This window comes from Arachis duranensis, chromosome 4 (assembly GCF_000817695.3).
Source record: "Arachis duranensis cultivar V14167 chromosome 4, aradu.V14167.gnm2.J7QH, whole genome shotgun sequence".
NCBI classification, from domain to species: Eukaryota; Viridiplantae; Streptophyta; class Magnoliopsida; order Fabales; family Fabaceae; genus Arachis; species Arachis duranensis.
The window spans coordinates 6,716,670-6,780,839 of NC_029775.3; the positions used below are offsets into that span (position 1 = coordinate 6,716,670).

The window sequence follows — 64,170 nt, forward strand, 5'->3', positions numbered from 1 at the left end:
TAGAAAACATGAAAAAACAAACAAATGTTAGTACATAATGGATGAATGATGAGGTATACTTAAGTTAAGGTTTTGTGGTTTTGTGGTCATTAGATAAATAATCATACTTTTATTATCTCAAATGAAAATTTAATGACCCCAACCAAACCTACCCGTATTCTTTAGGTAGTGTTTATTTTAAGATATTGGGATAGAGATTGTGAGACTAAAATTTAATATTATGTTTGTTAGTTTAGAGATTGATATTAAAATTTCAGTCTTTATTCTTAAAATTTCAATATTTCAGTATTTTCAAAAGTGGAAATACATAGGATTGAAATTTTTAAAAACAGAGACTAAAATTTTAATAACATTTTATATCTAAATTATCTTTATTTTAATTAATTAATTCTAATTTTACCTTTTGTATAAAATTAGAATTTTATTCTTATTTCAGTCTCTATTTTCTATTTTACACCAAATACAATACTAAAATTTATTTCAGTCTCTATCTCTCTATCTCAGTTTTACGGTCTCTCTTTCTCTTTCAAATACTACCTTATTTATTAGTTGGTTCAGCTGGTAGCCAGTAACCACCCCTGGCCACTACAGCTGCGGGTAGAAGATACACAACCTATATATAAATATATACTTATTCTTTTCCTTTATTAAAAATATGCATGTAACTTCTTTTTATTATTTTTCCCACTAACGTGTTTAGTTCGTTATTATTTCTCTTAACTCCTTCATAGATGTATGTATTATAACTAAGCTATTTATTATCAAACTTTTCACATACATTAGTCAAATTAACTCTTACCAAACTATATTTAGTGTGATTGAAAGAGACTCCATTACAAATTTGTAATCTAGCCTCTTTCAATATTTTAGGCCAAGTTTGTTGAATTAAAATCTCTTCTTTCAAAAAAAAATAATTCATATACACCGGATTTTTCCCTCAAGTAGTATCTAATTGTTAAATATGTTAATTATAAAGTTATCAAAAAATTTCAATAGTATATATTATAAACCTGAAGATTTTTGCTTAAACAAATTGCGTTTTTTTTTTTGAGAAAAAGACAAATAGGTCATTGACATTTTGTCCCGCGGACATTTTCGTCCTTGATTATTGAAAAATACTTTTAAATTCCTGACCTTCACAAAACTTGGACGGATCAGTTCCTGACGGAGGTATTTGGACGGATCAATCCTTGACGGAGGCATTTAGAAGGAGGAACTGATCCGTCCAAGTTTTGTGAAGGTCAGGGACTTAAAAATATTTTTTAATAATCAGGAACAAAAATATTCGCGAGACAAAAGATTAGGGACTTATTTGTCATTTTTCTTTTTTTTTTTTTGGTCAACTTTTAAGCAAATTGCTAGGTAAGAAGACCGTACAATGTATGAATCAAAACATGGGCTTCTAGCCCATTGTATTGTTTGAGGATATCTCCACTTTCGGCTGAGCCATGAATCATATGGTCCAACATAAAACCTGATAGATTTGTAGAGAGAGAGAAAATTAAATTAAAAAAAAATTATTAGTAGCTACTTAATGACGATTACATTATCACATGACTATTATTACGTGGACGATGGTTATATAATTTTTATGTGTTACTAAAATTAAAATCATAATTTTTTATATTCTTAAAATTAAAAATATTTTCAAATATTAAAAGAGCTGCGTTAATTTTAGAAATTCTTTTAACTAAGGAAAGCTTAGTATTTAGATGTAAAAGATGCCCTACAAGTACTGGTTAAAAAAGTTTTAATTTAGAATAAAATATTATTTTTGTCTTTAATGTTTAGGGTAAGCCACAAAATTGTCCCTAACATTTAAATCGTTCTATTTAAATTCTTAACGTTTTAAAATTGTCTCAATGTTGTCTTGTTATTAGGGATCTGTTAATAGTATTAACGGCGAGACGAAATTGAGACGATTTTAAAACATTAGGAACTTAAATAGGACGAAAATGTTGAGGACAAAAACGATACATAAAAATAAATTTTAATTTTATCCTTCAATAATATCAATTTTTTACGGTACATAATTATTCAATTATTTCTTAACCACATCTAAGTAAATTAAACTTAATCACATTACATTTATTCTAAATAAATTTATTTTTTATAATTTTACATTTATACTCTTAGATTTTTACCCAATTTGAAATGTTTGTAAAATGACTAGTACATAAACTTGCGAAAAAGAAAAAAATTATACATATACAATAAAGTATAAATTATACCTTTTGTCTCTAATGTATCGAAATTCTTTAATGTTTAAGAGTAAAAATTTTTAAAGTAAAATTATAGAAAATAAATTTATTTAGAATGAAAGTAATGTGATTAAGTGTAATTTACTTAGATGTGATTAAAAAGTAATTGAATAACTATGTATAGTAACTACTCTATCCCATAAGGCCTGAGATTTCTTATTCCTCATTACGTTTGCCGACACACCTAGGTTTAAACATATATGTGGCATAGGTAGTAAGTTAAAACTATAATCCGTGGCGCTAAAGTTTTTTAACTTTTCCAAACAATAAATTTTGGTTAATTAATTAATCACTGCTATAGTTAATTTTTTATTTTAAGACTAGTCACATCTTGTAAATTTATTAAATTCATTAAGTGATAAATTAGTAAAGAAACAACTCTAAATACATCGTCAATCGATTAATACATGATCACAATTTTTATTGTCAAACCAAAATCTCCTTGCTATATGTTAAGCCAAATTAAGGTTTTAACTATCCTTGTATAAAATCGTAAATTAACCCTAAATTAAATCATTAGTTCACTTCAACCCATCAATGTTAACTATGGCTAAGAATAAAAATAAAAGAAATCTACCCTCTCCTTCTTTCAATTCTCATGGACATCACCCTCAAACCATAGTTACACCACTTAGTTAAATAGTTAATGTATGCTTAGTCATTAGTGCTGGATACAGGTATTACTCTATCCTTCTACAAGAGCTACAAAACATATATATCAGCTTACACCTATCCCATCCTTCCCTTATTCAATTTCTCACAACACAAGTAACCTGATTCAAAGAAGGGAGAAGGAGAGAAGATCGAAGGCAACCCCAACAGAGAGCACAGTTTGCATGCAACCATCTCCAACCCTTTCGACTTTCCTAGGAGCTTGAAACAAGGTAGCTCTCACCTTTCTCTATCAATCCTTGCTGTTTTGAAACTCTTCACTAGGTGAGCTAGCTTCGATTCCTTCCCCTCTATTCAATTCGATTTTCACCATTACCCAACAACCCAACCTTATCTTTTCTTTCAATTTGTGTAGCTCAATGGCATTTTATCAAACCTCTCTGAACCAGCAAACTGCCTAGTTTAAGGAGGTTTTGTAGCTAAGAAAGTGAGCTTAGGAGCAAGACATATCAATTTTCGACATCACCAAGTAAGGCTTAGGACAATTAGACTACTATTTTTATAGCTGTACCTGTGATGAGAATAGATAAAATATTATATGCTTGATTGATGATAAATGAGGCTCTAGTATGTGTTTGAATGATGGTTAGGTTATATGAATTGTATGTTTGACAAAAATGCAAAAAAGTGAATTTGGGTTATGAATGTGTGTTTGTAAAAAGGGGTAAATTAATGAGTGTAACTTCTTAGAGCTATGCTGACCATGCTAGCAACTTTAGTTAGTCAAAAGAAAGGTAAAAGTATGGTTTTAGATGAATTCTAGGCTTGAACATGAGATTTGGTATATGAGGTTGTTGGAAATACATTTTTCAGAATTTCTGCAAAATCTTTATAATTGGCAGTAGAATGAACGATTTTCTGGGAGTAGTCTAGACATAAATTTTAGATGAATATATTTTTCTGTAAGACTATAGTGTGTTTTAAATATTCCATAAAAATTTTAGAAAATTTGGCCAAGCGATTTGGAAGATATGAATTTTTGAAGTTTAGTAGTTGCTGGAGAATTTTCTAGTTTTCTGGTTTTACAGTACCGACTTCCAGACGCTATAACTTTTTATTTAAACAAAATTTTGAGTTGCTCCAAAAATGATTTTAAATATTTATCAGTCTATTTTAAGTGAGAACAAGTTTCAAGTCCATATCTATTTTGTAGACTTAGATAAGTCATTTGGAAGATGGATTGTTTGCTGGAAATTCTGAACTAATTCATAAACACAGGGCACCTCTTCCAATTGATAATTAATTATTCAAATGAAGTGATATGAACCTGAAATTTGTGGGTTTTTTAACTTGGGAATGTTAACTGTAATTCCACCAAAATTTAGAAGCAACGGATTAGAATTGGAATTATTGTGGAACTTATAAAAAATACTGCTGCTGTTTGTTTTTTTGAAGTTTTGTAAATGTAGTAGCAGAATTCTAAATCTTGTAAAAAATTCAATTCTAATCCAAATTCAGTAAAACCTAATTTAAATTGAAGATCAATATCTCTAAAGTTACCTTACCAAGAAAAATAGGTCATGCATAAGTATTTACAATACAAGAAGATTTTAGATTGAACATGCTTAAGGAAATGAAAAGGGAGGTAAGTTGCCCTAGGAATGGTTAAAGTTAAAAACAATAAATTGAGAGATAAAGAGAAGAAAGAAGAATGAGGAACAAGGAATGAAATAAAAGTTGAGAATTATATTGAATGGGCCTTGTGCCGAACTGCTAATGCGAAAGTGCCCGCCTAATGGATAGCTTGAGATTGCTAATGCGGGAATGTTCGCCTAATTGATAGCATTGTTCTTTAATGTGAGACACATTGAACTGTTATTATAATGAGGCCTAATTGACACGGGTAACCATGATGCCAAGGTGTTTAATTGACACAGTAAAGGGACCATATTCGGGGTTCACTCTGAGTAACGTCGGGTTGCGGGTGGACAACCGACGCATGAGCTCATGGCTGACACTAGGAACTGACATGCATCATCTTGTTTGCGCATATGTATTTCTTGTGAATTAATCACTGCTATTTCCTGCTTATTTATGCTATCTACTTGTTATATGTATATTTGTGCCTTGAGTCTCTGTGCTTGCTTTTTTTCTGTTTCACGACAACTTAGAGTCAAAGACCCTAGGTTTCTCTTTTTCCTTGCTGAGAACTCTAGGTTCTCACCCTTCTTTCCTTTCTTTTTTCCCTTCCTCAGATGGGTTCGGCAGACGGGTCAGTTGAGTTTCGGGTTTCGGTACATCGCCCATGTTTCGACCCCGGCATGTCGTACGTATTCACTCTAGCTGAGGACCATTCTGGAGATCGACCTAGCTGACTTTTTTACTCTTTTTGGTGATCTTAGTATTACTTTCCCCTCACTTTTGTAGTACTTTTAGAGGGGTATGACATCTTAGTAGTTTTGTTCCAATTTAGGAAACCCGTGTGAGGGTTGGGACTGACTTCTTCTTTTGTATCTGTACATATAACTTGGTGAAACTCGGCTTTTGATAGACGGCACGTATCGTTAAACTTAGCTCATGTGTATATTTGTATATTTGTATATATGTTTATATATGTTATTATCTACTATTTTGTGTTTTCCTACATCATAACTTTAAAGAAACTAACCTTGCGAGCAACTAACGCTAATCCACGAATAATAGTTTATTCACGATTAAACCGATAAAGGCTTTTATTAAAATTTGTTTCAAATTTGAGTCTAGATCTAAGTAGGCCCTCACAACGAGTAACACCTGAACATTTGGCATTGGTCATGACGTGTGAAAAGTTAGGGTGTTACAAGTTGGTATCAGAGCAGTTTGTCCTTTGAGTCTTGGGACGGACTGTCTATGCTTTCTTTCATACTCTGAATCTTTTATACCATGCAGTTAGGATATTTTTGTAATATATTCTGCATGAAGGTCTGTGAACATCCATTGTAGTAATATTAATACTTAATTTTGATATATTAAGATTGATCACCTTAATATTAATTATTGGGCATTGATAGGACTCAAATGGCTGCGAATAGGCGAGGATGCCCTCGACTGGGAGGAATAAGTGAGGGAACTTTCCCTGATGCAGCGCCTATTCTTGAATTCGTAAACGCTATGGCCGCTGCTGTACGTGAATCAGTAGCTACTACTAACCGAGCAGCTGAACGTCTTGATCGTTAGAATGGAGCTGAAAATAGCCATGAGCCTAGACATGGAAATGAAAATGGCGACGAAGGCGAAGGTGGACGTAACGATAACCAGCCCATGACTTTAGCCACTTTCTTGAAGATAAATCCACCTCAATTCCATGGGGACACTAGTGCTACACGAGTTGATGACTGGTTTAAAGAAATAGGACGAGCAATGTGAGCCCAACAAGCCCTGAAGGACAGCGAGTAGAATTTGTTGCTTACATGTTGAGGAATGACGCGCAGCATTGGTGGCAGGGAATACTCCAACTACTAGAAAGAGAAGATACTGACATCTCCTGGGAGGAATTTTCAGCTGAATTTTATAAGTATTTTCCTCAGTATTTTCACATCGCTAAAAAATTTGAGTTGCATCAGTTGAAACAGGGAAACATGACAGTCACTAAGTACACTCGCAAGTTTGAAGAGTTATGCCGGTTCTCAAACGTTTGTCAAGGAGCGCCAGCTGCATATGAAAAATGGAAGTGCATCAAGTTCGAAGGAGGACTTAGGGAAGAACTGTTAGCTCATGTGGGTCCAATAGAAATCCAGAATTTTACAGAATTAGTTAACAAGAGCCAACTGACGGAAGAATGCATAAGGAAGCTGGTGGCAGCTCGAGCTAACCAAAAGAACCTTTCATCAAGGGACTTCCATCGTAACCTCGCCCCTCAAGGAAGAAACTTCAAGGTAACTCGACAGCCAGACCTAGGTAAACCACCCCAATCGACCTAACCAAAATTAATATGCGCCGTGTGTGGAAAGAATCATGAAGGCAAGCCCTGTTTGTTGAAGTTTGGGGTTTGCTATAATTGCAGAAAGTCCAGACATATAGCCAAAGAATACATATGACGAAAGCCTGAATTTGGTTCTCCTGGACAACAACAGGAAGGAAGGGTGTTTGTTTTGGATGCGGGAAATACTACCGAAACCGATCCCCACACTCGAGGTAACGACATTTTGAGGGCAAAATTTTTTTAGGGGGGGTAGAATGTAACCATCCTACCCTATGAGGCCTGATATTTCTCATTCCTCATGACGTTTGCCGACACGCATAGGTTTAAACATATATGCGGCATAAACAGTAAGTTAAAACTATAATCCGTGGCGCTAAAACTTTTTAGCTTTTCCAAATAATAAGTTTTGGGTAATTAATTAATTACCACTATAGTTAATTTTTTCTTTCAAGATTAGCCACATCTTGTTAATTTATTAAATTCATTAAGTGATAAAATAGTAAAAAAACAACCCTAGATACATCGTCAATCAATTAATACATGATCACAATTATTGTTGTCAAACCAAAATCTCCTTGCTATATATTATGCCAAATTAAGGCTTTAACTATCCTTGTATAAAACCTTAAATTAAATCATTAGTTCACTTCAACCCATCAATGTTAACCATGACTAAGAATAAAAAGAAAAGAAACCTACCCTCTCATTCCTTTAATTCCCACGGACATCACCCTCAAACCATAGTTACACCACTTAGTTAATTAGTTAGTGTATGCTCAGTCATTAGTGCTGGGTACAGGTATTACTCTATCCTCCTACAAGAGCTACAAAATATATATAGGGGTGGCAAAGCGGGCCGGCCCGCCCCAATCTGCCTCGCCCCATAAACGGGGCGGACCGGCCCACTCTGCCAACTAAAATGGGTTCAAAATGCTAGCCCACCCCACTTTATGGCGGATTGACATATCGGCGGGCTAGCCCGCTTGACTCTTTATTTAAAAAAAATTCAATAAAATTAACCAAAAAATAATAATTAAAAAATCAAATACAAATGAAAAATAGTGAAATTATAATATAATTTTTTCATTTTTTTTAATTTTTAACTTCAATAAAGTTGTTCAAAATAATATTTGTCAATAGAATCATCTTTATTTTAAAAAATAAGTCGCAAAAAATTTCGGCCTGGCAGATCGGCCCGATCCGACCCGCCAAAACCCGCCAATTTGGTTGTTTTTTTAATTTGGCGGACTCTAAATCCTAGCCCGACCCACCTTTTTAGTGGGTTTAGCGGATCGGTCCGACGAGCTCGACCCGTTTTGCCACCTTTAATATCAGCTTACACCTATCCCATCCTTCCCTTATTCAATTGCTCACAACACAAGTAATCTGATTCAAAGTAGGGAGAAGGAGAGAAGATCGAAGGTAACCCCAACAGAGAGCACGGTTTGCATGCAACCTTCTCCAACCCTTTCGACTTCCCTAGGAGCTTGAAACAAGGTAGCTCTCACATTTCTCTATCAATCCTTGCGGTTTTGAAACTCTTCAATAGGTAAGCTAGCTTCGATTCTTTTCCCTCTGTTCAATTCGGTTTTCACCATTACCCAACAGCCCAACCTTATCTTTTCTTTCAATTTGTGTAGCTCAATGACATTTTTCCTAACCTCTCTGAACTACCAAATCGCCCAGTTTAAGGAGGTGTTGTAGCTGAGAAAGTGAGCTTAGGAGAAAGACATATCAATTTTCAACATCACCAAGTAAGGATTAGGACAACTAGACTACTATTTTTGTGGCTGTACCTGTGATGAGAGTAGATAAATTATTATATGCTTGATTGATGATAAATGAGGCTCTAGTATGTGTTTGAATGATGGTTGGGTTATACAAATTGTATGTTTGATAAAAATACAAAAAATAAATTTAGGTAACGAATGTGTATTTGTAAAAAGGGGTAAATTAATGAGTGTAACCTCTTAGAGCTATGCTGACTATATTAGCAACTTTAGTTAGTCAAAAGAAAGGTAAAAGTATGATTTTAGATGAATTCTAGGCTTGAATATGAGATTTGGTATATGAGGTTGTTGGAAATACATTGTGCATAATTTTTGTAAAACTTTAGTGTGTTTTGAATATGCCTAAAAATTTCAGAAAATTTGGCCAAGCGGTTTGGAAGATATGAATTTTTGAAGTTTAGTGGTTGCTATAGAATTTTCTGGTTATCTGGTTCTACAGTACCGACTTTCAAACGCTATAACTTTTGATTTAAATGGAATTTTGAGTTGCTCCCTAAATAGTTTAAAGATTTATTAGTCTATTTTAAGTGAGAACAAGTTTCAGGTCCATAAATATTTTGTAGACTTAGATAAGTCATTTGGAAGATGGGTTGTTTGCTAGAAATTCTGAACTGATTCATAAACATAGGACACCTCTTCCAATTGATAATTAATTACTCAAATGAAGTGGGCTTTTAAAATTGGGAATGTTGACTATAATCCCACCAAAATATAGAAGCAACGGATTAGAATTGGAATTATTGTGAAATTTATAAAAAATACTACTGTTGTTTGTTTTTCTGAAATTTTGTAAATGCAGTAGCAGAATTCTAAATCTTGTAAAAAATTAAATTCTAATCCAAGTTCAGCAAAGCCTAACTTAAATTGAAGATTAGGATCTCTAGAGTTACCTTATCAAGAAAAATAGGTCGTGCATAAGTATTTACAACACAAGAAGGTTATAGATTGAACATGCTTAGGAAATGAAAAGAGATGTGAGTTGCCCTAGGAAGGGTTAAAGTTAAAAGCAATGATATTGAGATATAAAGAAAAAAAAAGAATAAGAAACAAGAAACGAAATAAAAGTTGAGAATTATATTGAATGGGCCTTGTGCCGAACTGCTAATGCTAAAGTGCCAACCTAATGGATAGCTTGAGATTGTTAATGCGGGAATGTTCGCCTAATTGATAGCACTGTTCTTTACTGTGATACACATTGAACTGTTATTATAATGAGGCCTAATTGACACGGGTAACCGTAATGGCAAGGTGTTTAATTGACACAGTAAAGGGACCATATTCGGGGTTCACTCCGGGTAACGTCGGGTTGCGGGTGGACAACTGACGCATGAGTTCATGGCTAGCACTAAGAACAGGCATGCATCATCTTGTTTGCGCATATATATTTCTTGTGAATTAATCATTGCTATTTCCTGCTTATCTATGCTATCTACTTGTTATATGTATATTTGTGCCTTGAGTCTCTGTGCTTGTTCTTTTTCTGTTTCACGACAACTTAGAGTCAAAGACTCTAGGTTCCCCTTTTTCTTTGCTGAGAACTCTAGGTTCTCACCCTTCTTTCCTTTCTTTTTCCCCTTCCCCAGATGGGTTCAGCGGACGGGTCAGTTGAGTTTCGGGATTCGGTACATCGCCCATGTTTCGATCCCGGCATGTCATACGTATTCACTTTAGTTGAAGACCATTCCGGAGATCGATCTAGCTGAATTTTTTACTATTTTGGGTGATCTTAGTATTACTTTTCCCTTGCTTTTGTAGTACTTTTAGAGGGGTAGGACATCTTAGTAGTTCGGTTGTTCCAGTTTAGGAAACTCGTGTGAGGGTTGGGACTGACTTCTTCTTTTGTATCTGTACATATAACATGGTGTGATACTCGGCTTTTGATAGATGGCACGTATCGTTAAACTTAACTCATGTGTATATTTTTATATTTGTATATATATTTATATACGTTATTATCTATTATTTTGTGTTTTTCTACATCATAACTTTAAAGAAACTAACCTTGCGAGCAACTAACGCTAATCCACGAATAATAGTTTATTCACGATTAAACCGATAAAGGCTTTTATTAAAATTTGTTTCAAATTTGAGTCTAGAGCTAAGTAGGCTCTCACGACGAGTAACACCTAAACATTTGACATTGGTAATGACGTGTCAAAAGTTGGGGTGTTACATGTACCGTAAAATATTGAGATTATTGAAGGATAAAATTAAAATTTATTTCTATGTATCTTTTTTGTCGCTAATGTTTTTGTCCTATTTACGACCCTAACGTTTTAAAATCGTCTCAATTTTGTTCCTCTGTCAATTCTGTTAACAGATTTCTAACGGCAGGACAACATTGAGCCAATTTTAAAACGTTAGGGATTTAAATAGGATGATTTAAACGTTAGGGACAACTTTGGAGACAAAAATAATACTTTACTCTTTAATTATTATAAGAATTTAATTTTGATATATTATCAATGTAAAATATATATAATTTTATAATATTATTTTAATAAAAATAATAACTTTTATATTAATTATATAAATAGTATTCAAAAAGCAAAAGTAATTAGATGATTGTATAAAATATTTTATAAATTAATATATCAAAATTAAATATTAAAAAAATTATATTTACTATTTAAATATTTTTGTTTATTTATAATAATATACTTAAAAAGGATCTTTAAGACATTTCATAACGAGACCAAAATTCTTATATACGTGTCAGTGTGTCACTGTTGTCATGGACCGATCAATATCAATGTCGTAAGTTCAAAAATCATAACCAAGCACAATAAGTAGAATATATATATTATTTTCTAATTAAAAACCCACAAAGCGCGTATACGCATACACAAATTAAATTACCATAAGTCTCTTTTACGAATTTTTTTTTTCTTTTTGAAAGATAAAGTGTCATTATATTATATGTGCTCCATATGCTTTTTATCACCTTTCCTATATGCATGCATGACTATTGCTACCATTACTTTAATTTAGAATAATGTTTCCTTAACATGATAGTAAAGGTGAGAAAATTGCCATTCGAACTTATTTTGTGTATATGCTGATTTTTTTTAATTTTATTAAACAAATTGTCTACTCTAAAATTTTATTTTCACTTTCTTATCGCTTGTTTTTTTTCTTTTTTTTAATTATTTATATTTTTCTATGGCATCCAACCTTAAAAATAATTTCAAATAACAAGAAGGATGAAATTACATAGTTTGTCATCAGTAATCACTCATTAGTTGGGCGGAAAATAGTTTGCAATTTCTTCTTCTTTTTTTTTAGTATTATTTAAAATTTTGTTATTCATTAATAAATTACTGCATATATAAAATAAAATTTAAATTTTTAATATTTATTTAAATAGACTAATAAATTAACTACAATTTAAAATAAGTTGATTATTTTTTCATTAATTATTGTACTGTACTTGTATATAAGTTGATTGTCAATAAAGATGGTCAAAAGTTTGCAAGAATTAGTACAAATCACAAAAGCTAGTTGGTGAAAAAAGCCCCATTTACAAAAAGCTTACCTTCATAGATTGATGATCATGCATTCAGGCGTCTTTATCTTAAAAAAAATTAAGACTAAATTTGATGTATATTTTTTAATTTTAAGTAGTATTCTTTGTATTTTGTAGAAAGTGTTAAATAGCAATTTAGTACCTAAAAAATTTAGACATTGATAATTTTTTTTAAAAGATGTTATTGACAAAACAATTTTTAAATAATTTAAAAATATGAAAAAAAACTAATAATTTTTTTTATGAGTGACAAAAAAATTTTCATATTTAGTAAGCGACTTATTCATTTAATTCAATTTTTTGTGCTATTATTTGAATAAATATTTTTTAAAAGGTGTAATAAAATTTAGAGCAAAATTTAATCTCTAAATTTTTCTTTTTTATATTTCTAAAAAATTTTAAAAAATCAGTTGACGTAAAATTACAAAATTTTAAAGATAAAAAAATTTATTTTTCTAGTGATATTTGCAAGAAATTTCATCATAATCTCTAAAGGTTTTTGTTTCAATATATATTTAATATCTTGTTCTATTTGTCACATTTTTAGATTATTCGATGACTAATTTGTCGTTAACATATTTTGAGGTTATTTTTATTAGCGATGTAAATTTTGGGATTTTATTCTGATAGCTTACTCTTTTACATTTACTGATTAAGTCATTTAGTTATTCTGTTAATATCTATAATTTTATCAAATTTTTAATTAAATCTTTATATTTTAAAAATTTATAATTAGATTTTTATATTAAATAAAAATTTATAACTAAATCCTTATTAATGATTATGTTTCATAAATAAAAATATAATAATCCTAAAATATTAACTCTAAAAAATATTTGATAATTTATTATATATCAAACAAAAAAACAAAAATTAAAAAAAATTAATGAATGTGTTTTTAACAAAAAAATAGTTAAAATAAAATTAATTAAAAATTTTAATCTCATATAAAAACTTAATTATAAATTTTTAAATTACAAAGATTTAATTTTTTTTTATGAAAGATAGCATTTCATTCAAAGAAAAATTATACGATATTCATAGATAATAAAAAAAATTAAATCTCAATCTAAAATAAAGAAAAAAAACTATTTTTATATGTTAAACTAAAATTTAAAAATAAACTCAATATTTAATTACACTAAATTTAAAAGATAAAAATAAAGATAAATTTGTGTGGCTAATTTATTTTTTATATAAAAAAATATTGATGATTTTGTCAAAAATAAAATTATTTAATATAATTATATGTAGATAAATTTTGTATGTGAAGAATCAATATATAAAATACGTGTTGGACACCTATTAATATTCTGACAATATACAAGATACATATTAGACATGTATTATTATTATGATAACATGTAAAATACATGTTAAACATGTATTAATATTTTGACAAATAGACAAAATATATCTTTTACATATTTACAATATTATTATATATTTTAAATATTAATATTCAACTAAAATTTCATTTATATTTCTATATTAAAAATAATTTATGAATTTGTGTCTCTCTTTTCGATTAAATTAAATTAATACACGTTTCAAATATGACGTTGGTGTGGTAATGTAACCAACGGTATATCTTATTACGGCAGTCAATTTTGAGCAGCGGATTAGGTCCCACCACGTCATCATAAAATTCCTAATGACCTGCCGCATATCAACACTTTGTATTATATAATTTTACGGTGTTTGTTACATTACGATGATAAATTTATATGTACCAATACGTTTAAAATATAGACAAATAATAATAAGATATGTGAAATTTATTTTTCATATTAGCATTTAATTTTTTTTAAATATATAATATATCACCACTTTTACTAAAACACCTTTTTAATTAAATAAAAATAAAAAATATTTATTTATTTAATTTTATAAAAAAACTTAAATATTCTTTTTTTATTTGATTAGACAAAATTATCCTTTTAAATTAATCAACTTTTAAAATTTAATTTTTTTGGTGACTTATTTTTTTGTGACTATTTTAAAATTTAATTAATCCTAAGTTTATAATTTCAAATAATTGAAGCAATAAAACAAAAACATATTAAAAAAATAAAAAATCAAAATTGTTCTTCATCTGTGTTAATCATGTTAAAAAAACAAATAATTAAAATTGTTCTTCATCTTGGTTCAGAAACCTTCTCGTTCACGCTTCTGAAAGTTTCCGTCTTCTTCATCTTCTTCTCTCCTCTTCCTATCTGCTGGGATGCCCTAGCCAATTACCCAACCCAGCAACCTTAGCTCCACACAACGGCTAAACGCGAACCCATCCCTCCCATCACCCTCGAGCTCCTCCTTCTTCTCTCCGTCATCGATCTCACTCCCTCACCTCCGTCCATCTCCCGCCGCCGTCGCCGAAACGAGCTTCGAAGCCACCGTGCAGTTCTGTTCCACCATCGTGCAGCTACTGTTTCAGCTTTGAAAGCACTGTCGTGCAGCTCGGTTCCATCGTCGCCGGGCTCGCCTTCTTTTTCCATCACGCAGTTCTGTTCCATCGTCGCTGGCGCTATCTATGTTCCTTTTTTCTTCACGTGGAACACACTCATAAGAGCCTATGCTAGAATCGCATACCAAAAACACAAGTTCATGGAACTTTACAAAGCAATATTAATGATAGAACGAGAACAACAAAGTGCAGCGGTTATTCCTGATAATTACACATACCCTTTTGTATTAAAGGCATGTGCTTACTTGTTCTCTATTTCTGAAGGAAAATAGGTGAATGCTCATGTATTGAAACTTGGGTTTGAATTGGATACTCATATTTGTAACAGTTTGATTCATTTTTATGCAACTTGTGGGTTTCTAGACTCGGCACACAAGGTGTTCGAGAAATGTCCGAAAGAAGTGAGATTTCATAGAACATCATGATTGACTCTTATGCAAGTGCTGGTGAGTATGACACTGCATTGAGAATGTTCTGTGAGATGCAGAGGATTCATGATCCTGACGGTTACACCATGCAAAGTGTGATTAGTTCCTGTGCTGGATTGGGTGCTTTGTCTTTGGATTTGTGGGCTCATGCTTATGTCTTGAAAAGGAGTGACAAGAATATGATTGGTGAAGTTTTGGTTAACACTAGCTTGTGTGATTCCTTTAAGTAAACAAATTACATGACTCCTAAACGATTCTTAGGTTAACGTACTTGTGGATGCTTCAGTATGCTAGATTTGTTACTAGGTCTATGCAATTCTCAAAACATTTTTTTCTTAAGCTTTTGGCCTATTCTTGGTTTGATTGATGTCTTAAACTTCTAACGACATTGTTGCATAATGATCCTAAAGTCCTTAATGGGTTTTGTTTTAGTAACCAAGCTCTGAATGCTATCTAAAATACACCAACCAAAATATCTATAAATTGTTTTAAATTGATATAACTGATGTGAGTATGTGACGAATAAGCATTGCAAGTAAGACAAGTGCAACTAATATGTTCTAAATTCATGAATTCTTGGCTTCACTTGAGCCATTGTCATATTTAATTGAACACATAAAGCTTCTCTCTCTGGCGCTCTAATTTTGTCTCTTCTGTTTCTGTGGCAGGATATTATATGACAAGCGATATAATCTCTTCCATTATCCAGTCTCAGACGAAGATGCTCCTAACTATCACTCAATTATCCAGAACTCGATGGACATGGTAACCATGTTACAGCGTGTTGATAATGGCTGGTATATTACACGTTCTACATTCCTACAGGACATTGATCTTATTGTTTCCAATGCAAAGGTATGCATCCTGTGGCCTTTAACTTGGCTGGGTCCTATCCAATGTCCATTCTTGTGATGTAACATAGTTGAAAATGATTGAGAGTGCTTTATTATCTGAAATTGATCCTTTTTATTTTTCCCACAGGTTTACAATGGAGAGGATTACAACGGTGCTCGGATTGTGAGTAGAGCTTGTCAGCTCCGTGATGTGATATAAATGAACTTCCTTTTATGATTAGTTTTGAGCTGGAGCTTTTGTGCTGATGACCAGTGTCTATAAATGTTCAGTTGTGGACTCACCTTGCTTCTTTTTTTCTCCTCTTTACATTTGTCAGGTGCATGGGATGATCTCACAGATGGATCCAGCATTAGTTGCATACTGTGACAAGATTGTTGCCCAAGGTGGCCCGGTTCATTTGTCTAATGAATTAAGGGGGTCTACATTCCCTGCTACTCCCGTTGTACAATTGGGAACTGCCACTAGATTGAGTGCTTGACTTCGAAATGAAAGTCATGTCAAATTAAAATTCCAAATGATGAGACAAATAAATCTCTTAGGGTGAAGAGACAAATGATCCCTAAAATTATTCCACCATAACTCTGGAAAGTTAAGACAACTTTCAGCATATACATAAGTACTATACAGTATCTTTGGTTCATCCTGAAAGTGTAGCAAGCCACCCGATTCATAACCATTCTCCCTTAACAGGGTATCAATGAGGAGCGAAATAAAGAATAATATCAATCTTGAATAGTCGGAGTTATCCAATCATTCAAAATACTGCATTTTATTGCTCCTCCTTCTCCTTAGCCATCGAATAACGTACATTGCTTTGTCATACTGATGTGAATTCAAACAGTATCCATGGGACTGCATCCTGTCAACAAGATCAATAACATAGTCCTTTTTATCTATCGAAAGAAGGAGACATTTGAGGAGCTTGTTATAAATTCTTGGCCTCAACATGAAACTTTTTTCTAGGGTGTAGAGGAATATGTTTACTGCATCATCCAGCTTCCCTTCCTCACAGAGAATATCAATCAAATGTACACAACTTGTAGGATTGATATTAATATTGAACTCACCAAGAACAGAAAATATAGCTAATACTTCATCTACTTTTTTTTACCATACAGAACCCAGTAATTAGAATTGTGTATGGAGCTAAATTAAAATCTCTACATTTGAAGTCTATTTCCAGTAAGCCTCGAATTACTTCTTTCACATTTTCTCTGATAAAATGGTTCTCCAACACGTTGATTGAATCATTATCCCACCTCGGAAGGCTTTTCAGATATTCAAAGTAAAGATTGAAGGCCATCGAGACCTTCCCCTTTTTGTTTAACCAGCTCATATGGGCATTAGAATTTGATAATCCAGGTTGACAACCATGCTTTAACATATATTCACGGATCTTAAATGCGTCATCTTCTCTGTTAGCCTATAAAGTCCATCAACAAGTGTCCCATAAGTAATAGAATCAGGTGAGATCCCCTTTAGTTGCAGCTCCTTGAAAAGCTTGATAGCAGCGTTGATATTACCAGTTTTGCAAAAATCATTGATTAAAATATTGTATGTGATAATGTTAGGCACAACCCCACTCCCAGCAAGTTGTTTGAGAAGCTTGTAAGCATTCAAAACTTCACAAGCCTCGCACATTTGCTCTACCTTTTTCTAGAGACTAACACTATCAAAAACCCTGTCAGAACCCTGAGAAAGCTGGAAAAACAAAGATGGGCTTCTCCCAATCTCCATCTTGTGCAGTAAAAGGTGTGCTTCCTCAATTCTGCGAGCCTTGCAAAGGCCATGCATCAGAGCACTGAAGGTCACAACTGAAGGGAGACATCCAAGTTTTTCCATCTGATTAAATATCTCTCGTGCCTCTCCAACCATTCCATTCCTACACATGCCACATATGAGAATGGTGTAGGTGTAAGCATTATGAAATTGTTCATCCTTGGAAACCTCAAGCTGAAGAGATCTAGCTTGGTCCAAACGACCTATGTCACAAAAACCTTTGATTAATGCATTGTAATAATAGGCGTCTGGTACTAAACCCATCCCAATCATCTCATCTAACATTTTTGCAGCTTCACCAACCCTGCCCTCTTCGGACAAACCACGTATCATGATAGCATATAAAGTAACATCCGGCATAATTTTCCTCTTAAACATCTTGGTGAACCATACATATGCCTCACTATATCTCTTGGCGTGAATGAAGCTATTTATCAGAGAACAGTAACTCTACAGATTAAGAGCAAAACCATCTATTCTCAACAAAGACAGCAAAGAAAGCGCTTCATCTGTCCTCCCGTTCTTGCAAAACCCATCAATCAAGACAATATAACAGCGCAAAGTAGGCAAGCACTCATTTTCTTTCATAGTGTTAAACAACCTAAACACCTCATCAACCTTCTTCCACTGATAGAGGCCATAAATAATAGCCGTATACGTCTTAACATCAGGCAACACCCCTCTTGCTCATATCATCGAGCATCTCGAGGGCAGCATTGAAGTTTCCAATCTTACAGAATCCACCAATCAAGAGAGTGTACGTGTGGTCATCTGAGAAAGAATTAGACCTAAGCATAATATTATAGAGCGAAAAAGACAACACAAACAAGTCTTTCTTGAGCATAACTTTCAAGATAGTGTTATAGGCGTGAGCATCAGGCTCACAATCGAACTCAGACATTCTATCAAAATACTGAATGGCTTCTTCAGCAAGACCCATATAGGCTCTAACAGATTCTGAACTTATGAAAATCCCAGATTTCTTCAGAAGCTGGAACGCCTCCCAGTAAAAGGAGCACCACTCCTTAGTGGCGAAAGTGCAACTTACCTCGTTACAGGAATGCTGATCCACGAGGCTCTCAAACTTGAGCGCGACCCACACGCAGAAATGGAGGGGGAGTCAGCGGTTACGATTAGGGAGATCTCGCGTGACGACGACAGCGTCTGCGTCAGCGAAAGAGTGGTGCTGTGATCGGCGAGGGAGGAACCTTGTGAGCAGTCCGGAAGCATTGTGGAAATGGAGTCGTTTCCACAATAGCATAGAGGGATCGGGGTGATGATGGTGGCAGCGGGGCGCTATCTTGTGGCCTTTGGGGAAGAGGGCAACATGTGAGACCTAAAAACAGAGTAAAGAGTAATAAACTTATAAGTTATAACGAATATCAGAGAGGCTTTTTTAAGTCTCTTTTTGGGGTGCCGATAGATGAAAATGTCCAGAAGACTAATTTAATATTACTAACCACTCAAACATAAAAAAATTATTCTTACCAAGTCATTATAAAAAAAAGATTTTTTTTGTGCCAATGAAGATAACTAGTTACCTACAAGTGTACAACTACCATAAACTTCATAAAAGATAATAAATTTTAGATAGTAGGTAAGAGATTTTAAATTCAAATTATATTGCTAGTTTATTGTAAGAAAAATAATTTTACAATAAACTGCTATTTTTATATAATTTAAATTAAATATTAATTTTTAATAAATTAGACACAAAAATTTAAATACCATAACCATCACGAGAAAAAAGTTCACAATATTACTATGTTCGGTGGATATGTGTTGGGTTTTTTTTCTCTCCTTTATGAGGTCCAAGCCCAATATTTTGGGGGTGTATTCTTACACCCTAGTGTCACAACCCTAATTCAGTTTTGTGAGGTTTTTTGAGAGAGAGAGAATAGCCACCAAGTGAGAGAGAAGAGGGAAAAACAGAATTCTCATTTTTGCCCAAAGCAGTAAATTTCAAATGGCAGTTTCTCAGTTGTTCACCGTTGGATCGGCTTGAAATTTAAACTAAATGTTTTTATCATCTTGTTCTTCATTCTGGTCAGTGGAGATGTTGATTGGAGGTTTTCAGTAGGAGAAATTGGTTTTGCAAGAGAGAAATTAGGTTTCCCATTTTTACACAGAGCAACAATCTTGGAACGGCAGTTTCTCATTCTTTCACCGTTGAATTGATGTGAAATTTGAACTGTAGATTCTTCACATCTTGTTCTTCATCATGAATGGTGGAGATTTTATTTGGAGGTCTGCAGAGTGAGAAATTGGCTTCGACATCAGCACTATTTTTTGGGTATATTTCATCTTCTTGCCTATTACTTGTAAGCTTTGGTGCATTGATGTTTTGGCTGGTTATTTGCATATTTTTGTGCTTTGTTTGAGACTCTCTTGTACCTCATTTGATTATAGTAGAGCTATTTCATTGGTCTGAACGACCCGTGATTTTTACCTCTCACGTTGAGGGGGTTTTCCATGTTAAAATCTCGGTGTGTTCTTATTATTGCTTTACTTGCTATATTTGCTTGTTATAGTTGCTGCCATATTGTATTGTGAGTGCTTCCATATTGTTCTTGTGTTGGACATTTGTGTCATTTCCGCTGCTAGGCTCTTTCATACTGGCATCAGAGCTTGTTGGTATTTTTCTGGGCTTGTGATTCTGTGAACAATGGAAGCTAATACTAATACTAGTAGGATGATCACTCTTAATGGTCCTAATTATGATTTGTGGAAGTCAAAGATAGAAGATTTGCTTTATGTCAAAAAGTTTTCATCAACCAGTTTTTGGTACAGAGAAGCCTAATGATAAGTCTGATGATGATTGGACTTTGTTGCATAGACAAGTCTGTGGATATATTTGACAGTGGGTTGACGATAATGTGTTGAACCATATTATTGGAGAGACACATGCTCGGACCCTTTGGATTAAATTTGAACAGTTGTATGCTCGGAAAACTGGGAATAACAAGATGTTTTTGATCAAGCAGTTGTTGGCTTTGAAGTATACAGATGGGACATCAATGACAGATTACTTGAACAATTTTCAAGGAATTATGAATCAGTTATCTTCCATGGGTATCAAGTTTGATGAAGAGGTTCAAGGATTGTTACTTCTTGGCTCCTTACCAGACTTGTGGGAAATTCTCAGAATGTCATTGTCCAATTCTGCTCCTGATGGTGTAATCTCTATGGATCTTGCCAAGAGCAGTATTTTGAATGAAGAGATTAGAAGAAAGTCACAAGGTACATCAACTACACATTCAGATGTTCTTGTTTCTGAGTCTAGGGGAGAAGCAAAAGTCGAGGTCCTAAAGGTAGAGATCAAAGCAGAAGCAAGTCTCAAGGATAGTATAAGAATATTGAGTGTCATCATTGTGGTCAAAAGGAACATGTGAAGAGATTTTGTTGGCAGCTAAAGAAGGAGAAAGCCAAGGCAAGTAAACACAAGAGCACAAATAAAGATGATGGTAACAAGGAAGACAAGGTTAATGTAACTCATGATGATTTTCTTGTTGTTGAGGAGTTTGAATCTGTTAACCTTGTTGATAATAGCACTCGTTGGGTGATTGATAGCGGTGCTTCTATTCATGTTACATCTCGGAGGGATTTGTTTACGTCCTATACTCCTAGTGATTTTGGTGATGTGAAAATGGCTCATCAAGGTGTTGCAAAATGTGCTGGTGTTGGACAGGTTTGTTTAGAAACCTCCAATGGTACCAAGTTAACTTTGAAGCGTGTGAAGCATGTTCCAGATATTCGGTTGAACTTACTTTCTGTTGGTTCAGACATTCGGTTGAACTTACTTTCTATTGGTAAGTTGTGTGATGAAGACTTAGATAGCTCATTCTCTCGTGATAGTTGGAAGCTCACCAAGGATTCCGCGAGTTATTGCTGAAAGTACATGACATTCTACTCTTTATTTAACTCAAGCAAAGATTGTGAAAGATGTTGTTAATGCTGCTGAGTTTGTTGATGAAACTGATTTATGGCATAAGAGATTATGTCATATGAGTGAGAAGGGTATGAATATGTTATCCAAGAGGAATCTTTTATCTGGTTGTAAGGTTGCTTTACAAAAGTGCAATCATTGTTTTGCTGGAAAACAAAACAGGGTCTCTTTTAAGAGTCATCCACCTTCAAGGAAGCCGGAGATACTTGACTTGGTGCATTCTGATGTATGTGGGCCGATGAAGACAAGAACACTTGGAGGGTCTATCTATTTTGTAACCTTTATTGATGACCATTCTAGAAAATTATGTGTTTACACTTTGAAGACCAAAGATCAAGTTTTGAATGTGTTCAAGCAATTTCAAGCTTCTGTTGAAAGAGAAACTGGGAAGAAGTTGAAATGCATTCGTACTGACAATGGTGGTGAGTACTCAGGTCCATTTGATGCTTATTGTAAAGAGCATGGTATAAGACATCAGAAGACTCCTCCAAAGACTCCTCAGTTGAATGGCTTGGCTGAAAGGATGAACAGAACACTGGTTGAAAGAGTTAGGTGCTTGTTGTCACAATCTGGATTGGCAAAATCCTTTTGGGGTGAAGCTTTGAGCACTGTTGTTCATGTCTTGAACCGGACACCATGTGTTCCCTTGCAATTTGAAGTGCCAGAGAAGGTATGGTCAGGTAATGATGTTTCTTATGATCATTTAAGAGTCTTTGGATTTTTACTATATACAAGAACATCAATGCATAAGGTCTATACATTTAATCAATACATGAGTATGTACCCAATTCCTAAACATGAAAGTGTACTACCCTTTTTATCCCATCCAATGTTCCCAAGCCTCACCAACTTTGAATAATAAACACAGATGTTGTCTTTGTTGAAGACCAAACATTGAAGGATGTTGATAATGCGGAGAAGCCAATGGTTCAGTCTAGTGATGATTTTTCTAACTTGGATATTACTCCCTCTATACCTATGGTGGAAGATGGTAGAGTTGAGGCTCAAAATAATGAGCATGATACAAGTGTAGGTGAAGATGGAACAGTTGATCCGATACTTGATGAAGTTGGTGATGATGATCAAGATGAAGAACCAGCTTTGGAAATTCCTGCAAATGCACTCAGAAGGTCTACAAGAGAGAGGAAGCCTTCATCAAGGTATTCTCCATATGAGTTTGTTTTGTTGACTGATGGGGGAGAACCTGAATGCTTTGGAGAGGCTGTTGAAGATGAAAGCAAAGCTCAATGGCTTGAATCTATGCAAGAAGAAATGAAGTCCTTACTTGAGAATGATACCTATGAGTTAGTGAAGCTACCGAAGGGTATGCGAGTTTTGAAGAACAAATGGGTATTCAGAATCAAGAATGAAGAACACAATCTAAGCCTCGGTATAAGACTAGATTGGTTGTTAGAGGTTTTAGCCAGAGAAAAGGTGTTGATTATGAGTAGATCTTTTCTCCTGTTGTAAGGATGTCATCTCTTGATTTGGAGATTGAGCAAATGGATGTGAAGACAGCTTTTCTTTATGGTGATTTAGATAAGGAGATCTACATGGAGCAACCGGAGGGCTTTGTTGTTAAAGGAAAGGAAGATTTTGTGTGCAAGCTTAAGAAGAGTCTTTATGGGTTGAAGCAAGCTCCAAGACAGTGGTACAAGAAGTTTGAATCTGTTATGTGGAAGCATGGTTACCGTAAGACAACTTCAGATCATTGTGTATTTGTGCAAAAATTTTCTGATGATGATTTTATCATTCTTTTGCTTTATGTGGATGATATTTTGATTGTGGGCAAGAATGCTTTGAGGATTAATGAGTTGAAGAAACAGTTGAGCAATTTCTTTGCTATGAAGGACTTGGGTCCTGCCAAACAGATTTTGGGCATGACTATTACTCGTTATAGAGATTCCAAGAAGCTTTATTTGTCACAGGAAAAGTACATAAAGAATGTGCTTTAAAGGTTTGGCATGAATGATGCCAAATGTGTTGCTAGTTCTTTTGCTCCTCAGTTTAAGTTGAGCACCAAGTCGTGTCCAATCACTGATGAGGAGAAACAAGCAATGGATGAAATTCCTTATGCCTCAACTGTTTGAAGTTTGATGTATGCTATGGTGTGTACTAGACCAGACATTGCTCATGCGGTTGGTACTGTGAGTCATTTTCTCTCTAATCCAGGTAAAGAACATTGGAATGCTGTTAAATAGATTATGAGATATCTCAAAGGTACAACTAACTTGAGTTTGAGTTTTGGTGGTGAGAAACATTTGCTAGTTGGCTTTACTGATGCAGACATGACAGGAGATATTGATTCTCAAAAGTCTACTTCAGGTTATTTGGTCAAGTTTGCAGGGGGAGCTATTTCATGGCAGTCAAGGCTACAAAAGTATGTTGCACTTTCTACCACAGAGGTAGAGTTTATTGCAGCAACTGAAACATGTAAAGAGTTGTTGTGGATGAAGAAATTTCTTGCATCACTTGGTTTCAAGCAAGATCGTTATGTGTTGTTGTGTGATAGCCAAAGTGCTATTCATCTTGCCAAGAATTCTACTTTTCATCCAAGATCTAAACACATTGATGTTAGGTATCACTGGATACGGGATGTGTTAGATTCCAAGTTGTTGGAACTTGAGAAAGTTCACACTGATGACAATGGTGCTGATATGATGACAAAAACATTGTCAAGAGAAAAGTTTGAAATATATTGTTTGATCGCCGGAATAGCGAGGGCCTCCACCTAGTCGAGAAGGGGGAGATTTGTTGGGTTTTTTTCTCTCCTTTGTGAGGCCCAAGTCCAATATTTTGGGGGTGTATTCTTGCAGCCTAGTGTCACAACCTTAATTCAGTTTTTTGAGGTTTTTTGAGAGAGAGAGAGAATAGCCACCAAGTGAGAGAGAAGAGGGAAAAACAGAATTCTCGTTTTTGCCCAAAGCAGTAAATTTCAAATGGCAGTTTTTCCGTTGTTCACCGTTGGATCGGCTTGAAATTTAAACTGCATGTTTCTATCATCTTGTTCTTCATTCTGGTTGGTGGAGATGTTGATTGGAGGTTTGCAGTAGGAGAAATTGTTTCGCAAGAGAGAAATTAGGTTTCCCATTTTTACACAGAGCAGCAATCTTGGAACGGAAGTTTCTCATTCTTTCACCGTTGGATCGACGTGAAATTTGAACTGTAGATTCTTCACATATTGTTCTTCATTATGAACGGTGGAGATTTTATTTAGAGGTCTGCAGAGTGAGAAATTGGCTTCGACATTAGCACTATTTTTTGGGTATATTTCATCTTCTTGCCTATTACTTGTAAGCTTTGGTGCATTGATGTTTTGGTTGGTTATTTGCACATTTTTGTGCTTTGTTTGAGACTCTCTTGTACCTCATTTGATTATAGTGGAGCTATTTCATTGGTCTGAACGACCCGTGATTTTTACCTCTCACATTGAGGGAGATTTTCCACGTTAAAATCTCGGTGTGTTCTTATTATTGCTTTACTTGCTATATTTGCTTGTTATAGTTGCTGCCATATTGTATTGTGAGTGCTTCCATATTGTTCTTGTGTTGGACATTTATGTCATTTTCGCTGCTAAACTCTTTCATACTGGCATCAGAGCTTATTGGTATTTTTCTGGGTTTGTGATTCTGTGAACAATGAAAACTAATACTAATACTAGTAATATGGCCTCGGATTCTTTACTTTTGTGCCCCTCATTTCGTATATTATTATATTATATGCATACATAAACTAATGAATGAGCTAATTAATTCACCTCATACCTTCATGTATTTTATGTCCATTTTATATATGTGTTTTACGTGCTCGATAAAGTTATACGGGCACACTCTTTGTTGAGAAAAAGGCACTCATAAATAGTTAAATTATCATTAATAATTATTTAGTGTTCTGTTAATTTGTAATTATTATACAAATGGAAATTTAAAAATGGTCACTAATTTTAATTACTACGTGAATCTAAACCACACCCAAGATTAAAAAAAAAAAAGTTTCATGATAGGTTGATGTATAAATGCAATGATAGAATTATGAATTGAATAAAAAATTGAAGAAAATGATTCTTGGCTTTATATAGTCTTATTTTCTTAAATAAGGTTGAAGAAAAATATATAAAATGAAGGTATTAGCGGCACATTCTAATTTCAAAGGGATATCCTTGATGGAATATTTTAGATTATTACAACAATCTTAATCATATGTAATGGTGAATATAATCATAAGTTAAGCAACTTAGGGAAAAAGAAAGAAGAAGTAACAAGATGAAAACTTTACTACAATTTATTGAAACTTCTTTCAATATCAAATTATCAATGTAATGGGGCATAGGAGTTACATTAATTAATCCTATGCATTTTTATCAACATAAACATAGAAGATTCTCGAAACAATCTATGTAGATATTACTATTTTATATGATATATCTATGCATAAGATGTAAATAACTTTTAAATATTCATTTTAGCCAAAATAGGATCTAACTATAGGTTTTTTAATTTGGAACAAGTATCTGAAGTGCCTTTTAAATAGTTAATATTAGTTAAATTTTTTATTTATAAAAATTCTCATTTTTTTAGAATATTAAAAATTTAAGATTTAATGTTTATAATTTAAGATAAAAAATTTATATTGGCTAAAAGAATTGATTCCTTAATTAAACACTTAAAAAAAACTAATAATCAACTAATAAAATATTAATTTTTTGAACTAATAAGAAAGAGAGGGAATTTTTTTCTCCTCTTTTTTTTGGGGACAAAAGAGCTGAATTCATTGATATTACAATTGATTTTTTTTTTTGCAAGTAAAAGTGAAACCGATTGATTTTAATTAGTTTGTTATGAATTGTTATTTGAATTTGGTAACCCAAAATGCATTAACCCAACTCCTCAAATTACTTCTAATATATATATGTTCTTCTAGTTTTTTAATCAATCTAAAAAATAAAATAAAAAATAACAATAATAAAATTATGAGAATCAGAATGCAAACAGAGTAAACATATGCGGTGCAATGGAGGAAGTAAAGAGAATCACAATTGCGATCCACTTCTCTGCAGAAAGGCATGAAAAGTAACTGAACATAACAACAATGAATAATACACAGAAAATGAGAGAGAACAAGCATGAAGTGCAGACATCTTCTTTAATTAACATCACAAGTTATATTCACCCCATTACGTTGTATTCTTGCACTATATTTGCTCATTATATTTTGTTTTGTTTTTTTTTTTTTGTTTTTTCACATCAAACAAATTTACTGTCGCTTATTTTTCTTAGTTTTCAGTATTTTTTAATCTAAAAATCCAAGGATTAATTTATTGTAATTCTGAGTTTCATTTGATAATTAATAGTTATTATTGACCAATGAGTTGCTGCATATAAAAGACGGAATTCAAAACTTCTAACATTTAATAAATTTGGGTTGGTCAAGTGGCTAGCTTACTTATTTGCATAAGCAAGTGTCGGGACTTCAAATCCTTAAATGAAGCTCAAATTTGTGACAGATTAGTCCTTCGTCTACTAGATCGGCAGATATCGTAAGAAACCAAAAGATAAAAAACCTTCAATACTTACTTAAATGAACAAATAAACTCACTATTCAACCAACTCAAGTTGGGTATTCATTCTCATTTATTATTAGATAAAATGGAAAATCTAATAATATATGGAGTAAATTGACTGAATACTAAAAAAATGAGTATACAAAATATTTTTGGACAAGTGGAAGCAACTCAAGTATATGAGACCAAGAACCCTTGTTCTGCATCAAAATGTTCACCTTTGCCTATGGCAGCACAAGTGGAAGCAACTCAAGTATATGAAAACAAAGCATTGGCAACACAGAAAGGTAGGAAACAAATTGGAGTTGGTGCTGTGGCCGGCATTGTCTTCGCTGTTGCTTGTGCTGTGCTTCTGGCCATGGGAATATACTATGTAAAGGTCACTCGCCAAGCAAACATGAGTAGAACAACCAACAACAGTGTTCAGTGTCATGCATAATATGCCTTCTATGGTCCTATGTCAGATTAAAAAAAAACTATAGCTTATAGCAAGGTTGAAACTTGACCTCACCACCCAAGTTCCTTAAAAATCCTTCCCTAACAATATCTGCGTGTGTATGTAATGTATCTAAATTTTCTTGTTTCTTACCAGTAGTAACCTTAATCTTCGTTCTTTATGGTTAGCTAATGCATCTAAGGTTATGATAGTGATCAATTTCAAATTTGGATGTCATCGCAAAGTGTTACAAGCTTCTAATTGGGATGTTCCAACTTCTCACCATTACAAACTAGTGAAACTACCAATTTTTGTGGAGTTTTATATTTGACTTCCAAAAAGGAAAGCATTTCTATTTGAAAGTTCCTCAACCAAATCAAGAGCAATAGTGAAGCAATGAAGCAACTTATTCCCCCGGGGTCTACTCTAGTCTAATACCTCATCTTCCTCGCTAGTCTATGAATTAATGCCTTAACAAATTAGATACATTCTCGCAGAATTTGAAACCAAGAACTACCATAAAGAGGCTCACATCAAGACGATTATAAGTCATAAATTATAGATGACAGCCATTAATGTAAAACATTCAGTGCATTTTATAGACAACAGCCAACAGGCACCTCCAACATGCTAGAGAACGCCAGAGGAGAGATTGTAAAACAGTATGTAAATTACAATTCATAAACTAGTCAGTGCAGGGGAATAAAATCAGGAATCTTGATCTGTATATTGAAGCATCATTTGAGTATTGTAGTACATTGGTCTACAAATAACTGCCCGTGTACACAACGGTTTAGCAAATAATTTAGAATGTGAAGGTAAAAAGGAGGGCAAGTATTGCATGTTTTGATTTCACAATTACAAAAGTTGAAACATCAATATTGAAAATAAAATTACTCATAACATTTCTACCATCCACGTGAGCTGAGAGACTTTATCAAAGGTCCAAATGTTTGATCTACAGCTTTGTTCCATATATGTGCAAATTCAGAATGGGATTTCTTAGCAAATGAGGGTTGTCTGACCTAGAAGAGCATTAAAAAAAAAAATGGTTAGCATTTAAATGTAGCAAGTCCAAATTGAAATTTACAACATAAGGGTAACAGAGCATGGAATATAGCATGCCTGTTAATTTCACAAAAAAAAATAACAGAATAGCTCAAGAACGTGGACTTAAAATCACATGGCACACATTCTATGTATAAGAAGCATAACCCAACATATGGAAACAGAGAAGAGTGGAAGATAGTTGAAGTCCAATTCGAAGAATGGTCAGCAAGAAAGACATCATGGTACCTTATAATGCTATACCTGGATTCATTCAACAGCTAATCATGTTTAGTAAAAACTTGATATCATGCACAAGGACAAAAAAGAACATCAACTTTTCATATTGATTTTGTCAATCACTGTGGACAAGTGAACATGTGTTTAGTGAAGCTTTGCTGCATATCCAACTGCCACATCTTAGCCTGAAGGTAGTTCCAGCAACTAAGTAACTATAAACATATAGCTTCCGACCAGGCTGACAAATTATGATATTGACCTTTTAAAAAGAGTAATGTTATATAGCAAGCCATTCCACCCCAACCAAACTAAACACACCATTAGAGTCAGCATAGTGTACCTATGAAATAGTGGGGAAGAAAAATTCACATATGAGCTTGAAGAAACTGTGTTTCCCAATTTGGGGAAGTTCCAAACTGACCCTCATAAGATTTAAACTAGGAATAAATTAGCTTCTTAAAAAAAGAGAGAGAAAGAAACTAAGAACAAATTAGAAACTCAACTTATTATCTAATCAATCATAAGAATTCCTTTCGACATTATAACAACATGAAAGCTTTGTCCATTAGGTGAGACTGGCTAGATCATATGAACGGAATAGTGCCCTATCGCAAACTATGCTAATAGTTTAAGCATTTAAGTCTAAATAATTTTTTTAACGGTTCTTGCATAGTATTTCTTGGTCTCCTTTTACCTTTAGCTACTGAGCTACCCTATATGCACATGATCAAGCCACTCATCACAAGATAAAGAATAATATCCATCTTGAATAATCGGAGTTATTCAATCATTCAAAATAGTGCATTTTATTGCTCCTCCTTCTCCTTAGCCGTCGAATAACGTACATTGCTTTGTCATAGTGATGTGAATTTAAACAGTATCCATGGGACTGCATCCTGTCAACAAGATCAATAGCATAGTCCTTTTTATCTATCGAAAGTAGGAGACATTTGAGGAGCTTGTTACAAATTCTTGGCCTCAACATGAAACTTTTTTCTAGGGTGTAGAGGAATATGTTTACTGCATCATCCAGCTTCCCTTCCTCACAGAGAATATCAATCAAATGTACACAACTTGTAGGATTGATATTAATATTGAACTCACCAAGAACAGAAAATATAGCTAATACTTCATCTACTTTTTTTTACCATACAGAACCCAGTAATTAGAATTGTGTATGGAGCTAAATTAAAATCTCTACATTTGAAGTCCATTTCCAGTAAGCCTCGAATTACTTCTTTCACATTTCCTCTGATAAAATGGTTCTCCAACACGTTGATTGAATCATTATCCCACCTCGGAAGGCTTTTCAGATATTCAAAGTAAAGATTGAAGGCCATCGAGACCTTCCCCTTTTTGTTTAACCAGCTCATATGGGCATTAGAATTTGATAATCCAGGTTGACAACCATGCTTCAACATATGTTCACGGATCTTAAAGGCGTCATCTTCTCTGTTAGCCCTATAAAGTCCATCAACAAGTGTCCCATAAGTAATAGAATCAGGTGAGATCCCCTTTAGTTGCAGCTCCTTGAAAAGCTTGATAGCAGCGTTGATATTACCAGTTTTGCAAAAACCATTGATTAAAATGTTGTATGTGATAATGTTAGGCACAACCCCACTCCCAGCAAGTTGTTTGAGAAGCTTGTAAGCATTCAAAACTTCACCAGCCTCGCACATTTGCTCCACCTTTTTCTGGAGACTAACACTATCAAAAACCCTGTCAGAACCCTGAGAAAGCCGGAAAAACAAAGATGGGCTTCTCCCAATCTCCATCTCGTGCAGTAAAAGGTGTGCTTCCTCAATTCTGCGAGCCTTGCAAAGGCCATGCATCAGAGCACTGAAGGTCACAACTGAAGGGAGACATCCAAGTTTTTCCATCTGATTAAATATCTCCCGTGCCTCTCCAACCATTCCATTCCTACACATGCCACAGATGAGAATGGTGCAGGTGTAAGCATTATGAAACTGTTCATCCTTGGAAACCTCAAGCTGAAGAGATCTAGCTTGGTCCAAACGACCTATGTCACAAAAACCTTTGATCAATGTATTGTAACAATAGGCATCTGGTACTAAACCCATCCCAATCATCTCATCTAACATCTTCACAGCTTCACCAACCTTACCCTCTTCGGACAAACCACGTATCATGATAGCATATAAAGTAACATCCGGCACAATTCCCCTCTTAAACATCTTGGTGTACCATACATATGCCTCACTATATCTCTTGGCGTGAATGAAGCTATTTATCAGAGAACAGTAACTCTGCAGATTAAGAGCAAAACCATCTATCCTCAACAAAGACAGCAAAGAAAGAGCTTCATCTGTCCTCCTGTTCTTGCAAAACCCATCAATCAAGACATTATAACAGCGCAAAGTAGGCAAGCACCCATTTTCTTTCATAGTGTTAAACAACCTAAACGCCTCATCAACCTTCTTCCACTGACAGAGGCCATAAATAATAGCCGTATACGTCTTAACATCAGGCAGCACACCCCTCTTGCTCATATCATCGAGCATCTCGAGGGCAGCATTGAAGTTTCCAATCTTACAGAATCCACCAATCAAGAGAGTGTACGTGTGGTCATCTGGCAAAGAATTAGACCTAAGCATAACATTATAGAGCGAAAAAGCCAACACAAACAAGTCTTTCTTGAGCACAATCTTCAAGATAGTGTTATAGGCGTGAGCATCAGGCTCACAATCGAACTCAGACATTCTATCAAAACACTGAATGGCTTCTTCAGCAAGACCCATATAAGAATAGGTCCTTATGAGGGCTCTAACAGATTCAGAACTTATGAAAATCCCATATTTCTTCAGAAGCTGGAGCGCGTCCCAGTAAAGGGAGCACCACTCCTTAGTGGCGAGAGTGCAACTTACCTCGTTACGGGAATGCTGATCCACGAGGCTCTCGAACTTGAGCGCGACCCACACGCAGAAACGGAGGGGGAGTCGGCGGTTACGATTAGGGAGATCTCGCGTGACGGCGACGGCGTCTGCGTCAGCGGAAGAGTGGTGCTGCAATCGGCGAGGGAGGAACCTTGTGAGCAGTCCGGAAGCATTGTGGAAATGGACTCGTTTCCACAACAGCATAGAGGGATCGGGGTGATGATGGTGGCAGCGGGGCGCTATCTTGTGGCGTTTGGGGGAAGAGGGCAACAGGCGAGACCTAAAAACAGAGTAAAGAGTAATAAACTTATAAGTTATAATGAATATCAGAGAGGCTTTTTTAAGTCTCTTTTTAGGGGGCCGATAGATGAAAATGTCCAAAAGACTAATTTAATATTACTAACTACTCAAACATGAAGAGATTATTCCTACCAAGTCATTATAAAAAATATTTTTTTTTTGTGCCAATGAAGATAACTAGTTACCTACAAGTGTACAACTACCATAAACTTCATAAAAGATAATAAATTTTAGATAGTAGGTAAGAGATTTTAAATTCAAATTATATTGCTAGTTTATTCTAAGAAAAATAATTTTACAATAAACTGCTATTTTTATATAATTTAAATTAAATATTAATTTTTAATAAATTAGACACAAAAATTTAAATACCATCACCATCACGGAAAAAAAGTTCACAATATTACTATGTTCGATGGATATGGCCTCGGATTCCTTACTTTTGTGCCCCTCATTTCATATATTATTATATTATATGCATACATAAACTAATGAATGAGCTAATTAATTCACCTCATACCTTCATGTATTTTATGTCCATTTTATATGTGTTTTATGTGCTCGATAAAGTTATACGGGCACACTCTTTGTTGAGAAAAAGGCACTCATAAATAGTTAAATTATCATTAATAATTATTTAGTGTTCTGTTAATTTGTAATTATTATACAAATGGAAATTTAAAAATGGTCACTAATTTTAATTACTACGTGAATCTAACCCACACCCAAGATTAAAAAAAAAATTTCATGATAGGTTGATGTACAAATGCAATGATAGAATTATGAATTGAATAATAAAATTGAAATAGTGTACCTATGAAATAGTGGGGAAGAAAAATTCACATATGAGCTTGAAGAAACTGTGTTTCCCAATTTGGGGAAGTTCCAAACTGACCCTCATAAGATTTAAACTAGGAATAAATTAGCTTCCTGAAAAAAGAGAGAGAAAGAAACTAAGAATAAATTAGAAACTCAACTTATTATCTAATCAATCATAAGAATTCCTTTCGACATTATAACAACACGAAAGCTTTGTCCATTAGGTGAGACTGGCTAGATCATATGAACGGAATAGTGCCCTATCGCAAACTATGCTAATAGTCTAACCATTTAAGTCTAAATAAATTTTTTAACGGTTCTTGCATAGTATTTCTTGGTCTCCTTTTACCTTTAGCTACTGAGCTACCCTATATGCACATGATCAAGCCACTCATCACAAGATTCTACCCTCTATACAACAATTTTGTCTCTAAGTCCAAATCTGAGATTCTACCAACTATTTTGACACAAAGTTACAGAAACATCTCTGACTAAAACAGGGGGCAGCTTGCAAGAAGGACCCTAAATTAAGCAACAGATACAAGGCATAAATAAAACCTCATAACTGAGAACAGACATAGTATTCTCTCTCGGGCATTCCAACAAACAGTTGGTGCACAAGACGAACAATCACTTAATAATTTCTCAAATTCAATACAGATAAAGTTGCATTTTCACTAAAAGATGAATTCTCATCATTTATGTTATTTTGACCTGAGATTGAGATTGGACGTTGGAGATGGAAGAGTAGATGTTTCTTCGCTGCTCCAGAACCACCGCGCCGGTCAATACCACTCCCAGTGTAGCTCCAAGTAGCCGCTCCTATCCATTCATTCACACACCCCAAAAAACAAAAAGCGATGATTTTTTTTGTTTGAAACAACAAAACATAAACATAGAAAGATAGAATCATGGAATCGTAAGAGAGTTGAATTTCATGCTTGATGAGGGAGTGTACCTGGGTGAGTATGCTAATCATCGTCTTCGCTTATTGTTTTTCTCTGCAACAGATTTGTCGGAGCAATGTTTGTTCCCAATTGCGGTCTTCCCCAACCAGAGCAATCACCACGCAATTTCTCTCTTTTTGCTTCGAGAGAAGGCATCATCACATCGCTGCTATCCAACGACGTCGTATTAGCTATTACTTCTCGATAAATTCATTGGGCCTCAATATTGGGCCTCTTAACGAAGCCTTTTACTTTTTTCAATTGCAAATTTGCAATAGAAGAAAAATGAATGCAACTAATCAAATAGCATCCAAATTAATGTGGGGCAGTGAGTGTTCCTATTGAGGTAAATCCGCATTAACTAAAGGCCTAAAGTCAAAAGGCTTCTAATCCCATATTTTGGTCAAAGCCCAACTTAACTGTTAACTCAGCTGACAGCTTCAATCTGTGTCTCCACTCTCAACTTCACTTCACTCACTTCCCCGGCGAGGTGTCGTACACTCCTCAAACGACAATGCCGAGCCATAAACGACTCGTCGTTTTGCTCTCCCTCACTACTCTACTTCTCTTCTCCTCCTTCACCCTCACTTCAACGAAGAAATCCTCTCAAAACGACAATACCGCCAACGAAAACAACGACGAGGATCTCAGCTTCCTCGAGGAACCGGACGAAGCTGCCACCACCGCACACCACCGCGCCGACTCCAACTTACCAGATCCCGACGGCGACGACGAGGACCTCGAACTCGACGAAGACGACGACAACGATTACGGCGACTTCTCCTCTTACTCACCCTCGCACTTCGAGGCAGAACAACCGCCGTGGGATGTGGACGACAAAGACGTCGTCGTATTGAAGGAACGGAACTTCACGACCGTAATTGAGAACAACCAATACGTGATGGTGGAATTCTACGCGCCCTGGTGCGGGCACTGCCAAGCGTTGGCGCCGGAGTACGCCGCTGCCACCACGGAGCTGAAGAACTACGGCGTCGTCCTGGCAAAGATTGACGCCACGGCGGAGCAAGAAATGGCGCACGAGTACGACGTTCAGGGCTTTCCCTCCATCTTCTTCTTCGTCGATGGAGAGCACAAGCCTTACACTGGCCACAGGACAAAGTAAATTTACTTTCCTAACCTTCTGTCTCTCAGTTTTTCCTTCGATTAAAATTGCTTGTTTATTTTTATTGATTTTACTGTAATTAGATATTCAGTTATTTTTTGCATTGTTTTTATGTGTGCTTTCCTATGCTCCTATTACGTTTTTTGCAAACTAATGCTTTTGCTGATATAAGTGGTTTGGGCAAAACAATGAACTGATAAAGTCACATTTTTACAAATTTTACCGTGAGGTTTATGTTTGTATATGATAGTTTGGTATTAATTTGTATGTTAATGCTACTTTGTGATTCTTAAGTTGGAAATGATTTTGTTTGTTTCAATTCAGGAATGGTATTGTGACTTGGGTTAAGAAGAAGATAGGGCCTGGGGTGTACAACATTAGTACGGCGGGTGATGCGGAACGCATATTGACGTCTGAGAATAAAGTTGTCTTGGCCTTCCTCACCACTCTAGTTGTAAGTGTTTGGATTTCATGTATTTGGTCATATATCCGTTTTACCATATAGCAAGTTGGTTGCCTTTTTATCCTTGTTTAAAAGTAGGGGATGGGAAATGGAAGTAGAATTTGTTTAATTTTTGCAATTTCTATGTCCATTTCAAGATAACGTGATGAAATTGTAGTCTCATTCCTCAGACTAAGGTGGTTCCATCATAGTTAAATGAAAATACTCCGCTGCATTTCCTAATTAAATCAATGGATTTATCATTTTGTTCGTTATTATATGCATGCAGGGTTCTGAGAGTGAGGAGCTAGCTGCTGCATCCAAACTTGAGGATAATGTCAATTTTTATCAAACTGTGGTTCCTGATGTTGCAAAGCTTTTCCATAACGCCCTGCTTTGGTGTTGGTTAAGAGGGAGGATGAGAAGCTCAGCTATTTTGGTGCGCTTTCTTTCTTGTCCTTCTCTTTTAACTGTCCCTTGATGAAAACCAGAGAGTCATTCCGAGTTCTTTTCACCTTGCCTCTCAGATGGCAAATTCGTAAAAGCGGAAATAGCAGACTTTGTAGCCATCAACAAGCTTGCCTTGGTTACAACTTTCTCAAAAGAAACTGCCCCATTAATCTTTGAAAGTAAAATCAAGAAACAGGTAATTATTTGTGTCTGCATCTTTTTATATTTGTTAAAGTAGGAAGCAATATTCTTTTAAAGCACTATTTTCTAACTCTATTGTATGTTGTAGTTGTTGCTGTTTGTGACTAAGAAAAATTCAGATAAGTTCTTTCCAATTTTCGGAGAAGCAGCAAAACTTTTCAAGGGGAAGGTATAGTTTCTCACAGGTTATTACTTAATACTCTGTTATGGCATTCTTCAGATGGAGTCTAGACAGATTTCTATTTTCTTTTTAGTTAACAAAATAATTTGTTTTTATCTGCAATAATCACCTTGTCCTTATTCGTAAAATTATCACAGTTCTGGCATTTTATGTTTGATACTACTAGCACTGGGAGCTTAATGTGTTGTCTACTGATATCTCAAAATTGATCTTTCTTTCTTTCATCATGCATTTTTGTTCATATAATCTCATGATAATATTGAAGAAATAATAAATTCTAATTTCTCATATATAATAATAAATTTATAATTTATTCACCTGCCATTCCCTTCAAATGAATCTTTGAGCTATATATTTCTAATGTTCAATTATCTGTTGCAGCTGGTCTTTGTTCATGTGGACATGGACAATGAAGATGCTGGAAAGCCTGTAGCAAGCTTCTTTGGCATTACCAGAAAAGGTCCCAAAGTAATGGAACCACCACCCTTTCTTCGTTTTATCTAAGAACGTCAGAATGAAACTCATCGTATCTTGCATAGGTACTTGCATATATTGGAAATAATGATGGGAGAAAATTTCTATATGATGGTGAGATGACTGTTGACAATACTAAGGTACGCTTCTTTCTACTTGTCAGGGGCTCTGTTCATTTTGTTATCATGTTAATGAATGTGCATGAATGCTATCTTCTATCTTAGTTATGTTTGAAATCTTGGTTGTGGCTGAAAATTCCATGTATGCTTTTTTTCTTAGGCATTTGGTGAAGATTTTCTTCATGACAAGTTAAAACCTTTCATCAAGTCAGATCCAGTTCCAGAAACGGTGAGTTATTTTCATTTTCCATAAATGTTCTTTTGGCCTGGTATTTTAGCCACTGATCTAACATGTATGCTAACTTGGCAGAATGATGGTGACGTAAAAATTGTTGTCGGGGATAACTTCGATGACATTGTCTTGGATGAGTCAAAGGATGTTCTCCTTGAGGTACAATAATACTTGTTCCATAGCTTGCAAGAGTCATTTTTGCTTGTAAACATAGATCATATTAATAAGGTGTCGTCGTAATATTAGGTTTATGCTCCTTGGTGTGGCCACTGCCAAGCGCTGGAACCAACATACAATAAACTTGCAAAGCATCTTCGTGGTATTGAATCTATTGTAATAGCCAAGATGGATGGTTCAACAAACGAGCATCCCAGGATAAAGGTAACTCGGATTTAAAGTATATGTTGGTATCATATGGTTTGTACTGTTGCAATTATATCAATTAAAACAACCCAACCGATCGTATAGTTTGAATATTGAATTAAGCATTACAATGGAAGCCATTATAACAATCCTTTCAATGGATTCTTGTGTACTGAATGAATTATATTTACTTTGCAGACTGACGGATTCCCGACAATTCTCTTCTTCCCAGCAGGAAAAAAGAGTTCTGACCCTGTATGTGAATACGAAACGAGAGCACATATTTATGTCTATTCAGCATTGCTGGATCTGCATGATATTTTTCGTTAAATGATCTTAAATATTTTTCAACTCATCGTGCCTGCAGATCACTGTCGATGTGGACCGTACGGTGGCAGCATTTTATAAGTTCCTGAGGAAACATGCATCAATCCCATTCAAGCTCAAGAAACCAACCTCAACTTCTAAAGCAGGTTCTGGTGTCAAGGATGAACTATGAGGAGTAGAATGGCATTTCTATTTATAGTTACTTAGAGAGATGATAGCATAGTTACACAAATTGCAGGAGGAATGGAAAAGAATGCTAGAGAATTCAGAACTAAGAGGTAACGTGTATTTGGGGTGAGAATTTATTTATTTATTAATTTATAGATTGAAAGAACCTTGAAATCTTAGTATATAATATGTTCACTTAAAGGGGTACAAGAATAAATTGTGCATGTGTTGTAAGGATCTACTTGGATGCACTTATTCTATTTTTCTTTTCTATGCTGCAGTTATAACAATTAAAAACCAAAAAAAATAGTAAACCTTACGTTTCTTGAGAAATGTGTCCCAACAATTTTTTTTATTCCAAAAAATAAAATCCATACCTTGGGACAGCATGATAGCCAACCAACCCAATTAGAACTGCCTCTTGGACCTATTAGCTCAGCCTATTCTGGGCTGTATGTGGCAGCAGTGAAAACTAAATTTAAAAATACATCTATTCTGACAATTCATCAACGGCAATGACCAATTAACGAGCTTATGTATGTTTCCAAAAATATTGAAGTTCTTTTTAATGATTTTAACTAGGGGCACTCTACTATACAGATTGAGTGATATAAAGAGAGAAAATAAATTCCTTTTATATTTATTTTTTATTATTTTATTGTTATTCAAAGTGTGAGTCTTACTTTTTTTAATCTCTCTTTCATCCCATAAAAAGAAAGATCTGTAAACTTACATCTTTACTATATAATTCATCTTTTAACTATTGATCTTAATTGTATGTATTATGATAAATATTAACGGTCAAGATAATTAAAATTAGAGAAAATTTCACTCCCCTCTCCTGTGAGATGCTAAAATGACACTCCCTTTCCCTCTATTTTATAAATGTACATTTTCCTCCCTTTTAACTTTTAAAAAACCTCATTTTTAATCCATTTTAAACTTTTTGTGTTAACTAATGTTAACTTTATCCATTTTTTAAGAAAAAAATTATTTTTTAAAAAAATATTCATTAGCAAAAATTATATTAAATAAAAAATTTTAGTAAGATTATTTTTCAATATCAATAAATATTAATTGTTATACATATTACCAGTGGTAAGATTTTTTTATTTAATATTAAAATAATATATATTAATATAAAAAAATTAATAGTAAATATAAAAATAATTGTTAACAAAAATTTTAGTAAAATCACAATTTAATAATTAAAAAATTATTGAAAAATAGGTATCTTAGAAAAAAATAATTTAATTATTAATTTTTTGAAAATATTTCGTTAAAAATACAATTTAATTAATAAAAGAATAATTTATTAAAGGATATTTTAGTAAGCAAAATTTAATGATAAAAAATAAAATTTTTGTTAATGGATATTTTTTCAAAAAATAATTTTTTTTCATAAAAAATGGATAAAGTTAACATTATTAACACAAAAAATTTAAAATAGATTAAAGAGGAGGTTTTTTAAAAGTTAGAAGGGAGGAAAATGTACATTTATAAAATAGAGGGGAGGAGAGTGACATTTTAGCATCTCGCAGGGGAGGGGAGTGGCATTTTCTCTTAAAATTATAATATTTTTAGAACACTTGAAAATGTTCAAATATTTTTTTTTACATGTTCTTATGGTTGTACACATAAGGATTAAGATTTATACTAATTTGTGCACATGTATATATGTATAATTAATGATAAGATATAGAGAGTCGCTAATTAACCTGATAAGCGACCAAGGACTGGTTATAGGTTCCTTTTCTTCCCCAGTCTCCGACCACCAGAATGTTCAGAGGTTGATCTGCTTTTGTTGGAGTGTGTTTCAGCTTCTGAAGCTCTGCTATGGAAGGACTTGTTCCCAACAACAATAACACCACCATAACAGGGAGCAACACGCGTTGTTTTAAACACCAAGCCATGTTTTTAATAAGCACCTGCAACTCAAACATTCAGAGAGGGAGAGAGCTTTAGAGAGAAAGAGAGAGAGAAATTATTGGAAGTTTTGTGAGACAAGTTAGTTATAATCTATATATAGTGTTGACAGTTTTTGTATAACATACCGTATTTACTTTATTCCAGAGAGAGAGAGAGAGTAGAGACAATCGCTCACGAAAAGGATTACGTATAAGATTCGTTTATCATCCATCGAATCTTTGGATCCACGGTATGCCTTTCATTATAGCAACTCATAATATAATTTTGGATTTGTATTAAATATGTTGTGGACGACTAATTTTTTAAAAAATTTAAAATTAATTCAGATTTTATAAAAATAACTTTAACATAAATAAATTATTAATTTGTCCTTAATTTTTTAAAAATGTAGTTGTTAGGGTTATATATTTGATACAAATTGAGAATTTAAGAGATAAAATTAAAATAAAATAAAAATTTTTTTTGAAAGGAAGAGCTCAACACAACAAGTGGAGCATAGAAATAACAAACAGAAAAGCCACAATTATAGAGGAGTACGTTATAAAAAGACTAAATGATGTCCCTGTCATTTTCGGCATTGCCATCAACAACAGAAGGGATCCACACCTATCTACTCCTTATAGTTTATGGAGGACTAGTAGAAGATATCGTCAACCCCTTTTCCTTCATTCTGAAAAATCTGCATATTTCTTTCCAGCCAAATATTTCAGGTAATGGTACAGAAGCATACTATCTACCTCTTACACTCTTGTTTACTAGTTGATAACTCAGTCCAATTTTAAAAATGCTCCTTTAGCGTTCCCCGACACGACCATTGCCTTCCAACAAAAGACAATCATGCACACCACACCTGCCAAGAAAATCCACAACCAAGAAACAACTGGTATCCAGATTCAACACTTTCATTACACAACATACAAACAACATCCTCCTGGTTAACCACTCCCAGCCGACTCAACTTCTCATTCGTATTGACCCTTCCAGTCAAGACAAACCATATGAACAATTCAACTCTAGGTGGGACTAAACCCTTCCAAACTGTCCTAGTAAAGCTGTAGTTCGCTATATCCTCCGGAAGCATTTCCACCTATATTACCTGCACAAAGGAGTTAGTAAAAAATACACCATGTTTATCAAATTTTCACACAATTCTTTCCTCTCTCCTATATACTAGATTAATCAATCTTAATGTTTCATGCAACTGGTTCACTAAGTCCAACTCCCATTGGAAGAGCTCTCGCCTCCATTGGAAGTTTCATCTCCACTCTAACCCGTCCTAAAACCCACAATCCCCTATGACGGATCTTCTTTGGTTTGAAACTGAGAAGAGCCTTGGAAAAAGATCTTTCAGGGACCCACCATGCAACCATACATCCTCCCAGAACCGAGTTCATCTCCCATCGCCAATCTCCATAGACAGCCCATTGATCATTTTCTGTTTTAGTCGTTGATCCTTAAACTGTAGCTGGCATATATTCTTCCATGCCCCCCAAGTAGGTAACACCTGAGATGACAACATCACATTGGGGTTGAGGTTGTTACAAGAGCATACCACCTTCTTCCATAAGGGGCAATCCTCCTTCGAAAACTGCCACTACCACTTAAAGAGAAGGGTTGTGTTACGCACCATAGCATCCCCAAAATAAAATAAAATTTAGAAATATTTTAAAAATTTTTGATAAATTTTAAAGATAAAAAATATATTTTACTTGAGTAATGCTACGTATACACTAAAATCAGCTACCAGTATAAAATACATGCTGGAATATAAGTACACATTGAAAATAAATTAAATCACATATATATTTATACACAAATACATTGGTGACTGATTTTAGTGGCTGATTTTGATGTACGAATAGTATTTTTGATTTTACTCTTATATAATCATTCTTTTTTCGAATTGGAAGAGAGATAAGGAAATAAAATATTTTTGGATTAATTTTACTACAAAAATACTTTTCACGTATTTAATTTAATGATAATACTAAAAAAACAAAGATATCAAAATTTATTTTGTTTAATATTTATTAATTATTTTAATTGAGAATTTAGTTTTCTTTTCTTTTCTTTTTTGTTTCCTTCTTGAAGAAATAATGTTTCTATTTTATTATAGGGTCTAGTTCATAGAGTAGTGAGTTGATGAGAAGAAGATGTAGAGGTTAAACTGTTAAAGAAATAAAGATCTTTGTCTGGTATCCTATTTTGGTGAAAATATGATACAAAGAAACAAACGAATGGAGTTTCGGTGAAATTTCGGTTTGAGACATTCTACTTGATTTAAGAAATGACAAATAGAAAAGGAAACCCTGTCCGCACGGGGGGCCTAAGGTGGCCATGGTCTCCTCTTTTTGGTCTAGAAAGTCATCCTCGTCATTTCAAAGCTCATTGGTTTAAGAGTTTTTCTTGGCTAGAATATTCGCCAGAAGTGGATGCTGCATTTTGTCTTCCATGCTATTTATTTTCTAGAAAATCAAGTCCATTCACATCAGGAGGATTTCGCAATTGGAAAAAAGTGAATAATGGAAAGGATTGTGCATTTTTATCTCATGTGGGTAAATCTCTTAATTCTCCTCATAATATTGCTGTTAAGTCTTGTAAAGATTTGCTCATCAATTACAGCTAGCTCTTGTTGCTGCGGCTAAAGAAGTTGTTGATGTTCATGCTTTTTTTTTAAGTTTGAGTAATATTATCAATGTTGTGTGCTCTTGCAAACGCAATGATGAATTACGATCTGCTTATGCAACTGAAATTTCCCATTTAGTTGCAATTAATCAAATTGAAACAGGAAGGGGAGCAAATCAAATTGGCACATTAAAAAGATCAGGAGATACTAGGTGGAGCTCTCACTTCAACTCAATTTGTAGCCTTTTACGTATGTTTGGAGCAATAACTTCAGTTCTGGAAGATTTGGCTACTAATGGATCTACATATTCTCAACGTGGTGATGCTACTTATGCTCTTAAATCTTTATTATCATTTGATTTTGTTTTCATTTTGCATATGATGAAAGAAATCATGGGAATCACTGATAAACTTTGTCAAGCATTGCAACAAAAATCTCAAGACATTTTGAATGCTATGCATCTGGTTTCTAGTACAAAGTCATTGATTCAACAGTTAAGAGATAGTAGTTGGGGAGCACTTTTGGAGAAAGTTAGTTCTTTCTGCAATGATCATGCTATTCAGATACCTGATATGGGTGCTTCTTTTAGTGACATAATTCGGTCTCGTCGTAAAAAGGATGTTGTCACTGTTGAACACCACTATCGTGTTGACATTTTTACTAGCGTGATAGATTTTCAATTGAAAGAGCTAAATAGTAGATTTAGTGAGCAAGCAACCGAGCTCCTCATACTGAGTACATCTCTAGATCCTAAAGATGTTTTCAAGTTATTCAGTGTTTGCAACATATGCAATCTTGTAAAGAATTTCTATTCTTTAGATTTTTCTGAGCAAGAAAAGATTCAATTGGATTATGAGTTACAACATTATGAACTTGATGTGGTTAAAGCTCCAGATTTTCAGAATTTGTCTACTCTTGCTGAATTGTGTCAAAAATTGACAGAGACAGGAAAATCAAATATATATCCTTTAATTGATAGATTAATTCGTCTTGTTTTGACTCTTCCTGTGACAACAGCAACAACTGAACGGGCCTTTTCAGCTATGAAGATTATTAAAACAAGGCTTCGAAACAAGATGGAAGATGAATTTTTAGCAGATTGTATGATTGTATATATTGAAAAGGAAATTGCTTCAAAATTCACTTCAGAGATGATAATTGATGATTTTAGTTCCATGAAGCATCGTCGAGCAAGTTTAAAAATATCAAAATCTTAAAGTATGTAGTTGAACATTGACTTTTATATAATATAATAACTTTTTTATATATATGCTACAAATCATATTTTGTTAATTTTTTGTTATATTTTATATTTAATTGGCCCCCCTCTTATGAAATTTCTGGTTCCGCCACTGCCTACTATAGTTTATGAGAAGCTAAGTTTGTACATAAACTGTCCTACCCTAACCACGGTTTATGAATTGCTAGAACTCTATATGTATTAGTTGAAGTCAATTGTTTAGAAGAGATTTTCACAATAACTAGTGAGAAGGAGAGTTTCTAGTGCTAGCGAATTACTTTCGAGAAATTCATAAAAGCAAAAGAGATGATGTGAAATTCACCGATAAGGAACTCTTGAGTATATTTATCCGTTCATCGAATACCTTGTCAGATATAAAAATCAGTATATTGCAGAAGTTTGGGATATTTGGGAATAAGTGGGTGAAGAAGATTTTTTTTATAAGATCCCTATCGCAGTAGTTGTGTCAATCGGTGTGAAGTATGATACTTTGTGATAAGCTCTGATGAAGATCTGCAGGTTCTATTTCATTATTGTCATAAAAGTTTTTCGGAAGTCAGAATACTCGAGTTGTATGCGAAGTTGGAAGACGGTATCAATAGTTCTGGGGCATCAGCTCCGAATCCTTAGTCAAATGCCTTGGAGGTGCTTCTAGTTCGATGGCAGTGGTTGCACTAACTCGTCCGTTCGTTGTATCTCTATCCTTTGGGGTTGATTTGAACCGTACTGATGAAGATGGTTCTGTAGCATTGGAGAACCATTCATTCCGGCAGTTGGCAGTTGAGATGGCTAGTTCTCCTATCATGAATCCTGATTGTGTAGGGTTGGGTGAACCTGATCGAGTTGAGAATGCCATGCGAGATGATGATTCAGATGAGGAGTCTGTCGATATAGTTGGGGACAATGATGAGGATACAAAGAGCAACCCATATACACAGCATGACCTATTGGTGCACGAAACTGATTTTGCACGTTTCGCACAGATAGACCAGCAAGTATACCGGGTCGTCCAAGTAATACCTCAGGTGAGTGAGGGTTAATCCCACGGAGATTATTGGTTTAAGCAAGTAATGGTTATCTTGCAAATCTTAGTCAGGCGGATAGAAAATATAGTTGTCACGAGAAAACACATAAAATAGATAAATAAATAAAACGTTACTAGATAGGTGTGAAATCAATGGTATGAGAACGGTTGAGGCTTCGGAGATACTTCTTCCTTCTGGATAAACTTTTCTCACCATCTACTCCAATTTTTTATTGATTCATTCCATTGAAGGCTGTATATGATTAATGCAGGGTCAGCGGTCATTAATCTCGTATACTTCAGATCAAACGCCGGGTCAGCGGTCATCCAATCTGAACGGTGTAACACCCTACCACACTAAACTTTATGCTTAAGTCGTAAAACAGAGGTGATGTGGTATTACGACCTCTAAAATAAAATGTGTACATATAATAGCAGAAAGAATATAATAAACTAGGAGCCTTGAAAAACAGGAGAAATAAAAACTGTGAAATAAAAGCGTCAGTAAATGAGTTAACTTACGTACAAAGAAAACTGTAGCTATGAAGCATAAGATAACGAAAGTAGGAATAGAGGGCCAAAGATACAAAATAACAAGCTCCTAATCAGCCCGCGAAGTCAAGGCTGGCCAGAGAATATGTACACATATATATATACATATCCAAAACCCAAATCTACATAAACAAAATTCTGTCTTTCCATAAGCCTCTAAGGGGGTAAAAAAGATTAAGTCATGCGGAGAGGAAACTAAGTACATATATATACATAACTATACAACAAAACAGCCCGATAACCACTTCGCCTCAGAAGTCCAGACGCCTAATCAGGTGCCTCTCGACCTGCATCTGAAAAACAACAACATAGTATGGAGTGAGAACCAAAGGTTCTCAGTATGGTAAAGGTGCTACATATATAAGATATAAGGTCTTGGGAATGCCAGAGGCAATCCTAGAACGCTGACACTCATATTATTAAGCTTAAAGTATTAAACAGAAACCATAAAAGGTGGTTTTCTATGAGTATCTAAGCCTAATCTAACTTAATCTTGAATCTAGTCTTACCGCCTTTCCTCTGTACCTCCATCTTCGACAACATATCACAGACAAATAAACAGATAAAGGCAAACACAAGAAGGTTACAAGTACTGCAGGCAGCAAATATACATTTAACATAGCAAATGCAATTAGGCACACCTAGTTAATGCACAAACAAGTAATTCAACTAATATGCACATGATGCATGCCTGTCCTATGGCTGATGAGTCTCATCTGTCGGTTATCAAGCCAACCCGACAAGTCCGGTTTGCTAAACCTTTGGACTGTCCCCCGACGTGCATCCCCAAGAGTCTATGCATAGTTTTTTCTCAAATAATCAATATTGTTCAATGGGGGTTAACATTCCCGAGAATTTATAAGTGCCCAGTCACCCTTACGTCATAGGGTCAACAAAGTATCGAGCTATCGACCTGGTACACGTGGTGGCAAGCCACGGTACTTTAACCAGGGAATCTCGTATCTCAGATCATTTAACTAATCAAGCCAAGTATTATACGTAATCATTCATAATATTGCATATTCAATTCATCCCTTTTTCAACTCTACTTCACCTCCAAGTGATCTCCACTTTTTAACTTCATCTGTTTATCAGGTTTAATATTATTATTTATGTCTACAGAAATGAAAATAGAGGTTTAGAAGTTTAAAATTGGATTTAAAACTCAAAAATCATGTTTTCTGGAACAGGGGCCACGCGTACGCGTGGGAGTGTAAGAATGCAGCTCGCGCGTGCGTCCCCTTGTCATGCGTATGCGTAGACGAATTTTTTTCATGTCACGCGTACGCGTAGGCCACGCGTACGCGTGGACATGCTTGCTAGCTCATTATGCGTACGCATAGGACCAATCGCGTACGCATCGTCAAAATTTCATGCCACGCGTATGCATGGACTTACATTTTAAAAAAAAATCAGATTCAGTAGCAAGCTGCATAATTACAAATTTTTTAAACCAAACTTCCGATGCACATAACTTAACCATTTTAAATCGTTTTTCATCTGTTCTTTGAACAGCTTAAACTTCACGAACCTAATTTTCATTTAAAATAAGTTAGAAATAAATTGGGGGTCCGGAAGCCAAGTTATAGCTCGTCGAGGTTTGGCCCAAAACCAAAATTTTGTAAACTTACAAAACCTCTTCCTCATTCAAAACAATTCCCATGATACCAACACAACAACCTGCACTTGCTAGCACCAAAATGACCTCCTTCCTCAACACAACAACCACCATGAAAATCATACTTCACACCAACAATAGTTACATATACACATGCCAAATCCACTAACAATAATTACATATATACATGCCAAATTCCATAACCAAACTGTAGCTCACAAATCACATACTTTTACCCTCAAATCAATAATTAACAACTTACCAATCCTTCAACTAATCAGCACCATACCAATCCATATTTAACAACAAGATACTAAACCACAATATACACATACATTCCAACTTATCCTATGGTCATCTAACCTAAGTTTTTACAGAACATTATATATTAAATGCAAGAAACCTAAACTATACCTTGGCCGGTTTCTTCGTAGCGATCAAAGCAATTCACCCGAAACAAACACAGCCCTAAAGCCCAACAAAATACTAATGCCCAGCCTCCACCAAAATTCCAACGTCCACAATTTCAAGCTCCAATTATTTATTCACAACCTAATACACATTCATAACACATATATACCCAATTTAATACCTGAAACATAAATTCAATAAAATTAAAATAGAATTATGGTATCCTCACCTTACCCAAGCTTCAGATAAGCAAGAGTGAACGTTTTTCTCAAGCTAATTGGATCCTAAAACATCAAAGAGCAAAGAAATTCAATACCTCCACGGCTCCACTTAATTTTTGAAAATTGGGGAAGAAGAGGCTGAGAGTGAATAACCAGGTTACCTATAAAATTGTTCCAGTAGAAATGTAGAGCTCGATGCGGTGGTCGCGTGGCCGCAAATGGTGCGGCGATCGGAGTTCAGATTGGGAAGTTACGGCGTTTTAAATTTGGAACGAGGGTTCGGAACTCTTTTTCCTCTCCTTGCTGCATTCAGCATTGCTGTTGCTGAAGTGGGAGAGTAAATGCGCTTTAGCCCATTTAAAAGTTGGCCTGGTTGGGCCCACGAGCCCAGTTTGGGCCTGGTTCAATCGGTTTGTTCCGTTCGGTCCAATCTTGGGTCAATTTCTTCGAAATTAGTGTCAAAATTCTCGTTTTAATGAGCTCTATCCTAATTTAATATAATATTGACATTTCTAATTTTCTTTATTAAAAATTAATTTATTGACTAATTTTTTACTAATTTAACGGGGTTTACAAACGGGGTAAAGCTCTAGCAGTCCATTCCCTTGGTGATCCTACTCAAAACGCCACAGACAAGGTCGGATCTTCCAGATCAAAGAACACTGCTCCTTTGGTACTAGCCTATACCACAAAGGCCCTAATCGCCCCGCACCTCGGCTGAACTGATGCCTCAAGAAGTCCCCAACAAAGCCGTGGATTAGCCGTCTAAGAGATGTATAATCAAGCTTGTGATTCCATACTATCCCATCAAGGACTCGCAAGAACCCATATGGAATTGGGATGACGGTCAAGTTACACTCCCAACCCATTAGGATGAAGAACGAAGATACATCTTAAAATAGAATCAAGCATAGATTGAAGTGGAATAGTGATATGATTAATTCATAAGAATTAGCAGAGCTCCTAACCTTAACCTAGGATGTTAGTAACTCATACTGTACAAGGAAACAATGTAATTTGAAAATAAGGCATAAAAGTTTCGAACAAGGGTGATCCTTGTTCTATATATACTAATCTAATAACTAAGGATTACAGAAAATAAGATAAACTAGTCTTGTAGTGCAAAATTCTACTTCTGGGTCCCACTTGGTGAGTCTTTGCCGCTTTGACATAATGCAAAGACGCTCATCTAAAGTTTGCTCTAATATTGTTCCATGCACAAAATCACCCTATACACAAATTTTCCTTTTCATCAAACCTGGGTCATTTTCATATACATCTAAGCCTTCAATAACTTCAATAAAACACAATTTTTGCTCTTCAACTTGTTGCATGTCACACTCTATTTCATTGCACACAATTACGTCCACCGCATATTCATCTGTGTCGTCAAACTCATAATCTTCTTCGCCATCATTATCGCCTTCAAAAGATACATTATCCCAGAATAAAACCTTATCTTCTTCATGGATGAGATCCTCACCACTTCTAGTTTTATCCATATACAATCCACAAAGTGAAAAACCTGATATCAACCAAGGGACATATCATCAGAACCTGAAATTGACAGTTGAGACAAAAATTCTAGCACAAACAAGTGCATTATTTTCAGATTATTCCAATTAAGTACTTGTACTAAGAAGTAACTATGACAATGCAACCTCACATACAGGTCCAGATTTCCAATAGAAAATGGCAACAATTTTGATGTGGAAAAACATAGATGAGACGAAAGCAAATCTGGGGAATGAGGGCATATACTCAATGGTGGATTTCATTCTTTTCTTTTTTTCCTTAAAAAAATATTTTTAAAATGAAAACAACCGGAAAATTTCAGGAATACTGTAATAAAAGTTTAGCTTAAAGTATCAGTACATTTTCAAATCAGAAGTTCAAGTAATTACAAGGGCAAATTAGAAAGCAATTCCAGAGAGATTCACTGGTATAGCAAGTTGATCCTTATGTTCTTATACACTTTAACAAAGCTAGATATGATTACATAGTCAATAACAGTGCAAGTGGTAGCAGTGATTGCAACACATACACAATGATAAAACTCACAAACTACATAACATATTATTAATGGAGTATATTAGAGATTGTAGAGACTGACTATATAAGCAAATTGGGAGATTAACATTCAATTTCGGCTTAACTATACACGCCAAGAGAGGGAAGTGAATGCAACATCCTGGATAACAGGGTTTTGTCCCAAAAAGTTGTGTCTCAGATCAATTTTCAAGTTTGTTCCGCTATTTAAGATCTCATCACTGGTTGTCGCCTGGGGTGTAATTGTAAATATATCATAGTGAGTTGGGACTTTTTTGTAAATAAATTGGGCAACTCTATTTAATGGAGCTCTCTTGGAGAGTTCCATCAAATACTTTGCCTATAAACATATAACTAGAAGCAAATTCTTTGGTAAGAATAGGCAGAAGAGCATAGCATCTTTTGTATCCAAATTCCAAAACCTAGCAATCTGGAACATCTAGAGTCTCCTAAGCAAAACTTAAAGTAGGAAGGAGGAGAAACAATTAAATGACTAAAAAGACATTGAACAAAGCAGGGCAAGCAGTGATGGGTAGTCACTTGTAGTAACTCTCAACCACTAGCATGTTCATACAATCTAATTTTCACTCTCAGGTATTCTAAATTTGAAGGAAATCCTATTAGTTTATGGTACACACTCTTAAACATCACATCAGGTTATGGAAAAGTGAACCACAAAGATATTAAGAAAAGTGAAGAAAATGAAGTACAGGTGGAATCCTCCATTTGAGATACAAAGACAAGCCTGAGAAAGTCTCAAGTGCCTCAAATGAACCTCCAAAACATTCAGTCTTCTCTCAAACACTTTTCCTCAGCTTCCTTAGTCTTCTGGGAAGAAGTTAGGTTAGGTTAGGTTAGGTAATCACCAATGTTGACTTTATACCTACTAAGCGGCATTTTACTAATCATTAAGCTTGAGAACAGATTTTTTTGTTTATGCATTGTTGTTCTAGAGTGTGTTTATGCTGTACTTGAGCACATTGTCAAAATTTTACCATGCTCGAGCACAATCACAACGTAGCTAGGCTCAGGCCTAATGCTCAAGCCATATATTGCAGCGAATCATTCCTATCCCTTATACCTGCAAAACACAGTAAAAGAAACGCTTAAAATGCTTCAAAACTCAGCTAAAAGCTAACTAGAAGAAATAAGAATTGAATTAAACCATGGAATTAGAAAATTAAAAATAAAATTTGCTAATAGAAAGCCTAAAACAGACCAACTTAAATTCAAAAAATACAAGCGAATAGAGAGTTATCTGATGCCAACAAAAGGAAGAAAGGTGAAAGTACTCTAAAAAGAGAAAAAACAAGAAACCATTAGGGAATTTCACTGGGAGTCCACATTTCTTAGCACATGCTAAGCTTCCTCAAAGCTGAAGGTTAAACGAACTACTACCCCACTCACTCACTCTCACTCTTTGAATTCTTTTAGAAATTAAGAAAAAATAGTAGTATGAAGTGCGTATATGGATTTATGAGTTCCAGGTTACTCATTCCCAAGTCTGAATATCTTAGGGTGAAGAGACAAATGATCCCTAAAATTATTCCACCATAACTCTGGAAAGATAAGACAACTTTCAGCATATACATAAGTACTATACAGTACCTTTGGTTCATCCTGAAAGTGTAGCAAGCCACCCGATTCATAACCATTCTCCCTTAACAGGGTATCAATGAGGAGCGAAATAAAGAATAATATCCATCTTGAATAGTCGGAGTTATTCAATCATTCAAAATTCTGCATTTTATTGCTCCTCATTCTCCTTAGCCGTCGAATAACGTACATTGTTTTGTCATACTGATGTGATTAATGCATTGTAACAATAGGCGTCTGGTACTAAACCCATCCCAATCATCTCATCTAACATCTTTGCAGCTTCACCAACCCTACCCTCTTCGGACAAACCACGTATCATGATAGCATATAAAGTAACATCCGGCACAATTCCCCTCTTAAACATCTTGGTGTACCATACATATGCCTCACTATATCTCTTGGCGTGAATGAAGCTATTTATCAGAGAACAATAACTCTGCAGATTAAGAGCAAAACCATCTATCCTCAACAAAGACAGCAAAGAAAGCGCTTCATCTGTCCTCCCGTTCTTGCGAAACCCATTAATCAAGACATTATAACAACGCAAAGTAGGCAAGCACCCATTTTCTTTCATAGTGTTAAACAACCTAAACGCCTCATCAACCTTCTTCCACTGACAGAGGCCATAAATAATAGCCGTATACGTCTTAACATCAGGTAGCACAGCCCTCTTGCTCATATCATCGAGCATCTCGAGGGCAGCATTGAAGTTTCCAATCTTACAGAATCCACCAATCAAGAGAGTGAACCTGTGGTCATCTGGCAAAGAATTAGACCAAAGCATAACATTATAGAGCGAAAAAGCCAACACAAACAAGTCTTTCTTGAGCACAATCTTCAAGATAGTGTTATAGGCGTGAGCATCAGGTTCACAATCGAACTCATACATTCTATCAAAACACTGAATGGCTTCTTCAGCAAGATCCATATAGGAATAGGTCCTTATGAGGGCTCTAACAGATTCAGAACTTATGAAAATCCCAAATTTCTTCAGAAGCTGGAGCGCGTCCCAGTAAAGGGAGCACCACTCCTTAGTGGCGAGAGTGCAACTTACCTCGTTACGGGAATGCTGATCCACGAGGCTCTCGAACTTGAGCGCGACCCACACGCAGAAATGGAGGGGGAGTCGGCGGTTACGATTAGGGAGATCTTGCGTGACGACGACGGCGTCTGCGTCAGCGGAAGAGTGGTGCTACGATCAACAAAGGAGGAACCTTGTGAGCAATCCGGAAGCATTGTGGAAATGGACTCATTTCCACAACAGCATAGAGGGATCGGGGTGATGATGGTGGCAGCGGGGCGCTATCTTGTGGCGTTTGGAAAAGAGGGCAACAGATGAGACCTAAAAATAGAATAAAGAGTAATAAATTGCTGCATAAGCGAACTAAGACAACAAATAGAACCTTGTGGTGTAAGTCTTCATCTATTCAATCAAACAAATCAAATATATATATTGGTCACAAGTAATTTGGTGAGAGTGGGTTAACAATTAACTTTTTATTCGAGTTCTACTAAATAAAGTATTGTTCAACTCTTGTGTATATAAGGCAATTATGTTTTCTCGGTATATTAATTTTATTTATATTATTCAAAGTAAGCCAAGATACTTATTTTAAATGCATTTTTGAGATATTGAAATCTAAAAGTAAAGTACTTTTTTTCTAACTTGTAATTTTAAAAATAATTTGTTCATTATGTATTTATTACTAAAATTAAAATAAAAGAACTAAATTAGCAAAATGAGATTTGTAATTACCTTACTAGTTATTAGATATTGAATTGTTACTACTTTTACTAAAATAAAGAGTCTCCCTCTGGATTAATAGAAACATAATTCGCATAATCACAAGTTTGATTTACTAGCTGAAAGTGCGATCATGGTCAATTAAATACTACTACAATGCCATATAGAGCTTTTGCCAAGGTAGTAAAGGAGGTAAATTAGACTAATGATTGGAAGTCTTAATTATTCTCCTAATACTTAAAAAAGTAAAAGTTTAAAATTTTAATTTTTGAAAATATCAAAAAATAAAAAAATTTATATTTTTTTTTGAAATTAGAAAGATAATTATTAGAATGACAAAAAAAAAAGATGAGTTAGAACTTCCAATTATTTCTCAGTAAATTAAACTTCCAACATATATATTTATATATAAATACATTATTATTAATATATATTTACTAATGATAAATTTATACGTACCGATACATTTAAAATATAAATAAATAACAATAAGACATGTGGAATTTTGTGTTTTAATTTTTTATTGAGTGATTATTTGATTACTAATGAGCTCTAGTTCTGCTGTGTTGCTATTTTTGTGTGTTGTGATATTTTTTGAATGATCTTCTGCTGTGGTGCTGTTTTGTGTGTTGCTGTGTTGCTTTTTTATGTGTTCTTTATTATTTATTGACATGCATCTGAGTGATATCACCACTGTAACTTAACTACTTGCTCTGTTGATATGCTTTTGATTTTTGAATGTCATGCCACTTGTTATGTTGTTGCTGCTGTTTTAGTGTTTTTTAACTTCTGAATTTGCTATTTTTGAATTTTTGTTGATAGATTTATTGATTTTAGGATTTAGGGTGATTATATGTTGCTGTATTCTAATTTTAGTTGCTGATTGTTGTTGATTTCTGACTCTGTTTAGTATGTTGTGCTGATTATTCTTGATTTTTGGCTCTGAGTGTTGTTCTGTTTTTGCTCTGTATTTGATCTTGTTCAAATTTCATGATTTTGTTACTGTCTCCTGAAAGTTGGGTTTCTTTTTCTAATATGCTTAACATCAGAAAGATTTGGAAAATTTTGTTACTCTTTGTTAAGAATGTGCTGAAACTTTGTTAAAATTTAGCTGAAAATTTTGTTATAAGATAGATAGATGGATAGATAGATAGATAGCTTTTGATATGAATATCCAGTGGTTCCTCTTAATCTTGTATGTTTATTACCGGATCCTTTCGGTATCATTTTGTCAAGATTACATTGCTTCAGTATATGAATTAATTTAGTACTATATTTTTTATAACTGTTGCATGTTATGTTCGAATAGGATAAAGGTTTCTTAGTGTTGCAGTTGCTGATTGTAGATTTACTTGCACTTTCTGATTATATGCTGTTTACGTGTAGGTTGTGGTATTGTACTTTCATGATAAATTTACATGGGTGAAAGGGCTCGGTCTCTGCACTATTCAGTTTGGTGTCAGTTTATTCAACTGGTACAAGTAAGTCATCAGCAAACTTGTCTTCCAAAATTCTTTTTCCTTTAATTCTATTATGCTTGTTTATATGTTTTTTTGGTCTATTTTTCTATTTTAGATATCTGAAGCTTCAGAAGGGCCATTTTGGTGAAGGCGAGGTGGCGGTGCTTCACACAACAGATTCTGCTAGCAAATATGTTATTCTTGAGGAGATGGATGAGCAGGATATCTGAAACCTTCATAGCAACATCTTCAAAGTAAGTCCCTCAGTTGGACTGTTGTTAAGTGATGCATGAAGCTGTAATAACTTATTTATCTACAGATATAAATAAATTGACTTTTCCTTTTTAATCATAAGATCATTAGTGCTTGTCTTGGTCATCTCAGGGCTTGAATGTTGATGTTATCAACTACTACTGCTATATGGCACTCATTAATACTGTCAATGGAGAAATGTACCACTTTTATTGTGCACCTTTGTTGTACACCTTTCGTTTATGATATAAAAGAGGAATTTTTTTATCTTCTCTCACTTTTTATCAATCACTTTTAATAGGTATATAAGAGAAGTGTATACTAACTACTAAGTAGTGCATATAAGATCTCTCAGTTGCTATATTTGTGTAGCTCCTACAACTCGCCTGCTGACCGACTTCATGTCATGTTTTCAGCAGTTATTATAGTTATTCATCCTTATACTTTTTGTGGCAGGGTTGGAGAAGGGACCTTCTCAGTTTCTTAGTTGATTACACCAACAAAAACGGAGATATGGATATCATTTGAACTTGTATATGTGTGTTGTTGTCACATATCTTTTAAGGTTGCTATACCTTGATATATATTGAGATGGCGTATCCACTTTTGCAAATTCTTTTTTGTTCTAATCAAATCTCTGTTCCCCAAAAAAAGTGGATTTGTTATAGATAAATCTTTTGTTTTTTGGTTTTACTTTTATATAGGGGAATGCTTATCCCCAATTTGTATTTTCCTTCTCCTCGTCTTAATGAAATTATTTTTATCTATCAGATCCCCAGTTGGATTTACTTTTATTTATTTATGTTTCTACTAGAGGGGCAAAATTGAAGAAGCTTTAAGGCTGGCAGATTTATCAGCTGAGAAGCCTCATTTTTCACATTGTCTAGAGTGGCTTCTTTTTACGGTTTTTGAAGCAGATATATCCAGGTACTTCTCAGAAAGGTTAATAATGGTATCTGTCTAATTTGTGAATTTCAACCTGTGGTTGTGCTTATGACTATATGGATCAAACAATGTATGTACTCTCGTGAACCATATTGTTACTTCAAACAAACTTTATGCCAAATTTTATGAGGGGAAGCTCTTGTTCTTGCTGCTTCATTGAACCGACTCTTTGCATATAACAAGCTCTGTTAAGTTGCACTTAAGGGTGGCATGAGCTCATTACAAGTGAAATGAGGTTCTCCTCTCATTTAAAATGACAAAATGGGTGACATTTGGGCAAAATGTTGGGGAAAATTCTTAAAGCATAATTTTATACACTTTCTATATCAAGATTTTAGTTTTCTTTCCAAACCAAACACAAAATTAGATGCAGAAGTGTACATCATCAATGGGATCTCTTCATGGTTCTATATTCACAATATGAAACTGAATATTTATCTAATGTTGAAACAACCTGGTAGTTGCCTGTAGTTTCTTTGTCATTTTCCTTTGAAATTTCATGGTGCTTAAACTTGATTCTTTAGTGTTAAGATCACATTGGTATATGAGTTGATTACCATTAGTAAGAGTTAGCTAGGAGTACTTGGTTACAATGGTTTAGTCATTTGATTAGTATAAATAGAAGTGATAGGATACAGAGAAGGGTTTCAAATTCTCTGAGTAATTGTGATTGTTTTGAGAATTGAGAGGTCTCTTTAATATCCTTTCTATCATTTTAATTCAGCAACAAATACAACTTTCTGCGTCCATTTCTAATGTTTATTCTGGCTGTTTATTTTTCATGCTGATTACCCCAGGCCTAATGCAAACAAGAACCAGCCCTCAGTTCCCAAACATGCCAAAAGATCGCTTTTGGAGAAAACATGTAATCTTATCAGGAATTTTCTGGAGTACCTTGATGCTGTTGTAAGTGTTGCAAGAAAAACTGATGGTTGTCATTGGGCAGATTTGCTTTGAGCATTGGGATGGCTGAGGAGTGGAATTTGTGGAGAATAGGGAGAGGAAGTATCTAGGGTTTGAAGACAATCGACTGAAAACTGCATAATGAAATTTCAGGGTTTGCATCTGAAGTTTAGGAAGGAGAATGTTCCAATTTTGCATAATTGACATTTGACAGTGACACTTTTAAGGATAATGATATACCCAGTCGTACTACACTTTTAAGGATCACACTCATGTATTTTTATGGACCAAATAGCGAGCTTATTATCGACAGTATTTATTTATTTATTTATATACTTCAAATCGTCTAACAGTTTTTGGATGGAAGTTCAAAACACATCAATAATAAAAGGTTGAGTCCTTATATATTGGACTAAAATCCTCCCTACTTGTAAAGGTCACAAGATCACAACGTTTTCTTAATTTTCAATATATAACGAGGCACCAAAGCCATGATAATGATACATTAAAATAACATAAACAGTAATGGCAACTGAACATGCTTCAAATATACAACCAAACTTCTAGGAGGCTACCCAGTTCAATAGAATGAGACGCATGATCAAAATATGTATCTCAACTCTAGAAGCAGACAAGACCCCAAATAGCATGAAAATAACTATAACCATAACCATCATATGGTAGTTTTTTGCCTTCTCTGAAGATCCACTGATGAGCAACATACTAATTGTATCCAATATGGTCTGCTCTTGGCTTTCCTCTTTTTCCTCTTCATTTCCGTAGGATATCTTGCCGGTGAGTTCCATTCTTTTGCAGCATCGTTTATCAGAGCTTGAGCTGAAGGCGGTTCTTCAGTTCTATTAACACTTGTAGGAAGGATATTAGAATTAGTATTTTCTTCTTCCTTTTCAGGTAAAGTCTGAGCATCACTAGAATTAGAAAACTGAACATGAGCAGACTCTAACTGTACATTACGTATTGAAGCATTTGTTATTACAACAGAATTTGAACCAAGTGGGGAATCATCTTGGCCAAGCACAGAAGGGAAAAATGCAAAGTTCTGAAATATTGAAAACGAATTGGAACACTCAGCTCACCACCTTTTATCTTATGTCTTTCATAATCAAGAAGTGCCTGCAGTAGTACATCAGAAATATTAAAAACGAATAACAAATTTGAAAAAGAGCATGCCTACATTTATATGCACAATATATGGTAAGTCTTTCAGAAATCTTGAAAATGGAATAGCTAAAAACAAAATAAGCATATATGTCTAAGGTATTAAATAGATTATATAGAGATTTGGACAATGCCACTACTTAAGAGCCAAAATTTTCTCTAATAAGGCCATAACTTGAACACTCATCATCTTGACATCTTATAGATCATACGGTATGCTAACATGAAAATTTCCAGAAAAGTGACATTATCTAAAATAAACCAAATGTTAATAATAGTAATGTCCACACAAATAGCCTAAACAGAGGCTTCAAAGAAACACTAAGCATGCATAGACATTTCAACAATTTGAAAACAGAATTTATTTCATAAAAGAATTTTTTTTTAAAAGATGAAGTCTAACATTAATCTAAAACCACCTTCTCATAAAAGCCCACGGAGAGTCCATGAAACTGTGGTACGTGTCCTGCATGTGTTAAAAGCAAAACATTATAATCAGTCATAAGCAATCAATTCATCCAAAAAGCTGTCAAAATTTGGCAACCCTAAAACAACCAAAAAAATACCACTTATTATATAATGAAAATAATAACTTGAAAAGTATACTTTCCCATGCATAAGGAAATCGAGAAACCATTGATAATACATGGAAACAGTTAATTGGTCTCATCATCATAACCAATACACACTACCATTACCATGACATTACTTAGAAAATTAGAAAGAATGCATATCACAGATTTGAAATCTAATAACACAGAGATACAAAGTACTATAACTTGTCCATTTGAGGAGACTCTTCAATGAGCCATGAACACAATCAAGACAAGATAGGGGACGTTGGTTCTTAGTTAGGAGGTTTGAAAGATTCTCCCACTTGCCGCCATAGCTTACACGAGGTTACCTATTCATAAATATAAGCCAGTTAGGGGTATGTCCTGGCAGCAATGAAAACAACTAATTCAAATACACTCAATTATCAAAATGCACATATAACCAAAATGCACATACAACAATCAACAATTCTTCTTGTTAACAACAGTCAACAATCAAAGAAATTAACTCAAAAAAATAAGAATACTCAAAGAAATTGAATGAAGGAGGAGGGGGAAAGAGTTGGATTGATGTATTTCTCATGCATTTCCTTGTTCTTCACTTGCTTTAGCACAGGGGGCTAACGAGTTGGATTGATGTATTTTTCTTGCGTTCCCTTGTTCTTCACTTGCTTTAGCACAGGGGGCTAACAAGATTTGTAACGTGGGAGTAGAAAGTGCTGCACTAGGCTGAGAAGCATTGGAAGAAAAATCAATGTTTGGTTCAAGAATGGAAATTGAATGAAGGAGGAGAGGAGCTTGAGGCTACTTTGTTTGGGGGTTCTTTAGACTCTCGGAACAAGGTTGTCAGTCAGGCATGTCTGTGCTGTGACAGATCTTCAAAATTTCAGTTGATTTTTGACAGATATTCATGTTAGGGATAGAACTTGTCTCAACAGAAGTAGCTTGATTATTTTTTCGCGTTCTTACCATTGTAATTAGCTTGTAGTTTTATGTGTTTGAAAATAAAAATACATAACAATGATAAAAGAGAGTTATTATTATATATCAATTTACGCTAAATCTATATTAAATGCAAAATCATTCTAATTATTGACAATCTAATTAGTTTATAATCAACATAAATCACATCAATTATATTATTTATAAGTAAATCATATATTCCGTCAAAATCAATATTATATCTAAATCAATATTACAAATTTAAATGCTAGTATTATGTAGAGTTATAAGTTAAAATAGGCTAAAATAATAATATCTATTTTAAATCATGTTTTAATAAACAAAATAAATATTATGTATTAATACGCAAAGCTTTCCACATTATATTATCATGTACATTATAATATCAATTTTAAATAATATATTTGAATAATAGTATCTATTTTAAATAATTTGTAAATAAAAATAATATCCTCTTTTTGAAAGATATTTTTCAATAATAAATAATAAACAAACAAAATTTTATTCTATATATAAAAACACTTCTCAGCAGATCATTAGCAAATTATATTCACATTATAATTCTAATTGTGTTATATATATGCTTGAGTGTTTGATATGGGTAAGCGAGAATCATCCGGATCACCTCAACGTAACGAGAACAAGAGACACAAGAGTTTGTTACCGTTTTATTTATTTTCTTATTACTTAGTCACTGACTTAGCCTCTAACTATTAAATTCAGTAATTCATACTGCAATGTGATACCAAAATTGAAGTTCTGTTGAAATATTATCAAAAAGAATTTATGGAAAAAGTTAACGAAGGTCTAAAAAGGTATATGATTTATTGTATTTTTAATTTTTTTTATTATTTAATGGCATTTATCTTTATAAACTGATCTATACTTTTTATTTTTTTAAAAAAAATTGTATCTAGTAATATTTTAATACGTGAAAGTTGATATTAGATTTTTTTACCTGTCAACGAGAACAACACACATTGGTATCTGGTTGTTTTTTATTTGTGCAATCATCAAATAATTCTGCTAGACTCCCTACCCATTGCTACAGATAAAGAGCAAAAGAGATCGAGTATAGTAAAGCTAGTAAATTAACTTTTCCCATTTTCATTTTTATGACATTTTTTTTAGGTTTCAAATATCGTCCTTTATTTAATTTTTTTCCTATATAGGTAGGCAAAATATCTAGAAGATATACTCAAGTATGACTCGTTCTATAAATACAACACTCCGTTCAAGCCAAGGATACTTGATTTTGCATTTGTGGATATGTTAGAAATAGGAGAACAAGCTCCTGGCTCGTAAGGAATATCTGTATTTTTGTTTTTCTCTTTCAATTTTTTATCTGCATAAGTTAACCGCGTCTTATTTAACACAGTAATGATTGTGGGGTATGGGTGGCAACTGGGATGACAAATTACAGGAAGACGTATAGTTATACAATAAATGTAATTTTCTATTGCTAAAAAAAATAGTACTTCAATTGCTAATGTGTATGGTTTTGTTGGTAACCTAAAATATTTATAGTTTTCAGGTTAATGATGGTACAAGGATGCGACTTGCGTTGGATTTGATTCTAAGGCCCCACAACTTGATGCTGCATAATGTCATTGAATCTGCTACCAGAAATTACAATAAGTATAAACAAAAGGAGTCAAACAAAAATTAAATAATCATAATTGTCATGTAGTCATGTTTAGTTTATATTAACTACTAAGACTTGTTAGTTTCATCTCTTTTACTTAAAAAATTATTATGCACTATATTTTTTATGGACTCTTGTTGAAAATTAATGTTTCTGTCTTTCGTTCGATTGTAGTTGAATTTAGGTGAAGCTTAATTTTCACTCTAGCATTTTGATTCCTTGAACTATTTCTGTGTTGTAAGCTTAATTGAAAATTTGATACTAAAATATATTAAGCATTTTAAAATAAAAACAACATGAGAGAATGGTTATAATCTATCTTCTAAAAATCGGTTCGGACCGGCCGGTTGAACCATGAACCGCTACAAAAAATAACTCGGACAAATGTTAAAACCCCCAATTTCAAAAACCGCAATTGAACCGTCGAACCGGCCAAGAACTGGTCGATCGAATCGAACCGTCACCTGGCCAGATTTTTTTGGAATAAGGAAAAAACGCAAATTTCTGAAAACAGTTTGAACTGACTGGTCGAACCGGTCAAATCGTGAACCGAGGGAAAAACGGTTCGGATCAAGATTCTGAAAACCAATTCAAACCGATCGGTCGAACCATGAACCGGTATAAAACATAAATCGGTCACATCAAAACCGAAAGATTCAAAAACCGTCGTTGGACCGTCGAACCGAATCGGAACCTGACCGGTTTTCTAAAATTTGCTCAAAATGGTGCCGTTGGTTAGAGGAACCCTAACCAGTAACCAAAACGCGCAGCACCTTCTTGGCCTCTCCTCTCTCACAGTCTCACTCAGCCACTCTCCTCCTTCCTCTCATCGAGCTCCTCCTCCTTCCCTCACTTCCCTCTCTCTGGCCTCTGAACGAACACACTGAAGAACGCAGAGAAGACAGAAGAGAACTCGAACGCAGCTTGGAGGAAGCACCGAAGCAGCCATCTCTCGTTGCTGTTCCTCAACGTCCAGCCACCACCGCTGCTACAGCTTTGGTGCAACGTCGCCCTTGTTCGCCGCGCATCCGCCTCCTTTTTGGCCAAGCTTCTGCGTCTATTTTTTGGCCAACCCTTGTTCTGCCCTTTTTGACCGACCCTTGTTCGAGCTGCTTAGCCCTCTGTTCAGTCCTCTACGTCGCGTGTTCGAGCCTCTATTAGCCTCTGTTCCGCGGCCTTTCAGCCACCGTTCCGTCATTGTCTGCCTCTATTCAGCCATTTCCGTCGCGATTTAAAGCTCCTCCCTTTCCCTGTACTGTTTGAATTTCAGAACTGCTCCATCCTAGGGTGATTTTTTTCCTTCTTCTTGTTCTTTCTTGTATTAATTATTCAGTTATTGTTTTTTTTATTGTTGTTTTCATGGTTAGTATGTTTTCAGTTCTTATTTTGTTGTTAGTTTGCTGTAGTTTAAAATGTTAATTGTTCTTGTTATTTTGATTTTCAGTTTTAATTGATCTTATTAACTTGTTAATTTGGTAAATTATTGTTTTGGTGTTGTTCTCTACCTTTTGATTGTTATATTGTGTTTCGCTATGGTTGATTTAATAAATTGCTCATTGAGTGGAAGATGAAAACTTGCCATGGTAAAATTGCTCCTGCCATGTTAAAACTGCTTACCTCCTCTCTTCTGCATCTCTTGTTAGAGACTTCACCACTGGTGATAAAAAATCGGTTCCTGCCATCTTCTCCTACACAGTACTATTACATAAGATAACTAATTAACAACAACAAATACAGGAACTACAAGATCCTATCCCAATTTATTTTTGGGGGAGTTTAGATGTACCCCTGAATTAACTTATTTGCCAGTTGTGTTATTTTCGATATTGCTGCCTTGAAATGTTGTAAGGCCTTTGTTAATTTCTCTTTGGCTTAATTAAATATATCATCCCGTGCTTTTATATATTTCATTAAATTCATTGTATTGACTAACTTTATATTCATTTTTTTCTTCTAATGGGTAGTTCTTTACGGAAAGATTATACAGTGGAATAGTTCATGGTGTTAAACATGTGCATTTTATATAGCTTCATATGGAAGTATAGTCATTGTTGTCTTAGTCAACACATGGTTCAATGATTAACAGAACAATGTATTTTATTCAATTTGCTTCCAGAGTTGGCGTGTTTGGAGAGTCTTGACATTTCTTGCAGTAAAGTCGCTAATTTTGGCATCAGCTTTCTAAAAGGTACTTTCCATTTCCTTGTATTATTGTGGTGTTTCAGAACAATCAGGATTTTTTATTTTATAGGTTCAACCTAGCATTTTAATCTTCTTCCATGGATTTTTCTTTGTTTTTTGTTTTTATGTGAATATATGGTTATAATTCTGAATGCAGCTATCAACCAATCAGTTTGTCTTTTCCGGAAAAAAATTTCAGTTATATATCCAATCTTCCTTGTGCTTCATTTCTTTGATGTAGACTTCAATTGTATAAATCATTCTTGGAAAAGTCTCTTTGTTTTTCCATTTGTCCTTGTAATTTCTGAAGTTGATATTTGATGAGCGGATAATTTATACGCTTTTTGGCATTGTTTTTAGTATGTTTTAGTTAGTTTTTATTTAAAATTCACTCTTCTGGACTTTACTATGAGTTTGTGTGTTTTTCTGTGATTTCAGGTATTTTCTGGCTGAAATTGAGGGACCTGAGCAAAAATCTGATTCAGAGGCTGAAAAGGACTGCAGATGCTATTGGATTCTGACCTCCCTGCACTCGAAGCGGATTTTCTGGAGCTACAAAATCCTAATTGGCGCGCTCTCAATTGCGTTGGAAAGTAGACATCCTGGGCTTTCCAGCAATGTATAATACTCCATACTTTGCTTGAGATTTGATGGCCCAAACAGGCGTTCTAAGTCAGCTCAAGAATTCTGGCGTAAAACGCCGGAACTGGCACAAGAATGGGAGTTAAACGCCCAAACTGGCACAAAAGCTAGAGTTTAACTCCAAAAAAAGTCTCTACACATGAAAGCTTCAATGCTCAGCCCAAGCACACACCAAGTGGGTCCGGAAGTGGATTTTTATGTCATTTACTCATCTTTGTAAACCCTAAGCTACTAGTTCTCTACAAATAGGACCTTTTACTATTGTATTTAGGGAGATCTTTCGATCATGTTTTTATGATTGAACCCTCTTTGGGAGGCTGGCCATTCGGCCATGTCTAGACCTTGTTCTTATGTATTTTCAACGGTGGAGTTTTTACACACCATAGATTAAGGTGTGGAGCTCTGCTGTACCTCGAGTATTAATGCAATTACTATTGTTCTTCTATTCAATTCAGCTTATTCTTATTCTAAGATATTCATTAGTACCC

At 34.5% G+C, this 64,170-nt stretch overlaps 4 protein-coding genes, 1 long non-coding RNA gene, 1 other non-coding gene and 1 pseudogene across 9 annotated transcripts; 3 read left to right on the forward strand and 4 right to left on the reverse strand.

Annotated features, from left to right (window-relative positions):
* The first annotated feature begins 14,307 nt into the window (after window positions 1-14,307).
* Window positions 14,308-16,789, forward strand: LOC107483046 (ATPase family AAA domain-containing protein At1g05910-like). 4 transcript variants are annotated; one of them, XR_008008320.1, is made up of 4 exons: window positions 14,308-14,886; window positions 14,978-15,228; window positions 15,711-15,897; window positions 16,024-16,789. XR_008008320.1 is itself a non-coding variant. In XM_052260379.1 (4 exons), the coding sequence occupies exons 2-4, from the start codon at window positions 15,799-15,801 to the stop codon at window positions 16,373-16,375; spliced, it is 327 nt and encodes a 108-aa protein (XP_052116339.1). In that variant the 5' UTR covers window positions 14,308-15,228; window positions 15,711-15,798; the 3' UTR covers window positions 16,376-16,789. The 4 variants fall into 4 exon arrangements, 3 of the variants coding, with proteins under 3 accessions (XP_052116339.1, XP_052116341.1, XP_052116340.1); XM_052260379.1 differs by having other exon boundaries at window positions 14,308-15,228; window positions 16,024-16,088; window positions 16,213-16,789; XM_052260381.1 differs by having other exon boundaries at window positions 14,308-15,228; window positions 16,024-16,059; window positions 16,214-16,789.
* Window positions 16,790-28,519: 11,730 nt separating this feature from the next.
* LOC127746589 (pentatricopeptide repeat-containing protein At1g79540-like) lies at window positions 28,520-32,003 on the reverse strand. Its single transcript, XM_052260423.1, has 2 exons — window positions 29,751-32,003; window positions 28,520-28,643 (listed from the first exon to the last, which is right to left on the reverse strand). Exon 1 carries the CDS (start codon window positions 32,001-32,003, stop codon window positions 30,036-30,038), a length of 1,968 nt encoding a protein of 655 aa, XP_052116383.1. The 3' UTR covers window positions 28,520-28,643; window positions 29,751-30,035.
* Window positions 32,004-32,992: 989 nt separating this feature from the next.
* On the reverse strand, window positions 32,993-33,918 carry LOC107483044 (uncharacterized). Its single transcript, XR_008008322.1, has 3 exons — window positions 33,877-33,918; window positions 33,633-33,740; window positions 32,993-33,029 (listed from the first exon to the last, which is right to left on the reverse strand). It is a non-coding gene; the product is annotated as an uncharacterized LOC107483044 (transcript).
* A 160-nt stretch (window positions 33,919-34,078) lies between these two features.
* On the forward strand, window positions 34,079-38,218 carry LOC107483045 (protein disulfide isomerase-like 1-4; annotated as a pseudogene).
* Window positions 38,219-38,252: 34 nt separating this feature from the next.
* On the reverse strand, window positions 38,253-40,069 carry LOC127746577 (uncharacterized). Its single transcript, XR_008008321.1, has 2 exons — window positions 39,664-40,069; window positions 38,253-38,395 (listed from the first exon to the last, which is right to left on the reverse strand). It is a non-coding gene; the product is annotated as an uncharacterized LOC127746577 (long non-coding RNA).
* A 2,327-nt stretch (window positions 40,070-42,396) lies between these two features.
* Window positions 42,397-44,370, forward strand: LOC110280397 (uncharacterized). Its single transcript, XM_021141410.1, has 4 exons — window positions 42,397-42,408; window positions 42,497-43,427; window positions 43,518-43,609; window positions 44,260-44,370. Exons 1-4 carry the CDS (start codon window positions 42,397-42,399, stop codon window positions 44,368-44,370), a joined length of 1,146 nt encoding a protein of 381 aa, XP_020997069.1.
* Window positions 44,371-48,481: 4,111 nt separating this feature from the next.
* LOC110279826 (pentatricopeptide repeat-containing protein At1g79540-like) lies at window positions 48,482-52,262 on the reverse strand. Its single transcript, XM_052260378.1, has 3 exons — window positions 51,224-52,262; window positions 49,680-50,696; window positions 48,482-49,091 (listed from the first exon to the last, which is right to left on the reverse strand). The coding sequence occupies exon 1, from the start codon at window positions 52,140-52,142 to the stop codon at window positions 51,411-51,413; it is 732 nt and encodes a 243-aa protein (XP_052116338.1). The 5' UTR covers window positions 52,143-52,262; the 3' UTR covers window positions 48,482-49,091; window positions 49,680-50,696; window positions 51,224-51,410.
* Window positions 52,263-64,170: the final 11,908 nt, after the last annotated feature.

What these genes read in the sequence shown, in the direction of transcription:
- LOC110279826 (XM_052260378.1), bottom strand. Translation starts at nt 52,142, where the DNA reads ATGGATCTTGCTGAAGAAGCCATTCAGTGTTTTGATAGAATGTATGAG.
- LOC110280397 (XM_021141410.1), top strand. An exon ending in GTCTACTCTTGCTGAATTGT is followed by an intron (nt 43,428 to 43,517) that starts GTCAAAAATTGA and finishes CTGTGACAACAG; the next exon opens with CAACAACTGAACGGGCCTTT. An exon ending in TTTTAGCAGATTGTATGATT is followed by an intron (nt 43,610 to 44,259) that starts GTATATATTGAA and finishes GAAGATCTGCAG; the next exon opens with GTTCTATTTCATTATTGTCA.
- LOC107483046 (XM_052260379.1), top strand. Translation starts at nt 15,799, where the DNA reads ATGGACATGGTAACCATGTTACAGCGTGTTGATAATGGCTGGTATATT. An exon ending in TTATTGTTTCCAATGCAAAG is followed by an intron (nt 15,898 to 16,023) that starts GTATGCATCCTG and finishes TTTTTCCCACAG; the next exon opens with GTTTACAATGGAGAGGATTA. An exon ending in GCTTGTCAGCTCCGTGATGT is followed by an intron (nt 16,089 to 16,212) that starts GATATAAATGAA and finishes TTACATTTGTCA; the next exon opens with GGTGCATGGGATGATCTCAC.
- LOC127746589 (XM_052260423.1), bottom strand. Translation starts at nt 32,003, where the DNA reads ATGCTGTTGTGGAAACGAGTCCATTTCCACAATGCTTCCGGACTGCTC.